General features: G+C 41.9%; 1 protein-coding gene and 1 long non-coding RNA gene across 3 annotated transcripts; one reads left to right on the plus strand and one right to left on the minus strand.

Moving 5' to 3' along the window:
- Nucleotides 1–28704: 28704 nt before the first annotated feature.
- On the minus strand, nt 28705–58365 carry LOC129059630 (uncharacterized). Of its 2 annotated transcripts, none has more exons than XR_008525647.2 (3): nt 58144–58365; nt 30307–30544; nt 28705–28956 (listed from the first exon to the last, which is right to left on the minus strand). It is a non-coding gene; the product is annotated as an uncharacterized LOC129059630 (long non-coding RNA). The 2 variants fall into 2 exon arrangements; XR_008525646.2 differs by lacking the exon at nt 28705–28956 and adding an exon at nt 29388–29505.
- On the plus strand, nt 52635–52938 carry LOC100444587 (cysteine-rich and transmembrane domain-containing protein 1). The gene is given in 3 exon segments (XM_009241297.4): nt 52635–52730; nt 52733–52771; nt 52774–52938. Coding segments are annotated over 3 exon segments (300 nt in total).
- Nucleotides 58366–66304: the final 7939 nt, after the last annotated feature.

The raw sequence follows: 66304 nt of genomic DNA on the forward strand, positions 1-66304 counted from the left end.
TGTGTCAAGCACTGGGTCAAGGATTTCTCCAAATCCTTCTAAGCTAGATATTATCTGTGTCTTCCAGCAGCACCTGGAACGTGTAGAAACGGGATCTGAGCTCTAGGGTCACACTCCAACACTGATTTCTTGTCTCGGAACAGCGGGCTGATATTTTGGAGACCGACAGCTGTCACGTTCAGTCTGACATAGCATGGACACCTGCTCAGCCCTGTCTCCTCTGAGCCTTGCCTGGGAGGGGGTGGGACAATGCCGGTCCCATTATTCGACTGCAGAAGCCGACTTGCAAAGGGTTGCCAGGGTTTGCCTATAAAATCACACAGCTGAGGCGTACAGCGTAGGTACTTCCATCTCCGTTCTTTCTAATTGCTGCAAGCATCACTTACAGTTAATGAGATACATTGATATTTAAGGCTGGAAACAGAAGTTGCTGAGCAGGCCCAGCACAGACTTCTTCTGCCCAAGCGACGTAGCCTCCCTGAAGGAAGTGCCTGTCTGCTGGGCTTCTCTACACACGGCGACATCAGAGAGACCCGTCATCTGATAGTTAACTGCTCATCCTGCCTGTCAGGGGAAGTCAAAACATAGTTAAAATTTAGTGGACTTAATCTATTTAATAATAAAAATAATAATGGCCCAATTAATAGCAATCCTGTGCACTTTTATGGACGCTTTCATCTGAGAATCAAAGTGGTTTGGAAGAGGAGCCATCATTAGCTGATTTTATAGATGAGGAAAATCAACATAAAGAGGTTAAATGACTCGCCCAAGGTCAGGGCCTGAGTCAGCACCGGAGCCACAGGGAGAGCGACAGGCCCAGCCAGGGCTCCCGCTCCCTCCTCCTCTTTCTGGGCCTGGCGCTTTTGTAATATCTTTCATCTGAGAATCTTAAATTAATCTCCCAACAATTACCGTCATTCATTGGTGGCCAACAACAACAAAAAATCTCAACCTGGCTTGCCAAGCAGTGAAGGCCTCTGTCCTTTGCTGCCTCCACTGGGTCATCAGGGGGTGTTGGCAGAGAGTACCCCCCCGCTCCCCGGCCTGGCACAGGGTCCTGGGTCTCACCATGCCAGAGGCTGGAGCCCCACACAGCCAAGAAACCGGGAGTGAACAAGACAGCAGGGCCAGTACTTGGAGCCATTTCCCATATAATAATCTGGGAGTCATCTTAGTGATGCTGTCTTTGAGTTTCTGTTTCTCTGTTTGTTCTAACTGAAATTCAGACATTATGCCATAGGGGAAAGAACATAAATTTTGGAGTCAGACACACCTGGCTTTGAATATTCACTCTGTCGCTTATTAGCTGTGTGTCCTTAGACAAATTGCTTTACCTCTCTGAGCCTCAATGTCTTTATCTGTAAAATCAGTGTAGCTTGTACCTTAGATGCCTTTGATGCCTACAATGAGAGCTACATGTGCTTCCACTCCTCTTTAACTGAATTCACTGTAAAGCTGTGCTTTGTATATATAGTTCTTAATATACCATGCATTGCTGCATACATTGTATCTGTGTAGACTCTTGGTGCAGTGTATACATCCAAAATCAGATATATCAAAATCTACAGATGAATCTTTTAAAAAAGATTTGCAAGGATAATTTTAACCATCCTTTTTTTCCTTACACCCTGATTTAGTGTTATACAGTGCTTCCACCATAATAACCCTTGGTGATTGTTGGGAGGTCAGAAAGAATGTCCTCCTGATCCCCTGAGCACAGGATATTTGGTAGGCACCCTGCCAGTAGGAGCGATTTGTATTAGGCACAGTCTAACAAAAGTTAAAAGGCTGAAAAAACAGTCTTGCCTCTAAGAAGGAAGAAAGGAGTTTTAAAAAAGAAAAGAGAGGTAGGACAAGAAGTGAAGGAGTGGCCCTGAGCAGCCTGACCAGCCGGCACCAAGCCAGGGCCATCGATGGCCTATCTCAGCCCCACAGCCTCACTGGGTGACACGGCGGGGTCTCGCTCTGCAGATCAGGAAGTGGGCCTGGAGTCATGACAGGACTTGTCCAGGTTCACAGAGCCAGTAAATGGCTAACAGGGATTTGAGCTTCAGCCTGTCTGATCCCCGAGCTTCTGTTCTCTACTAGGGCACTTGGAGCCTTCTTTATTAGAGAACTCATTTTTCACACATTGGGTGGTGAAGAGCATATCCTGTTGTATCCATCAGGGTCACGGCAGGAAACAGCTGAGCCCCTGAAGATCCGTGAGAATCAAAGGTGTGGGCAAGAGGAGGAAAAGCAAATGTGTGGGTCAGGACCTTTTGTAGCTACTACCCCTGACCTTAGGGGATTAGGAGAGGCTGCAGCTCCTGGAATCTGCAAGGAGGGAGGTCTGTAGAGAGGGCTCCCAGGAGAAGAGCTATGACCTTCAGTAGAAGGACACTGCCTGCAGGGTGAGGCAGGAGGCTGGAGAAGTGTCCCTCACTCACTCCCTGCCCTCTCTCCCTCAGCCTGCAGTTATGCTCCTCGACGACCAAATGCCACTGACTGGGGAGCCTGTTTTCCATCCAAGTCAGCCTCCTGGGGCAAAAATCAGACTGGGGAAGGGAAGAGAGTGGAGGCAGGGTGGGGGAAATCCTCCTCCAGTGAAGAACAATCTCAGTGCTAAGGCCGCCCCCTCCCAGAGCCAGGGATAATGTCCCCAGGGGACGGTTCTCATCTTTGCTAAGAGCCCTTGACAGATAATGTCAGGAGGCAGTAAAGCATCCCTCTGAGCTGCCGAGGTAGAGACATCCTATCCATTTTAAAGATGAATACATTGAGGTCCAAGGAGACTAAGTCATTGGCACAAACACAACAAGGGATGCAAGAAAGAGAAGATGGAACATGAATTCACTCACTCACTCACTCACTCACTCACCCACTCACTCACTCACGTATTTAGTGGCTATGTCATTATCTATAGAGCAGCTTTTGTGTCACAAACTGCATATTCAACAAAAAGCCTGGGGCAATGATTATTCTTTTATCCTCCCATGATGCTTCACCCAGGGGTTCAATTATAAATAGCTATAATCACTGACATTTATTCAGCTCACTATTTGCCAGGGATTGTGCAAAGAACTTGCCTGCATTATCTCATTTAATCCCCACAATAACTCTTGGAGGGAGGTATAATTGTTATTGTCTCTATTCTACAAACAGGAAACCCAGGCTTAGAGAGATTAAATAACTTGTCCAAAGTCACCCAGCTGGGAGGGATGGAACTGAGCTTAGAACCTAGGTCTGTCTGACTTTAGAAGCTAGCGCTTAACCTCCGTGCTGCTCTGCAGAGGTTCAAACTGGTGGCCAATAAGCCAGGTGTGGCCCACAGACATGCTTTCTTATATTTTTAATGAAGCCCACATTCAAAATTTCAGACTGTACTTTTCCAAATACAGATTTCCTTATTTTTCTTTCCAAGACACCAGGCGGTTTGGCCACATGGGGCCTGTATTCCTTTCTGGCACAGCCAGCTGTTCACAACCCTGCCTGCCTGTGCAGCTTGGCTCCTGGACATCCTCTGCCTGTCTCCGGAGGTGGTTAGGTTCGTGTCCCTTGCTAGGTGGCCTCTTTGTGGTACCATGATGCAGGATGAGTGCTCCGTGGATGGAGACCGGAAGTTTTACCCTAGAGGGTCACTGTTCCTCTCCACTTGGCCAGATCCATGGGAACCCCGCAAACACAAAGGGGCCAGGGCAGTAAACAGCTTATTAGCTGTCACTACACCTTTCCTGGCTGGCCACAGCAATGGAGCATAAAAGGCAGGCCCACCATGTCGGGAAAATGCCCGACCCAAAAAGCTTGTCTCGGTGCAGCCCATGGCAACCCATTGAAGGCAGATAAAACACTTTCAACAATATCACCTTTTATCTTCGCTTTGTGGGCCAAGGGAATAAAACACAGTTGCCAAACACAAATTAATGTGTAATTATTTTCCTTGCCTGAATCATTTTCTTTCATGTGCCAGAGCATGCTGAGCAAATGGCACCACACCTTGGACTCTAATTGTGGTAATCAGGGCTCTGAGCCACAAGAAAGATTTTCCTAATGCCTCCCTTAGCACTGACTTTCAAGTTGAAGCAATTGAATTTCCCCTGGTCTTCTCTTCTTTTTAAGGGAAAGAAACATATGTTCGAAGAGATTCTGAGGCTGCTGCACCCGATATCATACCTGGTTGGCCCTGGGAAAGGGCCCGCCTCCAATACATAAACACAACCAGCTTTGACAAGTGACTTAACGTGCTCATGGTTGCTCTTTGCTCTAATTCGTTTGGTGACTAATTATTTGTTAGTAAGTTTAAGACCACCTGTCTTTGTATTAATCATATAGTGGGATACATGTTACGTTGTTTATCTGCTAAGATAGCCTTGAAGCTCCAGTTGTGTGCATCCAGGAAGGGGAAGAGGAAAGTGAGGGTTTACATGGGGCCTCTGTCGAAAAAGACATCAGGAATATTGGTGGCTGTTTCTGATCCTCTAAGCCTGTGTTGTAAGTCTTTTGTTTGTTTGGTTTTTGGTGGTTTTTTTTTTTTTTGAGATGGAGTCTTTTTCTGTTACCCATGCTGGAGGGCTGGAGTGCAGTGGTGCGATCTTGGCTCACTGCAACCTCCTCCTCCCAGGTTCAAGCGATACTCCTCCCTCAGCCTCCCGAGTAGCTGGGATTACAGGCACCCACCACCAGGCCTGGCTAATTTTTCTATTTTTAGTAGAGAAGAGGTTTCACCATGTTGGCCAGGCTGGTCTCAAACTCCTGACCTCAAATGATCTGCCCGCCTCCGTCTCTCAAATTGCTGGGATTACAGACACGAGCCACCATGCCCAGCCTGTTGTAAATTATTATGAGCCATTCTTTCTCCTTTCTGCCTTAGCAGATCTGGGGTGGCACTCCCAAGTACTCAGTCATGGTTTGGACACTAGAAATTAGCTGTTCTTACAGGAAAACTGCCTGCATCTTGTCATCAGGAATGAGATTACGTTTAAAGGCGTTTGTGGAAAATCAAAAACACTGCCATGTTTCTCCATAAACTATAGCTCCTCAGCCCTGGACATGACCACATCACTCTACAGAGCTCCACCAGCTGCTCCTGAGAGTCTTCTGTTGCCTTTGGGATTGAGGGAGGATTGTGAGGTTAATGACTTTGTATTTCCTTCAGTAATGGATTTGGGTGCTGTTTTGAACATGGACATGAGAACGAACCCTTGTGTCTAGAATGTTTTTATGCTATCCCTTCTAGTGTTCTTTAAGTGATGGGCCCAAGCCATGGGAGCTCTTATTAACTCAACTGGCGCACGGCAGACAGTCAGCAGCATGCAATAAAGGACTAAAACTCGCATAAATGAATATTTTAAGAAAGTCTTTCCTGGGAAGGATGGCTGGAGATAGGGTTAGTTCTTTATCTGTCCAGGCACTCATGCATTTATTTGTTTATTCAACCATGATTGAGTGCCTACTCCAAGAACTGGGGATACAAAAAAGAAAGAGATTCAACCCTGTTCTCCAGAGGAGACTGAGGCGTTGGAGAGAAACAGTGGGTCTGGTAGCCACGGCAGGGAGCACCTGGCCAGTGGTCTGCGGTTGAGTGCTTACCAACTAGCTCTCTGAGTGTAGTTCTGACACGATATTTTCATTTGCATTCACAAGATAAAAGTAAAAGAACAAAGACTCTGTTGGAACCCCACTTGTTCATCGATGACGTGAGGAATTTCTTCGCTAAATTGGGTAACAGTTTTCAGACAGGCATGTGTTGCATAACAATGTTTCAGTTGGACTGCATATATGGCGGAGGTCCCATAAGATTATAATGCCATATTATTACTCTATCTTTTCTACGTTTAGCTATGTTAGATGCACAAATACTCACCATTGCGTTATGATTGCCTGCAGTATTCCGGACAGTAACATGCTGTACAGGGTTATAGCCTAGGAGCATTAGGCCATATAGTCTAGATGTATAGTCGGCTAACCCCTCGAGGCTTGTGTAAGTACACTCTACAATGTTCTCATGACAGACTCACCCAATGAATGCATTTCTCAGAATGTATTCCCATCGTTTCCCATCATTAAGCAATGCATGACTGTATTGGAAGACTATTTCTTTAATTTTGGGGAGCTTTTCACAATGTAATAACTATAGACAGGACACACTTGAAGTTTAATCTGCATTGCTAATACTTTTTTTCATCATTTTTTAAAGTCTAGATAATCAACACAACAATAAACTAAGCTCTGATTTCCAGCATTTGCCAATTTCCATGGTATAAATACTCCAATCATGGCCAATTTCAAAGTTACCAATGAGATACCATTGAGAGAGGCACAGTAGCACACTATTATATACAATTTCCATTGCACGGCTGTGATGGACATAAATAATCTTAAGAGCATTAGATAATAGTAAAATCTAATAAAATAATTAGGAAGTGATGAGTTTTGAGTATTTACGAGCTGTGTTTTTAATACAATTTACTTAATTATAAGTTTTTATAATTTAATCTTTAATAATTGCTGTATTTAACAACCAGCTTGCAAAATTCCTGACAATTTAATAATTGGCTCTTGTAGGCCAGTAAGGGCAGGCTCTGGCACATTCCTGTATTTAACCCAGCAGGAGAGGTCAGGGAGGGCTTCTCAGAGAAGGAGATTCCTGAGCCAAGGAGAAGTACGTTGTGGTGTAGAAGACTATGACCTCCAAAGTCCAACTTCTGCGAATTCAAATCCCAGCTCTGCCTCTTCCTGGCTCTATGACTCTGTTGTTAGTTGCTTCCCTATTCAGTACCTCACTTTCCTATTCCTTAAAATGGGTATCAAAATGCTTAAATCACAGGGTTGTTTTGTGGATAAAGTGCCTGGGCTGTACAAGATGCCCTCACATACTAACTGTTAATGTAAGACAAGTAGGAATTCAGGGAAAGAACATTCCAGACAGAGAGAGCTAATGCACAAAGGCAGAGTGGGAGACAGTCAAGGGCTTGTGGGAACTGCCAAGAGTTCCCATAGACACAGCACCCATGAACATGCAAATGAAGCTGGAAGAGAAGGCCTTGAATGTCATGCTCACAAACTTCACCTTGATCATGGAGGCTGGTCCCTAGGCTCCAGGGGAGGTGTGGGGATGGGGACATTTGTCTGGCTTAGTTCACCATCGGTGAACTAGAGCTTGCTCAGTCCAGACCATCACTAAGGATGATGGTGGTAATGAAAGAGGCTACCCTTTGAAATGTGTCTAGTGGTTGGGTATGGTGGCTCATGCCTATAGTCCCAGCACTTTGGGAGGCTAAGCCAGGCAGGTGACTTGATCCCAGGAGTTTGAGACCAGCCTGGCAACAGAGCAAGACCCCGTGTCTATTTTTAAAAAATTATTTTTTAAAAAAGAAAGTATTTAGCACAGAGCCTGGTACACAGTGTACATTAAAGTTAGTTATCATCATTTGTATTCTTTCTAGAGCCCTGCTTAGTGCCTGGGAACAACAGGAGATCCGTAAATGCTTGTAACGAGCATGTCAGGCTGCCTCACACTGAAGCAAAGTTACTGTCCCTGGCCTTGGCATGCAGCTCCCTGGTAGAGCTGGGAGGGCACCAGGAAGGAAGCTGAGCTGCAGCCAGCCCACATCCACCTGCTATAGCACAGGTGCAGCCAAGGTGGCTTTCTCTAGATCTAGGTCTGGGGGTGCCTTGGGGAATTATCTTTGAGTTCCATGATTGAGCTGCTATAAACGTCACAGACAACCCCCAGCTGGTTCTGGGGCGTGTATGACCCTGAACCACTTTATCACAGCTACCCAAAGACTCACCCCTGGGGTGGCTGTTTCTTCCTATGCTGGGTAGACTTGGGTTTAACTTAAGAAGACAGAAACCAGAGATTCAGCAGGATTCTTTGGATAATTTAGGGTCCTGCACGCTGTTGTTGAGGAAAGAATCATTGACATTTGCTTCTTTGTTTTGCACGAAATAACTAGTTTGCCTGTTAACAGAAAGCTCTATCATTTATCTGGCCTGTGCAGACACAGCGAAGAACTTGCTGTTACTTTTTAAATTAAATACCTACTGTGTGCCAGAGGCTTTCACAAGGTTAGTTCCAGACTACCGCCCACAGTTGGGAGCAATTTCTTGAGATAAGCCTGGCTAATAGAAGAGAAATTTAGTGTTGATGAGGCATCTGCAACAGTTATTGTCTCATTGAACCCTTAGGACAACTTCATGAAGGCAGCGTTATTAGAGCCATTTTAAAGATAAGGCAAATGAGGCACAGGGAAGTTAACTGAATAATAACAGTGCTTATTTTTTGAGTGCTGGGGACCCTGAAGTGGCCTTACCTGCAATAGCCCATTCCCGCTTTGCTGCAGCTGCGTGAAGTACGTGCTATTACTATCACCTTCGTTTTATGGATGAGGACTCTGAAGCTTAGATGGATCTTCGGGGATGAGTGGTGGAGCAAGGGTTCCAACCCTGAGATCACTCCAAACTCCAAGCTTTTAACCACAACTAGCACAGGTCCCAGAGGCAGGAAGTGCAGTCAGGTTTGTCCCTAGCGAGCGTGTTCTTCTCCCTGTTAACCCTCACCCCGCCATCTTCTTGCAGGCAGCATGGAGATTTTTCACCCTCGGAAGGTGGAATGACACGACTCACAGCTAAGGTTTGAATGGCCACACAGAGCACTGTGTGGATTCAGGGTCATCCACTGATTCTAGGTCCACTTGAGCCAGTTCTCATTCATTTCTAGATTTTAATCTAGAATATTAGAGTGAAATAAAACCCATCCTTTTTCCTCCCTCAAGCTCCTTCCATTGTCCTCCTGAGGAGATGTAACCCTAGGGATGAGTGAGGAATTGCTGGGTGTCTAGCGAGGGCTGGAGAGAAAGTGCTTTGAACACACTGTGGCAGATGTCATGGTTCCATCTCCATGCTACCAGCCAGGCTGAGAGTGGCCAGCTTCTTGCAGAAGTGCCAGCTTTACTATTTCTTACTGCAGCCTTGGTGCCATGACTGGACCAGGCCCTTCAGAACATACACCTCCTCCCAAACAGCATCTTTTGTGCTTTTCTTCGCTTTTTAAATTTCTCTTTTTTTTTTTTATTTTTGGCCAAATTCACACCAATGTAAGAGAACTCATCCAGACTTCCCAAAGCCACAAAGCATAGGAAGAGTGAGAGGGATCAGAGGGTTGGAGGTGCATGGAGGCATTCAAGACCAAATGCGTACGGTCGGCTGAATGCCACTGGGAGACAGTTTTCCCCATTATTTTCTTCATGCCTCTATGGAATCTGGTTTTAGCAATGGAAATATGGCCACGAATGACTGCTGGACTCCAGTTCAAAAGGCTCATTTCTGAAATAACCACTAAAGAACTTATTTATGTAACCAAACACCGCTTGTTTCCCCAAAACTATTAAAATATAATAAAAAATAAAATAATAATTTAAAAATATAAAAATAAAAGCCTTACACAATACAAAAATTATATCTAAGGTATGACACAGGGATTAAGAATGGTGTTGTATATACCAAAGATTTCATATAAATGGTTCAGTTATCTCTACTAAAACTAAAACAAAAATGAAAAGGCTCATTTCTGAGAAGAGAGGAGAATTGAACTTGGAGCCTTTGGAATCCATTCAGCTCTGCTATCTGACCTTGGGCAAGTAACTTAACCTGGGAGAATACAGACAGGGCTGGTTAAATCTTCTCTTAGCCTCTCTGAAGGGGAAACTATTATCATGCCCATTTTACAGATGAGAAAACTGAGGCACAGAGGGGTTAAATGACTTGCCCTAAGTCATACAACTAAAAAGTGACAGAGCCAGGATTCATACCCAGGCCCTCTGGCTCAAATACTCATTTCCTTCCCCTTCTGTTCCTATGGCTGAATCTGGATTTGATAACTGGGCTCAACCTAGAACTTTTCAATGTCATCCTTCTTCCTTTGAGAATCTCGGAGGTGGGAGATCCGAGAGAGGACTGGCCAATCCACACAAGAAGCCCAGAGAGGAATCCTCCACTGTCAGTTTCCTGCCCCCAGCCCGTTAAATAAGCACAACTTTTCCACTGCAGAACATTTTCAAAATACAGGTAAGCCAAAATAATAAATTATAAACCATCCATAATCCCACCCACTCAAAGGTAACAACTCTTAACACCTGATGAGTGTTATTTCCCACATCTTTCCATGTATATAAATACATACTTTTTTACATCTAACAAAAAACAGTATTATGTGATACATAAGCTTTTGTTTTGATGTTTGGTCCTGACGTGGAAATAGCTTTATGAATTCATGTGATTATATTAATAGATACACATTGCACAAACCATTTAGATGATGCAGGAAATGGTGAAGAATAAAGGAAAATACCACCCCAATCCCACCAGCCTGAAGTAATCACCGTTTACCTTGTTGTGTGTCTCTCAGCCTTTCTCTATGGAGAACAATTTATATATACTACATTTTTACTCCGAATGGGACCATACCTCTAGCTTTTTGAGTGGTTATTTTTTCTGTAATATTATATTGCGGGCATTTCCCTGTGTCAATAAATACAGCCCTACATTACGGTTTTCAATGACCATGCAATATTATATTTTATGCAGGTGTCATAATTTGTTTAACCATTCTCTCATTGTTAGTCATTTAGATTATTTCTAACATTTTCATTTTACAAACAGTACAGTGATGAACAACCATATGGCTGAGATTTTGAGCATTCTCAGTCGTTTTCTGAAAATAAATTCTAAGGCATGCCTGCTTTAAAAAGCTATATACTTGGCTGTGTGCAGTGGCTTATGCCTGTAATCCTAGCACTTTAGGAGGCCAAGGCAGGAGGATCACTTGAGCCCCAGAGTTCAAGACCAGCCTGGGCAACATGGCAAAACCTTGTCTCCTCAAAAAATAAAAATGTTAGCCAGGCGTGGTGGCATGCACCTATAGTCCCAGCTACTTGAGAGGCTGAGGCAGGAGGAGAATCACTTGAGTCTAGGAGGTTGAGGCTGCAATGAGCCGTGTTCATGCCACTGCACACCAGTCTGGGAGAGAAAGCAAGACTCTGCTTCAAAAAAAAAAAAAAAAAAAGTTTATGTACTTAAATTAAGAACCCTGCTCCTGGGACACCGCTATGTGAAGATTTTCAAGAACAAGGAAAGGCTCATGTATCATGGAATCCATCAGCCAACTGCATCCTGTCCACAGTGAGAACTCTAGAGGATAAATTTGAATACTTAGCATGTATTTCCCCCCATGAAGAGGGAATGCTCCATCTCAGGTGGACTCAAACTCTTCCTTTTCCCTCCCAAGCATAGCATGCATGTTTTCACCCCTAGCACAGAGGTCAGCCAGGCTTGCCTCAGCTCTTGAGAATCAAGTGGTATTTCAACAAAACCCCATCATCATGTCTTTCTGATCTTTCTAGATTCCAAGGGCTTACTCTCATGTTTCAGCTCCTGGTCCTACTGCACACCACTGTCCTTCCCCCAGGTCACCCTGGGCATATCGTAGCCAGTTCCCACAGCAAAGCATCAAGCATTTCCTAAGTCCCTACTGTGTTTTCTGGCGGATTCTAAGGAGGAATCATGTACAACCGTTAGTCATCTCCAAAGTTCCAGATTCTCTCCTCTTAGAAGTTCTGCTGCCAATGGGAAGTCTCTTTCTCTCCTTCATAACTATGCACACCACCTAACTTACTGTCTCCTCTCTTTCCTCTTTAGGTTTCTCCCTAGAAATTTAAAATCTGTTACTTAAACATTCCATTAGAGTCTCAAACTCCACCCCAAACGAGATATCAAGACATTTCTTCCAAATTAATGCAATGCTCTGTGAAAGAATTTCATTGACTAAATTTTTCTACAGCTGCTTTACGCATCTCTGTTTTATTTATAATAAATCTATCAGATGGTCTCAATTTAAAATAGTTTGTTCAGTAGTGCCCGTAAACCTAAGCTATGTCCTTAGAAATACCAATAATATTTTATTGTTTAAATTGCCTCTTCCAATCAAAGTGGGTATATAGATACTATATAGAAGAGTACCTCTTCTCCTCCAAATAATTGCATTGGTGTACCCTGATTTGGGTTCTGAAATTACACTGAGAACACATATACACAAACAAAAGGAAATAAAATTTATACAATTTCAGCTCTTATTTGAACATTCTACCTGCATTATGATTACTTGTTTGTAGTTACATATTCACCTTCATCCCCCATTGGGTTGTTCATTTCTTTGAGGCAAAGACAAAATTACTCTAGCCTCAGCCCAGCATGGTGTCTAAGACAAAGTTACCCTGCAAAATATGCCAACTAATTTAAATTGTTGTGATGGCCTTTGGTCCTTGGGGTGTTCATAAAACTTCTCAGGTGAGTTCATGTGAACAATAGTACTGTCACTGACATATACAAAGTTAAATAGACAGTGTCAATAATGAGCTTTGCAAATGTTTGGGGTATTTTCCATTTTAGGAGTTGGTTCCTCTCTTATACTATCAGGCTGTAAACAGATATCTGACTCTGAAGATCCATGCGTTTGGATATTCCAGGCAAGGTTTTTCCCCCAGGTGATTCACAGTGGGATTGGCCCTTGAAGTTGAAGGGTCTTCTTCAGTTTCTGTCTCTCAACTCATCTGGTTTCCTGAATTGAATCAGAATTTGATTTAAACTCATAGCTGAGGGATGTTTTCTAGCTACGGAATCTAAGACTTTCTAGAAGGCAAGAATTACAAGCTTATTTTGAGAGTTTTTTTGGGAGGGGTGGGGCTCAAAGAGGGCTACACTCTTCTACACTTTCTTCGAAATTATTTCATTTTACATAGTATTTCCTCTCACTTTTCCCCAAAAAAAACACAAAAAAACATAAAATTTGGTGGAAAACAAACCCTATCTTTAACCCTGCATAAATTTTCCTACAAGATGAGATCTATCTTTGATTAGAAAATTATTATTTGGGGCCAGGATGGCCCCAGGATGGTACAAGATGGCCGACTAGAAGCAGTAGTGTTTGGGGGCTCCCATCAAAAAAATACAAAAACAAAAACATAATAAGTGTGTGAATCCTTCACCGGCAACCAAGGTGTCCAGGTTCTTTCATCAAAATTGACCAGATTTCTCTCCATGGCGTGACCCACGGAGAGAAGGAAGAACAGTGTGGTGGGATGGCCTACCTGAGAGCCACACAGGGCAGGGGAACCCCCTACCCCCAGCCAAGGAAGGCAGTGAGTGATCACACTACCCAGCTAGGGAAACTGTGCTTTTTCCACGGAACTGTGCAACCCACAGATCGGAAGATCCCACTTGCGAAACCATGCCACTGGGGCCTAGCATCCCAACCCCAGAGTGTGCAAATTTTTACAGCCTCTCAGCTGGAATCTGCTCAAGCCTACCAAACTCCCAGTGGGAGGGGCAACCAGCACAGCTGTGGCTACCTGTTGTCTAAGTTGTTTAAGCTCCTTCAGGGAGAGGCAGCAGCCAGCACTGGGACTCGCAACTGCCTAACACACTAAATTCCCTGGGGGTGGGGAAGGGCAGCACCCATTTCTATAGCTTCAGGCTCTGCTTTCCCCCTGCTGGAGCCAGGGAGTCTGGACAGCTTGGTCCCAAGATTTGTCCCCACAGCACAACACACTGGCTCTGGCAGTCTGTGGCCAGATCACCTCTTCAGGCCTAACCCTGACCCATCCTTCCTCATTGGGAGAGGATTCTCTGCAGAAACTCCAATAACTCCCACCAGAGGCTCAGGGACAAAAGTCAGATCCTCCTGGGCCTGAGCCCCTAGTGGGACGGGTGGCCAGAGTCTCTGTAGACCAGCCGACTTAGCCTCTCCTCCTGGTAGTTGTGAGGAATCCAGGCAGCCCAGACGAGTAGGTTTTCCTCTAGCAAAGCACACCCCCTCCATCAAGGGACAAAATACTTCATTAAATGGGTCCTGCTCCCTGTGCCACCCAACTGGGTGAGACCCTCCAACCGGGGTTGTCAGACACCCTATACAGGAGCTATCCTACTGGCATGAGGTTGGTGCTCCTCGAGGTCAGAGGTCCCAGAAGAAGGAGCAGGCACCGATCTTTGCTGTTCTCCAGCCTCCTTAAGTGACATATCCAAGCACAAGAATGAATCAGATGAATAGGGCCTGAAGTGAACCCCCAGCAAACTGTAGCAGCCCTACAGAAGAGAGACCTGACTATTGAAAGAATAACAAACAAGCAGGAAGCAACAACTACAGCATCAACAGCAACAACAAAAAGTGCCCCACAAAAACCCTATCCAAGAGCCAGCAGCCTCAAAGACTGAAACTAGACAAACTCACAAAGATGAGAAAGAATAAATGAAAAAAAATGCTGAAAACCCAAAAGGCCAGAGTGCCTCTTCTCCTCCAAATAATTGCAACCTCTCTCCATCAAGGGCGCAGAACTGGATGGAAGATCAGATGGACGAAATGAGAAATGACAGAAGAAGGCTTCAGAAGATGAGTAATAAAAAACTATGCTGCGCTAAAGGAGCATGTTCTAACCCAATGCAAAGAAGCTAAGAATCTTGACAAAATGTTAGAGGAATTGCTAACTAGAATAACCAGTTTAGAGAGGAACATAAATGACCTGATGGAGCTGAAAAACACAGCACGAGAACTTCGTGAAGCATACTCAAGTGTCAACAGCCAAATTGACCGAGCGGAAGAAAGGATATCAGAGATTGAAGACCACCTGACTGAAATAAGACAGGCAGACAAGAATAGAGAAAAAAGAATGAAAAGAAATGAAGAAAGCCTTTAAGAAATATGGGACTTCATAAAAAGACCGAACCTACGATTGATTGAAATACAAGAAGGAGATGGGGACAATTGAAACAAGCTGGAAAACACACTTCAGAATCGTATCCGGGAGAACTTCCCCAACTAGCAAGACAGGCCAACATACAAATTCAGGAAATACAGAGAACACCATTAAGATACTCCATGAGAAGATCAACCCCAAGACACATAATCATCAGATTCCCCAAGTTCGAAATGAAGAAAAAACTGTTAAGGGCAGCCAGAGAGAAAGGCCAGGTCACCTACAAAGGGAAGCCCATCAGACTACCAGCAGACCTCTCAGAAGAAACTCTACAAGTCAAAAGAGATTGGGGGACAATATTCAACATTCTTAAAAGAAAGAATTTTCAACCCAGAATTTCATATCCAGCCAAACTAAGCTTCATAAGCCAAGGAGATATAAAATCCTTCACAGACAAGCAAATGCTGAGGGATTTTGTTACATCAGGCCTGCCCTGCAAGAGATCCTGAAAGAAGCACTAAATATGGAAGGGAAAAACTGGTACCAGCCACTGCAAAAATGCACCAAAATATAAAGACCAACAACATATGAAGAAACTGCATCAACTAGTATGCAAAATAACCAAATAGCATCATGATGACAGGATCAAATTCACACATAACAATATTAACCTTAAATGTAAATGGACTAAATGCCCAATTAAAAGACACAGACTGGCAAATTGGTAAAGAGCTCAAGACCCCTCAGTGTACTGTGTACTCAGGAGACCCATCTTACATGCAAAGACACACACAGGCTCGAAATAAAGGGATGGAGGAAAATTTACCAAGCAAATGGAAAGCAAAAGAAAAAAAAAAAAACAGGGGTGGCAATCCTAGTCTCTGACAAAATAGACTTTAAACTAACAAAGATCAATAAGACAATGAAGGGCATTACATAATGGTAAAGGGAACAATTCAGCAAGAAGAGCTAACTATTCTAAATATATATGCATCCAATACAGGAGCACCCAGATTCACAAAACATGTTCTTAGAGACCTACAAGGAGACTTAGACTCCCACACAATTATAGTGGGAGACTTTAACACCCCACTGTCAGTATTAGACCATTCAATGAGACAAAAACCTAACAAGGTTATTCAGGACTTTAACTCAGCTCTGGATCAAGTGGACCTAGTAGATGTCTACAGAACCCTCTACCCCAAATCAACAGAATATACATTCTTCTCCGTGCCACATGGCACTTATTCTAAAATCAACAACATAATTGGAAGTAAAACACTCCTCAGCAAATGCAAAAGAACTGAAATCATAATAAACAGTCTCTTAGAACACAATGCAATCAAATTTATCAAAACTCAGGACTAGAAAATTACTCAAGGCCAGGCGTGGTGCCTCACGCCTGTAATCCCAGCACTTTGGGAGGCCAAGGTGGGCAGACCATGAGGTCAGGAGATCGAGACCATCCTGGCCATCACTGTGAAACCCCGTCTCTACTAAGAAAATACAAAAAATTAGCCCGGCATGGTGGTGGGTGCCTGTAGTCCCAGCTACTTTGGAGGCTGAGGCAGGAGAATGGTGTGAACCCAGGAGGCAGAACTTACAGTGAGCCGAGATAGCGCCACTGCACTCCAGCCTGGGTGACAGAGTGAGACTCTGTCTCAACAAAAAAAAAAAAAAAAAAAAAAGAAGAAGAAGAAAATTACTCAAAACCACACAATTACATGGAAATTGAACAACCTGCTCCTGAACAGCTCCTGGGTAAATAATGAAATTAAGGCAGAAATCAAGAAGTTCTCTGAAACCAATGAAAACAAAGAAATAACATACAAGAATCTCTGGGATACAGCTAACGCAGTATTAAGAGGGAAATTTATAGCACTAAATGCCCACATCAGAAAGTTGGAAAGATCTGAAATTGACACCCTAACATCACAATTAAAAGAGCTGGAGAGGAAAGAGCAAACTAATCCAAAAGCTAGCAGAAGACAAGAAATAACTAAGATCAGAAAACAATTGAAGGAGATAGAGACACGAAAAACCCTCCAAAAAATCAACGAACCCAGGAGCTGGTTTTTTGAAAAAATTAACAAAATAGATAGGCCTCTAGCTAGACTAATAAAGAAGAGAGAGAAGAATCAAATAGACACAATAAAAAATGATAAAGGAGATATAACCACTGACCTCACAGAAATACAAACTACCATCAGAGAATACTATAAACATCTCCATGCAAATAAACTAGAAAATCTAGAAGAAATGGATAAATCCCAGGATGCATACACCCTACCAAAACTAAATCAGGAAGAAGTTGAATCCCTGAATAGACAAATAACAAGCTCTGAAATTGAATCAGTAATTAACAGCCTACCAATCAAAAAAAACCCAGGACCAGATGGATTCATAGCTGATTTCTACCAGAAATACAAACAGGAGCTAGCACAATTCCTTCTAAAACTATTCCAAACAATTGAAAAGGAGGGACTCTTCCCTACCTCATTTTTATGGGGCCAGCATCATCTTGATACCAAAGCCTGGCAGAGACACAACAAAAAAAGAAGACTTCAGGCCAATATCCCTGAAGAACATCTATGAGAAAATTCTCAATAAAATACTGGCAAACCAAATCCAGCAGCACATCAAAAAACTTATCCACTACGATCAAGTTGGCTTCATCTCTGGGATGCAAGGCTGGTTCAACACATGCAAATCAATAAATGTAATCCATCACATAAACAGAACCAAAGACAAAAACCACATGATTATCTCAATAGATGCAGAAAAGGCCTTCGATAAAATTCAGCATCTTTTCATGTTAAAAACTCTCAGTAAACTAGGTATTGTTGGAACATATCTCAAAATAATAAGAGCTTTTTAGGACAAACCCATAGCCAGTATCATACTGAATGGGCAAAAGCTGGAAGCATTTCCTTTGAAAACTGGTACAAGACAAGGATGCCCTCTCTCACCACTCCTATTCAATATGGTATTGGAAGTTCTGGCCAGGGCAATCAGGCAAGAGAAAGAAATAAAGGGTATTCAAATAGGAAGAGAGGAAGTCATCTCTGTTTGCAGATGACATGATTTTATATTTAGAAAACCGCATCCTCTCAGCCCAAAAACTTCTTGAACTGATAAGCAACTTCAGCAAAGTCTCAGGATACAAAATCAATGTGCAAAAATCACAAGCATTCCTTTACACCAACAATAGGCAAGCAGAGAGCCAAATCATGAATGAACTCCCATTCATAATTCCTATAAAGAGATAGTAACACAGCTAACAAAGGATATTAAGGACCTCTTCAAGGAGAACTACAAACGAATGCTCAAGGAAACAAGAGAGGACACAAACAAATTGAAAAACATTCCATCTTCATGGATAGGAAGAATCAATATGGTAAAAAAGGCCATACTGCCCAAAGTAATTTATAGATTCAATGCTATTCCCATCAAACTACCACTGACATTCTTCACAAAATTAGAAAAACTATTTTAAATTTCATATGGAATCAAAGAAGACCCCATATAGCCAAGACAACCCTAAGCAAAAAGAACAAAGCTGGATCATGCTACCAAACTTCAAACTATACTACAAGGCTACAGTAACCAAAACAACACGTTAATGGTACCAAAACAGACACATAGACCAACGGAGCAGAACAGAGACCTCAGAAATAACACCGCACATCTACAACCATTTGATCTTTGACAAACCTGACAAAAACAAGCAATGGGGAAAGGATCTCCTATTCAGTAAATGGTACTAGGAAAACTATGCATATGCAGAAAATGCAGAAAACTTAAACTAGCCATATGCAGAAAACTTAAACTAGACCCCATCCTTACATCTTATACAAAAATTAACTCAAGATGGATTGAAGACTTAAATGTAAAACCCCAAACCATAAAAACCCTAGAAGAAAACCTAGGCAGTACCTTTCAGGACATAGGCATAGGCAAAGACTTCATGACAAAAACACCAAAACCAATTTCAACAAAAGCCAAAATTGACACACAGGGTCTAATTAAACTAAAGAGCTGCTGCACTACAAAATAAACTACCATCAGAGTGAACAGGTAACCTACCGACTGGGAGAAAATTTTTGTGATCTACCTATCTGACAAAGGTTTAATATCCAGAATCTATGAGGAACTTAAACATATTTCCAAGAAAAAAACAAAAAAAAAAACAAAAAGTGGGCAAAGGATATGAACAGATACTTCTCAAAAGAAGACATTTATGTGGCCAACAACCATGAAAAAAAAGCTCAACATCACTGATCATCAGAGAAATGCACAATGATACCATCTCATGCCAGTCAGAATGGCGATTACTAAAAAGTCAGGAAACAATAGATGCTGGCAAGGCTGTTGGTGGGAATGTAAATTAGTGCAACCATTGTGGAAGACAGTAAGGTGATTCCTCAGTAATACAGAACCAGAAATACCATTTGACCCAGCAATCTCATTACTGGGTATATACCCAGAGGAATATAAATCATTCTACTATAAAGACACATGTACACATATGTTTACTGCAGCACTATTTACAATAGCAAAGACATGAAAACAACTCAAATGCCCAGCAATGATAGACCGGATAAACAAAATGTAGTACATATACACCATGGAATACTATACAGCCATAAAAAGGAATGAGATCATGTCCTTTGCAGGGACATGGATGAAGCTGGAAGCCATCATCCTTGGCAAACTAACAGAGGAACAGAAAACCAAACACCGCATGTTCTCACTCATAAGTGGGAGTTGAACATTGAGAACACATGGACACAAAGAGGGGAACAACACACACCAGGGCCTGTTGGGGGGTGGGGGGTGAGGGGAGGGAACATAGAGTTTGCTTGGGAAGAGTATGCACTTCAGTTTCCCCCGCCCTGGTCTCTCCACTATGTTTCTGCTTGGCTACTGTCCCTTCAGCTGAGCACTGTTCTTTATCTTTCCAGCACCAAGTTAGGGCCCTCTGTGTCCTCATAGTCTTAGGACTGCACTGTCATAGCATTGACTAAGTGAATTGTAATTGTATTCTGATATTTCATCTTTTCTGCTAGATTGTGAACTCATAAAGGGCAGAGGTTGTGAATATTTATAGCCAGGAACCAGCACCATGTCTGGCACAAGCAGGTATCGGGAAATATTTAATGAAATCCAAGAGTGACCAGGAGCACCTCGTTCTCATCATTGCTTACACTGTCACTGCTCCTTCCCTGGATGAGCAATGGCTCCTGGGGAGAGCTGCTCTCAGCCTCATACAGGTCAAAAGGCCACTGCTCATGTCTCTGTGAAGCATGTCTCAGCCTCACCAGAACAGAAGACATACATGCAAATAGCATGTGTGATGTACATACCTGCTCCCCCCGTGAAACCTGATCGCTGCATCCGGCTGCTGCTGCTGACTTGTGTTTCGTGTCACATCTTGGGAAGAGGCGTCTTGAGTTGCCAGCAGTCTTGTTTGCTTGAGTTGTGCCCCTCTCTGGGGTGGGCCTGAAGTGAAACAGCCAGAAAGGAGCTCTTTTCACCCAAATAGGCTGTCGAATTACTGATGACTTCAGATGCCAAGAGGCTTTGATCAGGATTTCTGCACCGGGCCTTGTATAACCAGCAACACTTCAACCAGACTGCATTTCATTAGGATGGAAGCTCAACCCGGGCTGCTCTGGGCTTTTTTTTTTTTTTTTTTTAAGTCATTTAGCTGGTAATAGCTTGCACAGAAAGAGATGGTTCATTTAGCTCTGCTTCTTGTCCAGTTTTGTGGGGAAGCAAGCCTGTACTGTGGGAGTGGAAGTTGATGTATTTTGTGTTCTCTGGATGCTACTGCAGTGGACCGTGCTTTCCCCACCTGTTTTGCATCCATTAGGAAACCTATATAGGGTTTTGATTGTCAAAGTTTGATTAGGTGCCAGGGTTGGAGTTGACGAGGTAGGAGCAAAGCAAGACCAATTTATCCTGCTAACAGCCATTCTCTAACAAGCTGGTATTTGTTAGAAGGCATTTTCATATGACAAATGTTGGAAATTGTAATGGGCTTTAATAAAGTGTAGTAGGCAATCCGTCAAGCACAGGGCTAACCCCTTTATAACGTGGACCACGATGATTGTCTGCAAAGGGATGCTTCTCCCTCTACCGAAAAAGGCAAATAATGACAATAAATCCTAGGGTCCTCTAGGATGAACTAATGAGCTAGTTCCAGGTCACGCCCTTAAAAAAAGGGAGCTCTGGATCTTCTGGAAGTGAGGTTGGGTTTGTCTTATGGCATGTGAAGATTGTGGATGATTCTGGCAAAGGATGGACATGAGATTTGGTGCAAATCACTTACTGTGTCTTGTAGTTTTACCATCTACAAATTAAAGAGAGGAGATTGTAAAAGGACGTCTGGGTAACCCTCAGTTTTGTGACTCTAAGTCCCTCTTCCTGTTGGGATCTATGTCACTGGGTGGAAAGGGCCCTGGTCAGAGGTTTGGGTAGCCTGGGTTTGGTGCCTGCTCTGCAGCTCCTAGTGATGTGAGCGTAGGGGTTGAACAGTGATCCTCCCCTACCAGAGATGTGTCCACATCCTAATCCTGGAATCTGTGAATGTGATCTTATTTGGAAAAAGAATGTTTGCAGATGTAATGAAGTTAAGAATTTTGAGATGGGGAAATCATCCTGGATTATCTGAGTGAACCCTAAATCCAATGGCACATGTCCTTGTAAGAGACAGGCAGAGGGAGCTTTGACATAGACAGAAGAGAAGGAGGCAAGGTGAACATAGAGGCAGAGTTGGGAGTGATGTAGCCTCAAGCCAAGCAATGCAGACTACCACCAGAAGGTGGAAAAAGCAAGGAGCATAGTTTCCCCTAGAGCCTCAGGAGGGAACACCCCCTGCTGACACATTGATTTTTGACTTCTGGCCTCCGGAACTGAGAGAGAATAAATTTCTGCTGTTTCACAGCCACCAAGTTGTGGTAATTCATTACAGCGGCTGCGGTGAGCGTGAAAAGTACTGAAAATTGCTCTGAGTCTGTCTCCTCCTTGCAAATGTCAAATGAATAACTCTGACCTCACCATGCAGTTGCTAAAAGGAAATTCCACATTAAAAAAATGCCCAGCATCATGTCTTGTGTATCAGAGGTGCTCAGCTTGGGTAGTTAAAAGGGGAAGCAGCATTAGCATTTACTGGAATGTGATCCAGTCAGGATGCTGGAGTTGCAAGGGACAGAGCTACACAGTGAACTAGGTTAGGTGTGGTTGAGAATTTATTGGGAGGTCCCTGTACCTGCAGAAAAGCAGCTGTACAATTAAGCCCCAAATTAAATAAAAACCAAAGAGGGCAATATCCCCAGAATTCTCTCTCGGCCTTTCTCTGAGGGCAGATGGCATCATCATTCGCTGCAATGGACTTTCACGACCCAGCGAGGGTTCAGCATTTCCTACAGCTTCTGGCTCACGTTTTTACAAAAGTGACACTACCGATCTTCCCTCGGCATTTGTGGAAAGCCTCCCAGGAGGGATTCTGATTGGTCAGGCTGTGCTTAACCCAGAAGAGAGGAGAGGGCTGAGCAGATGAAGTTATAGCTGTCCACTTCCTTGCATCTGCCATAGTTCAGGAATGCAGAATACAAATATTGCTTTCAGCAAGCATCATCCTTCCCAGTTTGATTAAATTATTTGGTGGAAATATTCAGAGACAGAGATGTTAAAGCTTTTACACCATTTGGCACTATTAAAATATAGCATCTGATTGGGTAACCCAGCCTACTGTGGCTTCCTTTCAGCAGATCCTTCTCCAGCAAACTTGTGTTTCCAACACACACACTGAAGAGAGAAGGAGAGAGCAAGGCTTGAGTTGTAAAGCAAAAATCGCTGGGCTAGGCTTATGGGATTTGTGTCAAGTTCTGGATTTGCTGTTAATTCTCTAGGTCCTAGTTTCCTCCTCTATAAAATGGAGGTTGAGATAAACTTTTCTTTTTTAACTGAAAATCTCTCAGGTCCCTCAAGGTCTCCAAGGGTATTGATGGAAGCCTCACTTTCACATTGTAAAAGAAGCTGTACATGTCCCCATGGTCATGAAATCAACAAGTGTCTTTATTACAGACTGGACTTACCCCAAGGTGGTCACTGTGGCTATTTTATTCTTATCATCAGTTATTCAAATCTGTGCTTCATAAAATTTGGAAGAAATTAATTATTCCATAATAAATGCAATTTTTAAAAAACTGAAAACCTCTTTTAAGACACGTGGACAAGAGGAGAGAGACAGGCATGGGAAAAGGAGGGTGGGAGCAGTACAAATCTGAGACTCAGAGGGAGAAAGGTTTGCTAAGAAGTCAGCCGACGGATAAGGTGGGGCATTGGGGCTAGTCAGTCTGACTTCAGATCCATGCATAAAGCCCCAACACCTTGATGTGGGCTAAACCCCTTCCTCTAGTAGGGGTCATGTTCCAGACCCTCTGATGCCCTCCCTTCCCCCACCTCCTTCTCCCATCTCCTGTTCAGTGCAGAGTCAGCACACACTGACCCAAGTCACTCTCCAGGAACCTTCTAAATGGCCAGCCCTGGGAGTAGCATGACTAACCCATAAGGCATTGCCAGGTAATTAACTTCAAGCATTTGCCTAATTAAGCAAAATGTAGAGCATAGAGGGCATGAATTCTTTAAAACACTACAGAGGATGGAGGGCCTGAGCTAAGTCCAGAGGCTGAGGCAGACTCCATCCCCAGGCTTGCTCACTCCTGGAAGGAGCCGGATGAGTGGCAGAAGCTTGTGGCACCTCTGCACCTGGATGCAATTATTACTTTCTTTGGTATCCCTCATCCCCTCCTCCCTGAATCATTTGTCTTCCTCTCTAAAGTGTTCCCATGGTACCATGTTTGTCTTTCTAAAAAATGACTAATTACATACCATATTATAATTGTTTTATTTTTCTGTCCCTGCCAGACTAAGCTTCTAGCTCAGGGGATGAGGAAGGCTCACAAGAAATAGTGACTAAAGAAGTGAATGAATGAATGAATGAATGAATGAATGAATGGAAAAATAGACCTATTTCTTCTTTTCTCCCTTTGCCTGGTGCTTAAATGACATAGTGTCAATTTTCTTAAGAGACCCGCCTACTAAACAAATCCCTCATATGCATGTCGCAAGACCAAACTCTGAAATGTGTTACTCATACTCAGAGAATGCCTCTGTCATTCAGAGTCTATCAACTTTCTTCACAAGATAAGCAAAATCTCTCCTGGAGCTTTTGACTTTCCATGAGCTTCATCAAAGGCTATTCTAGATTTGTTACAAAAGACCTCACAGGACCTAACAGACATTTACAGAACATTTCATAGAACAGCTGCAGATTACACATTCCTCTCATCAGCAAATGGGACATTATGGAGGAAAGACCATGTGTTAGGCCACAAAACAAGTCTCAACAACTCTTAAAAAGCCTAAATCATATAAAGTATCTTTTCATATCTAATGAAATAAAACTAGTAATCAGTAACAAGAGGAGTTTTGGAACTGGTACAAATACATAAAAATTGGTTGGGAGTCAGGTGTGCTGGCTCACACCTGTAATCCCAGGACTCTGGGAGGCCAAAGCAGAAAATTTCTTGGGCCCAGGAGTTTCAGATCAGCCTGGGCAACAAAGTGAGATCTCTGTCTCTACAAAAAATATGAAAATTAGCCAGGCGGCCAGGCACAGTGGCTCATGACTGTAATCCCAGCACTTTGGGAGGCTGAGGAGGGTGGATCACTTGAGGTCAGGAATTCGAGATCAGCCTGGCCAACATGGCAAAATCCCATCTCTACTAAAAATACAAAAATTAGCTAGGCATGGTGGCACATGCCTGTAATCTCAGCTACTCGAGAGGCTGAGGAAGGGGAATTGCTTGAGCCTGGGAGGCAGAGGTTGCAGTGAGCTGAGATCATGCCACTATACTCCAGCCTGGGCTACAGAGTGAGACTCCATCTCAAAAAAAAAAAAAAAAAAAATTAGCCAGGCATGGTGGCATGTGCCTGTAGTCCCAGCTACTTGGGAAGCTGAGGTGGAAGGATCGATTAAGCCCAGGAATTTGAGACTGCAGTAAGCTATGATTATGCCACTGCAGTCCAGCCTGGGTGGCAGAGCAGGACACTGAAGAAGAAGAAGGAGAAGGAGAAGGAGAAGGAGAAGGAGGAGGAGGAGAGGAGGAGGAGGAGGAGGAAGTTGAAGGAGGGGCAGAAGGAGGAGGAAACACAAACAGATCAAAACCTATGGGATATAGCAAAAGTGGTATTAAGAGGGAAGTTTATAGCAATAAAAGGAAACTGGTAAATTCCTGGACACAAATAACCTACTAAGATTGGACCAGAACTAAATAGAAAATCTGAACAGACCAATAACAAGTAATGAGAGTGGGTCAGTATTAAAAGTCTCCTAACAAAGAAAAGCCCAGGACTGAATGGTTTCACTGCTGAATTCTACCAAACCTTTAAAAAAAGAACTACACCAGTTCTTCTCAAACTATTTCAAAAAATTGAAGAGGAGGTAATTTTCCCAAGCTCATTCTTATGAAGTCAGCATTATTTGATATCAAAGCCAAGCAAGGGCACAACAAAAAAAAAGAAAACTGCAGGCTACTATTCCTGATGAACATAGATGCAGAAATCCTCAACAAAATATTCGCAAACTAAATCCAATAGCACATTAAAAAAATATACACCATAATCAAGTGGGATTTAGCCCCAGGAATGCAAGGGTGGTTCAACATATGCAACTCAATAAATGTGATACCTCACATCAACAGAATGAAGTACAAAAATTATATGATTATCTCAATAGATGCAGAAAAAGGATTTGGTAAAATTCTACATTCCTTCGTGAAAAATATCCCAACAAATTAGGTACAAAAGGAACATACCTCAACATAATAAAGGCCATATATGACAAACTCACAGCTAATATCATACTGAATGAGGAAAAGTTGAAAGCTTTTCCTCTATGCTTTTTGGAACAAGACAAGAATGCCCACTTTCACAAACTCTTATGTAACACAATATTTAGACAAGAAAAAGAAACAAAGGCCATACAAATTGGAAAAATGGAGGTCAAATTGCTCCTGTTTGCAGATAACTTGATCTTATAGATAGAAAAACCTAAAGACTTCACCAAAAAAAACCTCTTAGAACTAATAAACAAATTCATTAAGGTTGCAGGATAGAAAATCAACATATAAAAATTAGTAGTGTTTTTATGCACCAATAACAAACGAGATAAAAATGAAATCAAAAAAGCAATTTTATGTATAATAGTTTAAAAAAATACTTAAGAATAAATTTAACCAAGAATGTGAAAAATCTCTACAATAAAAACTATAAAATACTGATGAAATAAATTGAAGAGGACACAAACAGGTGGAAAAACATTCCATGTTCACGGATTCAAAGAATTAATATTATCAAAATGGCCATACTACCTAAGCAATTTATAGACTTAGTGCAATTTCTATGTTCACAAAAATAGAGAAAAAAATCCTAAAGTTTGTATGGAATGACAAAAGAATATCCAAAGAAATTCTAAACAAAAAGAAAAAAGCTAGTGACATCACACTTACTGGCTTCAAAATACACTACAAAACTATATCAAAACCATATGTACTGGTATAGAAAGAGTCACATAGACCGATGGAAAAATAGAGAACCCAAAAATAAATCCACAAACTTACAGAAAATTGATTTTGTAAAATGGTGCCAAGAACATATATATATTGAGAAAAGGACACTCTTTTCAAAAAATGGTGCTGGGCAAACTGAATATCCATATCCCAAACAGAAAAATAAAACTAGAATGATACCTTTTTCCATGAATAAAAATGGACTAAAAATGGACTAAAGATTTAAATGTGATCCCTGAAACTATAAAATTACTAGAGGAAAACATAGGGGAAATGCTTCAGGACATTGGTCTGGGAAAATATTTTATGAATAAGACTTCCAAAGCACAGGCAACAAAAGTCTATTTCAACTAATGGGTTCATATCAAGTCAAAAGTTTCTGCATACCTAAGGAAGCAATCAACAGAGTGAAGAGATAACCTGAAGAATGGGGAAAAATATTTGTAAACTATTCCTCCAACAAGGGATCTAAAATATATAAGGAATTCAAATGATTCAACAGAAAGAAAAAAATCCCATTTAAAAAAATGGGCAAATGATCTGAAAGGATATTTCTCAAAATAAGACATACGAAGGGCCAAGAAGTATACGAAAAAATGCTCAACATGACTAATCATCAGGGAACTGTGAATCAAAACCACAGCAAAATATTATATTTCCCTAGTTAGAATGGCTGTTATCAAAAAGACAAAAAATTACAAGGGAACTTATGTATTATTGGTTGGAATGTAAAGTAGTACAGCCATTATGGAAAACAATATGGAGGTTCCTCAAAAAACTACAAATAGAACTTCCATTATGATACAGCAGTTCCACTACCGGGTATTTATCTAAAGGAAGGAAAATCAGTATATTAAAGAGACATCTGCACTCCCATGTTTATTGCAGCACTATTTACAATAGCCAAGATATAAAATCAACCTGTTGTGTCTATCAACTGATGAATGGATAGAGAAAATGTGACATGTATACACAATGGAATATTATTCATCCATAAAAAAAAATGCAATCTTGTCATTCACGGCAACATGGATGAACCCGGAGTGCATTATGTTAGTGAAATAAGCAAGGTACAGAAAGACTAGCATCACATGTTCTCATTCATATGTGGGAGCTAAAAAGATTGATCTCATAGAAGTAGAGTAGAATTGTGGTTGATCTCATAGAAGTAGAGTAGAAGTAGAGTAGAATTGAGGCTGGAAAGGGTAGGGATAGGGAAAGGTTGGTTATTGAATAGAGAATTACAACTAGATAGAAAACATAAGTTCCAGCGTTCTACAGCACTGAAGGATGACTGCGATTAACAAGAATTTGTTGTATATTTTCAAACAGATAGGAGAGAGGATTTTGAATGTTCCTATCTCAAAGAAATGAAAAATGTTTGAAATAATGGGTATGTGAATTACCCTGGTTTAATCACTACATATTGTATACATATATTAAAATATCACTCTGTACCCCATAAATATGTACAATCATTACATGTCAATTAAAAATTAGAAAAAAAATTGTGGCCAGGCGCGGTGGCTCACACCTGTAATCCCAGCACTTTGGGAGGCCGAGGAGGGCAGATCACCTGAGGTCAGGAGTGCTGGCCAACATGGTGAAACCTCGTCTCTACTAAAAATACCAAAAATTAGCCAGGCTTAGTGGCAGGTGCCTGTAATCCCAGCTATTCAGGAAGCTGAGACAGGAGAATCGCTTGAACCTGGGAGGCAGAGGTTGCAGTGAGCTGAGACCACACCATTGCACTCCAGCCTGGGTAACAAGAGCAAAACTCCATCTCAAAAAAAATAAAAATAAATAAAAATAAAAACAAAAATTTTTTAAAACCCTCACAGATCTTGTAGGGGAAGTGCAAAATGGTTTTTATCACTAGACTAGTCGCTCCATGAAGTCTGAGGCCATGTCTTCCTTTATTTGTTGCTCTAAGTCCAGGGCTTACCACAGAGCCTGGCACACAGAATGCCATACATATATACATACTCACACACATATATACACATACACCCCCCCACATACACATTTATACACACACACACATTTCACACACATAAAACCTCAAGTCCCTAACCTCTGCTTCAGCTAGAGAATTTCTGTTTTTATCAGGCATCTGAATATGAGTCTTTCTGAAAAAATAGTTCTGCTGTGCCACATTAAGTTTGACCATCATTCATTGGACTAGATAATGCCTTAGCGCCCTTCCACCTCTGACAGTCATCAAATTAACACCTGGTCTCATTTGTATAGGTGAAGGATCCACCGAGGATAGGTTTATAGTAATTTGTTATTTATATTATCTTGTGATATTCTTTTCCAATAGTCAAGTAATCCCAGGTAGATGACAAAAACTAAATGTATTTTATTTTCAACCTTCTCTTGAGCTTCTAAACTTGGAATCTGTGTGCTTGAAGCAGTAGAGAAATCTCCAAAGAGGCTCCTGTTTGGCCCATGTTGATCTGTTTCGCTCTAGCTCAAAGGCAGTAGCAGCAGATAACAATCAGCAATGCTTGCAATTCATAGCCATTGCCACATGACTGTTGCCCTAACTGGCACCAGTGTTCAGGCGTAAAACATGTCCATCCATTTTTCTGTAATGGAATAGACAAAAAATGTTATCCTCTTGACACTGACACCAGAATTCTTCTAAGGGAGGGAATAACCTTTGTTTGAGAAAACTATCTTTGTAAATGTTTGTGAGAAGATGTTGAGGTGTTGAAAGCCAAAATATTGGCTGGCTCAAAGTTCCAGAGGCATGTGTATGTGTAGGTATAAGAAGTTGTTCTGTATATGACAAGGAGTGCATTTGTTGCTCCAAAGTGGAAAGCTGGAGGGATGAGAGAAGAAAGAAGAAGGAAGTGGGGAGGACTGGGTGCTGTGACTCACGCCTATAATCCCAGCACCTTAAGAGGCCGAGGCGGGTGGATCATAAGGTCAGGAGTTTGAGACCAGCCAGGCCAATATGGTGAAACCCTGTCTCTACTAAAGATACAAAAAATTAGCCGAGCGTGGTGGTGCACACCTGTAATCCCAGCTACTAGGGAGGCTGAGGCAGGAGAATCGCTTGAACCTGGGAGGCGGAGGTTGCAGTGAGCCGAGATCACACCATTGCACTCCAGCCTGGGTGACAGGACAAGACTCTGTCTCAAAAAAGAAAAAAAAAAAAACTTGGGAGGAACGGTGGAACAGTACAAGCCAATAATATTGATAACAACAGTGACGTATTGGTATGATAAGTCACAGAAACACCCTCAGGAAATAAAGTGGTCAAAGCACCTTTTAAGAGCAAGGAAGCCTGCTGCTGTATTTGATGTGGTTTGCCCTTCTGTGAGATAAGCCCCGGTTCTGCATTCTCTCCCTGCTCCATAAACACACACACAGGATGTTTTAAATAAATTTTACTGTTGTATCACTTTTGCACAGACTTTTTATTTGCATGTGCTTTTTCTTTAAACTCAAAATTTCATCTTAGAAGGACAGAGTGCAGAACAGAGACAACAACCAAGGAGATAAAAATTCAAGGAAATGGAGGAGGATGAGGAGGAGATGAGAATTAAGCCCTTGGTGATAAAGCTTTGGACTTCTACAGGCTCTGAAGAAGGAAACTTGGGACAAAAGTTAACTAATTTTCAGGGAGCACGAAGAACTAGCTGACTTCTAGGATGCCTGTCCTCAAAACATTTCATTATCCCCACCTGGCATAGAAATGAACTGCAATGACATGGTACAGGGGACACTGGAGGACTTCTCTTGGGGCCACATTACTTTTCCTTAGACTGTAAGTTTATTTGGTGCAGCTGAGGGTGGCTGATGGAGCTAAAGAGGAGGATCACGGCACCAACCCCTCAAGCTAAAAGTTGATGCTTCTGGTCAGTAATTTCCTCAGACCCAGGCAAGGGTGCCCTGCTCTGTGCCCTGAACTTCCCTTTATAGAACCTTACATGTCAAAAGGATGCCAAAAAATTCCAGGTGCAGGGCATGATCCAAACCCCTCAACATCCACTTCATTACGAACACTGTTCAGGCTCCTGGGAAAGGCTTTTCCATGTCTTTTGCCTTCTGTCCTTGAAACAAAAGGTAGACAGGTTCAAATGCTGGGAGCCTTTGTGCATTCCATCCTTATCAACACTGAAGTTGCTGCAGCTTCAAAGAGTAGAGAGTATGACAGCTGCAAGAGGGCTTGGGTAAGAGAAAAGATAAATTAATTAACTTGCCCAGTCTTTCTTCTTAGATAGTATGAGTGTATGGTTCCACACAAAAAGGCCAGGTTTTCTATTTTATTACTTTGCTTTGCTTTCCAAATCAGGGGTTTGAGATGAATTTATGAACTGGCATAGGTTTTGCAACAGTTGCACGTGGAGGCTGAGGGACACTGTGCAATCTTAAGCGACTGGCTTTACACTCAAATTTGCACCTACGTAGGTCTACATATAACATGCACGAAGCATGATACTGACTCCATTTTAGCAGCTAGGTGGATATTGAAGCAATTTCTTAAAATGTTTAAATGTGAAAATATTTAAAATGTTTAAAAATTCAGGCCGGACGCGGTGGCTCACGCCTGTAATCCCAGCACTTTGGGAGGCCGAGGCAGGCGGATCACGAGGTCAGGGGATCGAGACCATCCTGGCTAAAACGGTGAAACCCCGTCTCTACTAAAAATACAAAAAAATTAGGCAGGCATGGTGGCAGGCGCCTGTAGTCCCAGCTACTCGGGAGGCTGAGGCAGGAGAATGGCGTGAACTCGGGAGGCAGAGCTTGCAGTGAGGCGAGATAGCGCCACTGCACTCCAGCCTGGGCGAGAAAGCGAGACTTCGTCTCAAAAAAAGAAAAAAAAAATTCAGCTTTTTAAAGAAGGAAATTCTGGTACATGCTATGATATGGATGATCCTGGGACACAGTCTTAAGTGAAATAAGCCAGCTGCAAAAACACAAGCACTGCGTGATTCTACTTTCATGAGGCAATTACAGTAGTCAAATTCACAGGGACAAAAATTAGAATGGTGGTTGCCAGGGGCTGGGGGAAAAGGGGAATAAGGCGTTATTATTTAGTAAGTACAGAATTTCAGTTTTGTAAGATGAAGAGTTCTGGAGATAAATGGTGGTGATGGTGGCACAACAATGTGAACACATTTAATCCCACTGAACTATATTTAAAAATGGTTAAAATGGGCCGAGTGCAGTGGCTCACACCTGTAATCCCAGCACTTTGAGAGGCTGAGGCAGGCAGACCACCTGAGGTCAGGAGTTCAAGAGCAATCTGGCCAGCATGGTGAAACCTCACCTCTACTAAAAATACAAAAATTAGCCAGGTGCAGTAGCGGGCGCCTGTAATCCCAGCTACTCAGGAGGGAGGCAGGAGAATCACTTGAGCCCGGGAAGCAGAGGTTGCAGTGAACCAAGATCTCACTACTGTACTCCAGCTTGGGTACAGAGCGAGACTCTGTCTCAAAAAAAAAAAAAAAAAGAAAGAAAGAAAAAAAGAAAAGAAGAAAAATAAAATAAAATATGGTTAAAATGATAAATTTTATGTTATATATATTGCCTCAATTTAAAAAAATATATATATACACAAAATTAAATAAATTATATCTTAACATTCTGCTCTTACAAATAATTCTACTTTTTATATTCATTAATTATAATTTATATTTTGCCCTTTAATTTTAATAAAGAATTTTGAATATTTTAGAAGAAATTTCTTGTTAGAAAATATATAATTGAAAATCCTTTTTATTGTTTAGCTTTTTTCAGTTACTTTATGTTTTTGATAAAATAGATCCACATTTTAAATGCTTTAAGTAGAAATAGTTTACTTAACAGTTAAGTTGATTCTCAACTTTTAAACGTTTAGACACAGGATAAGCTGCCCTGCATCTGGCTCATGTTCTGGGCCCTGCAGACAGAGGAGACTCCCGCTGGTCTGATAATGGGTCCTCCCTGAGGACCCAGCTGCTTCCCAAGCAGCCTGTTGCTGTTGCTCTTGATATTTATTCTGCCCAAGAAGACTTTCTGGCCATTCTCTGCCTCCTGAATGCCTAACCATACCTCAAAGCCCAGCTCTGATGTGACCTCCTCCAGGAAGCCCTCAGTCATTCCTACAGAATATATGTGCCCATCTGTGTCACTGCATTATATGTCTACCCCTCTATTACTACACACATTTCATGCATTATTGTTTGTTTCCTCATCTGTTTCCTGCTCCAGGCTATAAGCTCCTTGAAGTCAGCTACTACGTCTCATTCATCTTTAGTCCCCAATCTCTAGCTCCATGAACTGAATCCACAAATGGCTGTTGAATATAACTTTATATTTTCTCGATAATTCAATCATTGTTTTAAATAGAAGGAGCTATAGGACTGAACGGAGCTCTTCCAAGCACTAAAAATTCTCTTTAGACTTTGTTTTGGGGGGCAATGCATTCTTAGATCGCCATTTGTTAATCTGGCTACCTGTGCCCGACACCTATTATCACCTTTCTGATTTGCTGCTTGAGAAAACAAAGATCAAACAGGTTCTGAGTGAGGAGGAACTGACGGCTCACCTCTGAGGATGATGTATGGACATTAGTGCATGAGCTTGGGGACAGCTAGTCCAGTTCCTACAAGACTCTATTCCTTCTGCCAGCTGGGTGAGGGTGCCAGATAGGGAGGGTGATCTCCTCTCCTTGTTTGCCTGTCATCACCCAGGTTTACACCTATTGTCCCAACATAATTATTAATATTACCCACTTTCACTCTCAAATGTGTCCCAGTTTCACAATAAGTTATATGATCAAGTATGGTGAGTGATCCCTTAAAAAAAAGTGATGTGACATTGCCTTCCCTAGGGCATGTCATGGTCATTTTAAAAAAATGGAGAAATGAGAATGATGTTCCAGCCTTCTAAATTCTACATGGTGACTGGTTCTTTTACCTTCTCAAATCAATCCATTTTCATAACCCTGAAAAACCTGAGTGCACTGAGCTTCCCAAACAATCCCTCCCTTCCCCACGTCCTTCCCCACGTCCTTCCCCACCTCCTTCCCCATCTCCTTCCCCACCTCCCTACCTCCCCCCACACATAAATATTTGTGAAATTCAGAAAACCATATTATTTTATTTTTGTTTTAAAGACAGGACCTCATTCTGTCATTCAATTTGGAGTGCAGTGATGTGATCATAGCTCAATGCAGCCTCATCCTTCTGAGCTCAAGCAATCCTCCCACCTCAGCCTCTTGAGTAGCTAGGACTACAGCTACCTGTAGTCACCACCACACCTGACTAATTTTTTAAAATTATTTTTAGTAGAGATGAGCTTTCTCTATGTTGCTCAGGCTGGTCTCAAACTCCTGGGCTCAAGCAATCCTCCTACCTTGCCTCCCAAAGTGCTGGGATTACAGGCGTGAGCCCTTGCGCCTGGCCCAGAAACTATATTCTTAGAAGTTACTAGAATGTAAGCTTTTGAAGGGAAAGTAGTATGTTGTACAACTTTGCCAAGGTGAATAATAAGGGATGGAATAAATGTGAGTCTGAAAAACAGTCTGTTTGCGACCTGGGCTGACACACTTTTGCTTAGAGGTGTATGAGGAATGCATTGCCCAGAGCTCGTTCAGGGACTACAACCCAATGGCTGGGCCTCCTCCGAGCTCTCCTGGATGGATCTTTCCACCAACCCTCTGGTGAGGGAGGAATCCTGCCATTGGCTTCCTTCCCTCCCCACATTCCTCTGTGGTCTAATAAGAGCATACCCTTTGATTCTTCTGTCGCTTTAAGGGATGAGGAGAGGGGAATGCTGAGGAAAATACCAATTCATACTGTACCTTTACAAAAGCAAAAAAGAAGAAAGAGGGAGCCATAATTACTCTCTGCCCCGAGGTCCTGATGGAATGGTGAGTCTCTCAGACGCTTTAAGTAGGCGCCACAAATTGTGTAAGAGCTGACCTGGGGGCCTGCTGGGTCACGTGACAGCCATATCTGATAATTTTGGCAAGGCAAGGTGGGGTGGTGAGGGGCCAGGACCCAGGAGGCAGAGAATGGGGCAAGGAAGGGGACAACAAAAGCCTGGAAAATGAAGAATAAGAGGGTCACGGGAATATTGATCCAATGGCATAGCAATATTGATCCCTATTCCAATTCCATGTATTGGGGGCCCTTCTGCCTCATGCCTTGCTCTGGGCTGCCTGGTGCAGGATGAGGCTGCTTTAGTGCCCGCCCATTCCTCTCATTCCCGGGCCCCAGTCTTCACGCTCTGCCTGTGGAAAACTATAAATTGCCCCTCCCTTCTTGCTAGTAGGGCAGCCCATCCACCTCCTGAACTGGGATTTTGAAGATTCCTGCTTGTGGGGGTGGGTGGGGGTTGTGTGAGGCAAAAATGGGCAAAGGAGTCCAACACTAGTTCCTTCCCCCACCTCTGTGCCAGACCTGTCCCTGCACGGTCACATATTTTTTCCTTGTGTCATTCTTACCAGAACCGGAAGTGGTGATTTCTATTGCTGTTTTGCACAGAAACACAGATGCTCACAGAACACGAAAACGCTAGCTCAGCTTTGCCCATGAGCAGCAGAGCTGGGGTCTGAACCTAGACACATCTGGGCCTCTCCAGAGGGTCTAGGGCCTGTTTAACCCTAGGTGCACAAAGGCCCTCTTGCCACACTCACCCTCCCCTCTTTCGATGTCTTGCCAGTTCTCACGTCCAAGCCTGGACTCATGCTGCCCCCTGCCCCACCCACTGCTCCTTCTCTACATGTTTATTTCTAGGCTACCCCTCAAAGTCCAGGGCTAAGATCCTGTTCTCTGACCACTCCCCAGTCTCAAAGCTGTGAGAGTTTCTATTCCCTCAGCCCTCTGTATATCAATTATGAGATACACTACTTTTTTTATGCTAATTTTTTCCATATTTTATCCTTTCTGATATTATAATATGAGTATGTAACATACTAACATATGTTCCCTAAAATGATGCTCTTGAGTCAATTGCAAATTGCATTTCTCACAGTTGATGGGTCACGTAGTGAAGACGCCTGGCCGGTGTGAAAATTAGTCCTCCATGCATCTGTCTCCTTCCCCGCTTGGTGAGCTTTCAGGCAGGGGCCCATGTTTGGTCACCTTTGTGTCTCAGTAGCAGCCCAGGGTGGGAACTCTGGGCTTCTCAGTAAATGCACTTGAAAAGTAAAAATGCTTGTATGTGTTACTAACAGAAGGGTCTTATTTAATCCTTAGATAGACCCTGTGAAGCATCTATTATTATCCTCAAAGAAGGTCATTACTTTCCCCATTACAGATAGGAAATGGAGGCTCAGAGAGTTTTAGTAATTTTCCCCAGGTCATACAGCTAGGAAGCAATGGAGTTTATGTGCACTTGCACAGTCTGGACATATTGGTGTTGGCAAACAAACTCTATGTGATACGGAAAAAGGAAGAAAGAACACTCAAAGTAACTGTAAATTAAACAAGGTATACTGGAGCTCAATATAAGCTTCAAAGTCCATTTCTTGACTGTGATATTCATATATGTGTATTCAATTGTCTGCACAGACAACTACAACTACAATGATTTTACAGGTAAAATTACAAGTATAATGCCAGCTGGCTACATCTCACTAACAATAAAGGGACAATTAGAGCCTTAATCTGGCTAATGCAGACCAAAAGCCTGGCTTCTGGGGGGCAGAGGGGAAGAATTTTCTCTATCTCATTTCCAAGCCCAGAACTCTGCTTGGTTCCAAGACAAATGTGCAGCTTTGCTTAGAATTGATGGCTCACTGGTTTGAAACTGTGCCAGGTACTGCTTCATACTTTATATGTATTTTAATTTCCTGGTATTCTTTGGCACTGTGTCATTTCACTAAGGGGACTCTGCCACACTTTCAAATAGTTCAATAAAGGGCAGGTCATTGTGCTGACTGGTTGGAATTCCAGTGTTCACATCTTATCCTCTCCATGCAGTCAGGGTCAGGAGAAGTAGAACAGGTATTTCAAGGTTCTTATCTCCCAGGACAATGAAAATGAACATATAATGAACATCTAATGAACAGAGCCGGTTGCAGAGGGCGAGCCAAACAACTGCTGACCAAAGCAAGAAAGCCAGCAAGCAAGAGAAGAAGAAAGAAAGAAAGAGAAAGAAAGAAAGAAAGAAGAAAGAAAGAAAGAAAGAAAGAAAGAAGAAAGAAAGAAAGAAAGAAAGAAAGAAAGAAAGAAAGAAAGAAAGAAAGAAAGAAAGAAAGAAAGAAAGAAAGAAAGAAAGGAAAGAGAGCTGCCAATCTTATATGACCTGTACCAAGATGGAATGATGGCCTGGACTTCAGAGTAAGAGTCTAGCACAGTGGTTAAATGGCCTGGATTCTGGAGTCAGGACAACCCGACTTGGAAGATTGGATCTGGCTCCTCTTGTAAGAACTTGAGGGAAGCTCCTTCCTTAATCCTTGAAAGCCTCGATTGCTCCATTGGTATAAGAAGATGATGATCACAGTACCTGCCTCCAAGCTTTATTTCAAGGACTAAAGTGAATCCAAAGTCCTTAACCCACTGCCCAGCTGATAGTGAGCCTCAGTAAATATGAACAATTATTACATTCTCATTTTCCTATTTTTTAGTAGCCCTCATTTTTTTACAGCAGATTTAGGTTCAGACCAAAATTAAGTGGAAAGTACAAAGATTCCCTATAGTCCCTGTCACAACACATGTACAGCCTTTCCCATGATTAACATCCCACACCAGAGAGGACATCTGCTGTAACTGATGAGCCTACATTGTCACATCATTATCCCCCAGAGTCCACAGTTTACATTAAGATTCACTCATAGTGTTGTACATTCTGTGGGGTTTGACAAATGAACGATGACTTGTTTTCACGATTGCAGTATTGTACAGAATAATTTAAGTGCCCTAAAAATTCTCCATGTTCTTCCAACGTATTCCTCCCCTACTCCATCTCTGGAAACCTCTGGTCCTTTTACTGTTCCCATATTTTTTCCTTTTCCAGAATTTCATTGAGTTGGAATCATATAGTATGCAGCCTTTTCAGATTGGCTTCTCTCACTTAGTAAGAGGCATTTAAGTTTCCTCCATACCTTTTCATGACTTGATAGCTCATTTCTTTTTAGTATTGAATAACATTCTGTTGTCTGGATGTACCACAGATTATTTATTCATTAACCTACTGAATAACATCTTGGTTGATTCCAAGATTTGGCAATTATGGATAAAGCTGCTATAAACATCCTTATGTGGGTTCCTCTGTGGACATAAATTTTCAACTCATTTGGGTAAATACCAAGGATTGTAATTGCCAAATCACATGGTAAGAGTGTGTTTAATTTAATAAGAAAAGGTCCCATTTTCTTCCAAAGTGGCTGCACCTTCTTGCATTCCCATCATCCATGAATGAGAGCTGCTATTGCTCCACATCCTTGCCAGCATTTGGTATTGCCAGTGTTTTGGATTGTGGCCATTCTAATAGGTGTGTAGTGGTATCTCATTTTTGTTTTAATTAGCAATTCCTTAATGACATATAATGTTGACTTATTTTTTATTGTTTTCTTATTATCCTATAAAGTTTCTGTAAGAATGAGATGAGCTGATAGAAAAGAGATTAGCACAGTACTTGGTCCAAAATAATTGTTCAGTCAACTGGAGGTTTAAAATAGAAAGCATCATTATTGACCTGGAATATTGGGATATCTTTTTTCTCAGTTTGATGGATCTAGGGTCAATTTGGTGCCCATGATTACCTCCTACTCAATTACTACTCTTTTTTTTTTTGAGATGGAGTCTCACTCTGTTGCCCAGGCTGGAGTGGAGTGGCGTGATCTCCTCTCACAGCAACTTCTGCCTCCTGGGTTCAAGCAACTCTCCTGCCTCAGTCTTCTAAGTATCTGGGATTACAGGCACCCACCACCATGCCCAGCTAATTTTTAATAGAGATGGGGTTTCACCATGTTGGCCAGGCTGGTCTTGAATTCCTGACCTCAAGCGATGCACCCGCTTCGGCCTCCCAAAGTGCTGGGATTACAGTCGTGAGCCACCGTGCCTGGCCTCAGTTTCTACTCTTGCTAAATACCCTTTACATACCCCAATCATCGCACTTACTAGATTACATAATGATTATCTGTTTTTAAATCTGTCTCCTCTACTTCAGAGGAGCTCCTTGAGGACAGAGCTATGTCTTCCTCATGTGTCCACCCCTGGCAACTGGCACAGGGTACGGTATCTGGCAGCTGCCAGGTATATTTTTTAAGCCAAACTGACAATCTTGAATGAACTCTTCTGTGCTGGACTTTGGCCCAGTGTATGGACTTGAGCTTAGAAAAAGTGAGGCACAGAAATTGTCATACTGGTCATGCTCTCCCTGCATATCATTTGTACCTTCCATGGCCTCTGTCACTGCTTGTTATTTGATGACAAATTAGAGTGAGCGCCTGTCTTCCCCATTAAAATGTGAGCACCCTGAGAGGTAGAGAATTATCCCTGTGTCCCTGTGCAGTGCAGGGCTGATGGACATCTGCAGCATTAAGTGAACGAGCAAGGCCCTGACAGGTCTATGTGCTGACACCTCTGCTTAGCCAAAGACCCAGAAAATCTAGGCCTGGCTGGAGATGGCCAGCCCCTGAAGCAAGCTCAGACTCCCTTTCTATGAGACATTAAATATAGTGGAACATTAACTCCAACACCACTCCTGAGTCTGGATAGAATTCATTCTAGCTCTGCAGTGGTGATAATGCCAGGGGGTTTATGGTTGATGGCAGATGTCAAGGATGCCTCTTTTGACCTCCTTTCTCACCTGCGGCCATGATAACTAGGTGTGGAAATGAATACTAGAGGGTATTAAAATAAAAGTTTTTCCTATATGCCCTGAAAATCCAGGTCCAGAGCCTCCTTCCTCCTTCCAGAACCACTCACTACTCCTCCTTCAATGAAATATAATAAAATGGGATGGGAATGTGAGGAGAAATGATGTCAGCAGGATGGTGAACTAGAATGTACCAGGCCTTGTACCCTACAAAAACAATGATTCAATAACTATCCACAAATAAAACTAGTTATGGGAGAGCTCTGAAGCCCAGTTAAGAAGCTGTAGCCACCTAGTGGAGGCAAAAAAAGAAAAATGAAACAAACAAAAAAATCCTGAGGATTAGTAAACAGAAAAGGGTAGGAAAAACAGTTGCATTGTAGAAAAACTATTTAGAAAGCCAGAAGACCCTAGAAGCTCTGGCCACTGAGGACCACAGCAGCCCAGATGGCTGCACAGACTACTGCAGCCTTTGTCAGCAAGGACCCTTGCAATCTTTACCAACATGGGCTCCACTTGCCAGAGTTGCCTAGAGCTCACATTCCTGAGACTCCCAAGCCAGAGATACCATGATCCCCAGCTGAGACTGCCTAGTATCCACCAGAGCTGGTGCTGCTACAACCTCCTCACAGCTAGCACCACTGTGCACACACCAGACCCAGCACTACTGCAACCCCATCAAACCCAGTATTCCTGCACATCCATGGGACCCAGGGCTGCCATGCACTCACTAGACCTGGCTCTGCTGTACACCCACTGATCCAGAGCTTCCACTGGACCCAGCACACGTATGCATCCTTAGACCTGACACCCTGACATTCTCCTGGAGCTAATGCCTATGCATACTCTGCCCAGTTGATGCCCTTGTACCCATATTCAGGTGAAGGTCTTTCATCCCAAAGCCAGTCTATAAAGCCTGGAAGAAGTAACTGCTTCTTCAAATGAGCAAACACCAGTGCAAGGCTATATGGAACACAAAAAGTCAGGGAAATATGAAACCTTTAAAAGAACAAAATTAATTCCCAGGAACCAATTCCAAATAAATGATCTATTAATTGTCTGACAATAAAAATAAAAAAAATGCTTTAAACAAGTTCAGAGAGCTGCAAAAGAAGTTGATAGAAAACTCATTGAAATCAGGAGAACATATATGAACAAAACTAGCAGTTTGACAAAAAGATAAAAATTATAAAAAAGAACCAAACAAATTCTAGATCTGAAGAATACAATGATTGACGTGAAAAATGCAATATGGAGCTTCAACTACAGATTTGTTTGGGCACAAGAAAGAATTAGTGATCTCAAAGACAGATGATTTGGAAATTATTTAGTCAGAGAAGCAAAAAGAGGAAAAACGAATAAAAAAGAGTGAAGAAAACTTAGACTTATGGGACACCAACAAACAAATGAATATGTGCACTTTGGAAGTTACAGAAAGTTAAAAGAAAAAGAAAAGAACAAAAAGTTTATCTACAGAAATAATGACTGAGGTAGCTTCCAAGAAGGCCGAATAGGAACAGCTCCAGTCTGCAGCTCCCAGCAAGTTCAAAGCAGAAGATGGGTAATTTCTCCATTTCCAACTGAGGCACCTGGTTCATCTCATTGGGACTGGTTAGACAATAAGTGCAGCCCATGGAGGGTGAGTCCAAGCGGGGCGGGGTGTCACCTCACCCAGGAAGTGCAAGGAGTCCGGGGACTTCCCTTTCCTTGCCAAGGAAAGCTGTGAGTGACTATACCTGGAGGAGCGGTACACTGCTGCCCAAATACTGAGCTTTTACCATGGTCTTCAAAACCGGCAGACCAGGAGATTCCCTCCTGTCCCTGGCTCAGCAGGTCCCATGCCCACGGAGCCTTGCTGGCTGCTAGTGCAGCAATCCAAGATGGACCTGGGACACTGGAGCTTGCTGGGGGGAGGGGCGTCCACCATTGCTGAGGCTTTAGTAGGTGGTTCTATGCTCACAGGATAAACAAAGCGGCAGGGAAGCTTGAACTGGGCAGAGTCTACTGCAGCTCAGCAAGGCCTACTGCCTCTCTAGATTCCACATCTGGGAGCAGGGCATAACTAAATAAAAGGCAGCAGACAGCTTCTGCAGACTTAAACATCACTGCCTGACAGTTCTGAAGAGAGCAGTGGTTCTCCCAGCACAGTGTTCAAGCTCCAATAACAGACAGACTGCCTCCTCAAGTGGGTCCCTGACCCCCATGTAGCCTGACTAGGGGACACCTCCCAGTAGAGGCCAACAGAAACCTCATACAGGCAAGTGCCCTCTGGGATGAAGCTTCCAGAGGAAGGATCAGGCAGCAACATTTGCTGTTTGTTCTGCAGCTTCCACTGGTGATACCCAAGCAAACAGGGTCTGGAGTGGACCTCCAGCAAACTCCAACAGACCTGCAGCTGAGGAGCCTGTCTGTTAGAAGGAAAACTAACAAACAGAAAGGAGTAGCATCAACATCAACAAAAAGGACATCCACACCAAAACCCCATCTATAGGTCACCAATATAAAGACCAAAGGTAGATAAAACCACAAAGATGGGGAGAAACCAGAGCAGAAAGGCTGAAAATTCCCAAAATCAGAACTCCTTTTCTCCTCCAAAGGAACATAACTCCTCACCAGCAAGGGAACAAAACTGGATGGAGAACGAGTTTGATGAGTTGACAGAAGTAGACTTCAGTCAGTAATAACAAACATCTCTGAGCTAAAGGACCATGTTCTAACCCATCACAAGGAAGCTAAAAACCTTGAAAAAAGGTTAGACGAATGGCTAACTAGAATAAACAGTGTAGAGAAGAGCTTAAATGACCAAATGGAGCTGAAAACCACGGTACGAGAACTGTGTGAAGCATACACAAGATTCAATAGCCAATTTGATCAAGCAAAAGAAAGGATATCAGTGATTGAAGATCAAATTAATGAAATAAAGTGAGAAGACGAGATTAGAGAAAAAAGAGTGAAAAGAAATGAGCAAAGCCTCCAAGAAATATGGGACTATGTGAAAAGACCAAATCTACATTTGACTGGTGAACCTGAAAGTAACAGGGAGAATGGAACCAGGTTAGAAAACACTCTTCAGGATATTATCCAGGAGAACTTCCCCAACCTAGCAAGGCAGGCCAACATTTGAATTCAGGAAATACACAGAATACCATAAAGATACTCCTCGGGAAGAGCAACCCCAAGACACATAACTGTCAGATTCACAAAGGTTGAATTGAAGGAAAAAATGTTAAGGGCAGCCAGAGAGAAAGGCCAGGTCACCTACAAAGGGAAACCCATCAGACTAACAGTGGATCTCTCGGCAGAAACCCTACAAGCCAGAAGAGAGTGAGGGCCAATATTCAACATTATTAAAGAAAAGAATTTTCAACCCACAATTTCGTATCCAGCCAAACTAAGCTTCATAAGTGAAGGAGAAATAAAATCCTTTGCAGAGAAGCAAATGCTGAGATATTTTGTCACCACCAGGCCTACCTTACAAGAGCTCCTGAAGGAAGCACTAAACGTGGAAAGGAACAACTGGTACCAGCCACTGCAAACACATGCCAAATTGTAAAGACCATCAAGCTATGAAGAAACTGCATCAATTAACAGGTGAAATAACCAGCTAACATCATAATGACAGGATCAAATTAATACATAACAATATTAACCTTAAATGTAAATGGGCTGAATGCCTCAATTAAAAGACACAGACTGGCAAATTGAACAGAGTCAAGACCTATTGATGTGCTGTATTCAGGAGACACATCTCGTGCAAAGACACACATAGGCTCAAAATAAAGGGATGGAGGAAAATCTATCAAGCAAATGGAAAGCAAAAAAAAGCAGGGGTTGCAATCCTAGTCTCTGATAAAACAGACTTTAAACCAACAAAGATCAAAAGAGACAAAGAAGGCCACTATATAGTGGTAAAGGGATCAATTCAACAAGAAGTGCTAACTATCCTAAATATATATGCCCCAATAAAAGAGCATCCAGAGTCATAAAGCAATCTCTTAGGGACCTACAAAGAGACTTAGATTCCCACACAATAATAATGGGACACTTTAACCCCCACTGTCAATATTAGACAGATCAACGAGACAGAAAATTAACAAGGATATCCAGGACTTGAACTCAGCTCTGGACCAAGCAGACCTAATAAACATCTACAGAATTCTCCACCCCAAATCAACAGAATATACATTCTTCTCAGCACCATATGGCACTTATTCTAAAATTGACCACATAATTGGAAGTAAAACACTCCTCAGCAAATGTAAAAGAACAGAAATCACAACAAACTGTTTCTCAGACCGCAGTGCAATCAAATTAGAACCCAGGATTAAGAAACTCCCTCAAAACCGCAGAACTACCTGGAAACTGAACAACCTGCTCCTGAGTGACTACTGGGTAAATAACAAAATTAAGGCAGAAATAAAGATGTTCTTTGAAACCAATGAGAACAAAGACACAATGTACCAGAATCTCTGGGACACATTTAAAGCAGTGTATAGAGAGAAATTTATAGCACTAAATGCCCACAAGAGAAAGCAAGAAAGATCTAAAATCGACACCCTAACATCACAATTAAAAGTACTAGAGAAGCAAGAGCAAACAAATTCAAAAGCTAGCAGAAGGCAATAAATAACTAAGATCAAAGCAGAACTGAAGGAGATAGAGACACAAAAAATACCTTCAAAAAAAATCAATGAATCCAGGAGCTGGTTTTTTGAAAAGATCAACAAAATAGACCACTAGCAAGACTAATAAAGAAGAAAGACAGAAGAATCAAATAGATGTAATAAAAAATGATAAAGGGAATAGCATCACTGATCCCACAGAAATGCAAACTACCATCAGAGAATACTGTAAACACCTCCATGCAAATCAGTTAGAAAATCTAAAAGAAATGGAAAAATTCCTGGACACATACACTCTCCCAAGACTAAACCAGGAAGAAGTTGAATCTCTGAATAGACCAATAACAGGTTCTGAAATTGAGGCTATAATTAATAGCCTACAAACCAAAAAAGTCTGGGACCAGATGGATTCACAGCCGAATTCTCCCAGAGGTACAAAGAGGAGGTGGTACCATTCCTTCTGAAACTATTCCAATCAATAGAGAAAGAGAGAATCCTCCCTAACTCATTTTATGAGGCCAGCATCATTCTGATACCAAAGCCTGGCAGAGACATAACAAAAAAAGAGAATTTTAGGCCAATATCCCTCATGAACATTGACATGAAAATCCTCAATAAAATACTGGTAAACCAAATCCAGCAGCACATCAAAAAGCTTATCTACCATGACCAAGTCGGCTTCATCCCTGGGATGCAAGGCTGGTTCAACATATGCAAATCAATAAACATAATCCATCACATAAACAGAACCAATGGCAAAAACCACGTAATTTTCTCAATAAATGCCGAAAAGGCTTTCAACAAAATTCAACAGCCTTTCATGCTAAAAACTCTCAATAAACTAGGTACTGAAGGAACATATCTCAAAATAATAAGAGCTGTTTAGGACAAACCCACAGCCAATATCATACTGAATGGGCAAAAATTGGAAGCAGTCCCTTTGAAAACTGGCACAAGACAAGGATGCCCTGTCTCATCACTCCTATTCAACACAGTATTGGAAGTTCTGGCCAGGGCAGTCAGGCAAGAGAAAGAAATAAAGGGTATTCAATTAGGAAAAGAGGAAGTCAAATTGTCTCTGTTTGCAGATGCCATGATTGTATATTTAGAAAGCCCCATTGTCTCAACCCAAAATCTCCTTAAGCTGATAAGAACTTCAGCAAAGTCTCAGGATACAAAATCAATGTGAAAAAATCACAAGCATTCCTATACACCAAGAACAGACAGAGAGCCAAATCATGAGTGAATTCCCATTCACAATTACTACAAAGAGAATAAAATACCTAGGAACCCAACTCACAAGGGATGTGAAGGACCTCTTCAAGGAGAACTTCAAACCACTGCTCAATGAAATAAAAGAGGACACAAACAAATGAAAGAACATTCCATGCTGATGGACAGGAAGAATCAATATTGTGAAAATGGCCATACTGCCGAAGGTAATTTACAGATTCAATGCTATCCCCATCAAGCTACCACTGACTTTCTTCACAGAATTGGAAAAAACTACTTTAAATTTTATATGGAACCAAAAAAGAGCCCACATAGCCAAGACCATCCTAAGCAAAAAGCATAAAGCTAGAGGCATCACGCTGCCTGACTTCAAACTGTACTAAAAGGCTACAGTAACCAAAACAGCATGGTACTGTTATCAAAACAGATATATAGACCAATGGAACAGAACAGAGGCCTCAGAAATAAAACCACACATCTACAACCATCTGATCTTTGACAAACCTGACAAAAACAAGCAATGGGGAAAGGATTCCCTATTTAATAAATGGTGCTGGGAAAACTGGCTAGCCATATGTAGAAAGCTGAAACTGGATCCTTTCCTTATACCTTATACAAAAATTAACTCAAGATGGATTAAAGACTTAAATGTAAGACATAAAAACATAAAAACCCTAGAAGAAAACCTAGGCAATACCATTCAGGACATAGGCATGAGCAAAGACTTCATGATTAAAACACCAAAAGTAATGGCAACAAAAGCCAAAATTTACAAATGGGATCTAATTAAACTAAAGAGCTTCTGCACAGCAAAAGAAATTATCATCAGCGTGAACAGGCAACCTACATAATGGGAGAAAACTTTTGCAATCTATCCATCTGACAAAGGGCTAATATTCAGAATCTACAAATAACTTAAACAAATTTACAAGAAAAAAACCAAACAGCCCCATCAAAAAGTGGCCAAAGGGTATGAACAGACATTTCTCAAAAGAAGACATTTATGCAGACAACAAACATGAAAAAATGCTCATCATCACGGGTCATCAGATAAATGCAAATCAAAACCACAATGAGATACCATCTCACACCAGTTAGAATGACGATCATTAAAAAATCAGGAAACAACAAATGCTGGAGAGAATGTGGAGAAACAGGAACCCTTTCACACTGTTAGTGGGGGTGTAAATTAGTTCAACCATTGTGGAAGACAATGTGGCAATTCCTCAAGGATCTAGAACTAGAAATATCATTTGACCCAGCAATCCCATTACTGAGTATATACCCAAAGGATTATAAATCATGCCACTATAAAGACACATGCACATGTATGTTTAGTGTGGCACTATTCACAATAGCAAAGACTTGGAACCAACCCAAATGTCCATCAATAATAGACTGGATAAAGAAAATGTGGCACATATACACCATGGAATACTATGCAGCCATAAAAAAGGATGAGTTCATGTCCTTTGCAAGGACATGGATGAAGCTGGAAACCATCATTCTCAGCAAAGTATCACAAGGACAGAAAACCAAACACTGCATGTTCTCACTCATAAGTGGGAATTCAACAAGAACACCTGGACACGGGGAGGGGAGCATTACACACGAAGGCCTGTTGGGGGGTGGGGGGCTGGGGCAGGGATAGCCTTAGGAGAGATACCTAATGTAAATGACGAGTTGATGGGTGCAGCAAACCAACATGGCACATCTATACCTATGTAACAAACCTGCACATTGTGCACATGTACCCTAGAACTTAAAGTATAATAACTTTAAAAAATTATTGAAAAAGATAAAAGTAAAACAACTGTGGATTACAAGAGTCTTAGAACAGTAATGGTTAAAAACACAATTCACAAGGAAATTTGCTTACTTCTGTGGCATACAACAATTTTACATAATGATCATAATTACTACTAAAAGCATATGCTAAGACATATTAGAATCACAGGAATCTCATGCAATCCTGAAATATACACTAATAACACATTTGTATGAATATAATCCAAATAAGGTTAAACCCCATTCATATTTGACAACACTATTAGCCCAAAGTCCAAAAGAGACATATTCGCCTTTGTTATAATAAAATGATTTTATTTGACAATGATTTTATTATATCAAATAAGCCAAATGTGTCTTTTTTGGACTTCAAGGGGACCTAATATCAAAAATTCATGAGGACAAAAGTTAGAGTTTGATTTTGGAAAGTTAGTCAAATATAAAAAGCTTAAAACACTTGATATCACAAAATAGAATCACAGGTTATTGCAAAATAAGTCATTCATTTAGCCAAAGTGATAACTCAAAGATTTCAAAAAAAGGCATTTTCATTCTTTGAGAGAGGAGAGTTAATTTCCCAAACAATAAGCCCTGATAATAAAGATGGCATGAGGCCAATTAAATCTGTCTCTCAACATTTTATTAAAAAAATCTATTAAATTTTAATCATCTTGGTCATAAGATATAATTTTCATAAATCTTGTTATAATCTTTATCATTATTTATTAAGGAATGGGTCCAAGAAAACCTTGTTAATCTGACACAAGGGGCCAAATGTTGGTTTTGCATCAGTGTGCCTTTGAAATTAAAAGTTAATTTATTTAAAAATGGAGAAAAAATGACTAAAAAATTTCTAAATCTGGGGAAAGAAATAGACATATACATGCAAGAAGCCCAGAGGACCATAAATAGATTGAACATAAAAAGTTTTATACCAAGACACATTATAATTAAATTTTCAAAAATCAAAGACAATCAGAATTTTTAAAGCCACAAGAGAAAAATGACTCATCACATATAAGGGAACCCCTAAATGATGGTCAGTAGATTTCTCACTAGAAACCTTGCAGTTCGAGACAGTGAGATGATATACTTAAAGTATTAAAAGAAAAAGAAAAAAATCTAACAACCAAGAGTACTATACCCAGAAAAACTACTCTTTAAAAATGAAGGAGAGATAAAGTCTTTCCTAGGAAAACAAAAACTAAGGAAGTTGGTCACTGCTAGATCTGTCTTACAAAAAGACATGCTTAAGGGGATTCTTCAAATTAGAAGGAAAACACACCAAACAACAATACCAAATCATTCAACTAATTTATTTAATTTTAAGATGGAGTCTCACTCTGTTGCCCAGGCTGGAGTGCAGCGGCATGATCTTGTCTCACTGCAACCTTTGCCTCCTGGGTTCAAGTAATTCTCCTGCCTCAACTTCCCAAGTAGCTGGGATTACAGGCGCCCACCACCACACCCTGCTAATTTTTGCATTTTTAGTAGAGACAGGGTTTCACCGAGTTAGCCAGGCTGATCTTGAATTCCCGACCTCAGGTGATCCTCCCGCCTCAGCCTGTCAAAGTGCTGGGATTACAGGCGTAAGCCACTGCACCCAGCCCCAAAGCATCTGAAAGCATAAATCTAACCAGTAAAAGTAAATATACAGGCCAGGCGCTCACGCCTGTAATCCCAGCACTTTGGGAGGCCAAGACGGGCAGATCACGAGGTCAGGAAATCGAGACCATCCTGGCTAACATGGTGAAACCCCATCTCTACTAAAAAATACAAAAAATTAGCCAGGCGTGGTGGTGGGCGCCTGTAGTCCCAGCTACTCGGAAGGCTGAGGCAGGAGAATGGCGTGAACCTGGGAGGCGGAGCTTGCAGTGAGCCGAGATCGTGCCACTGGACTCCAGCCTGGGCGACAGAGCGAGACTCCGTCTCAAAAAAAAAAAAAAGTAAATATACAGAGGAATGCATAATAATATAACACTTTAATGGTGGTACATAAATTATAGTCAACTAATATAAAAGTAAAAAATATTTAGAATAAGCATAACTGCAAAAATTTGTTAGTGGATTCATAACCTTAAAAGAAGTAAATGCTGGCTGGACGCAGTGGCTCATGCCTGTAATCCCAGCACTTTGGGAGGCCGAGGCGGGCGGATCACCTGAGGTCAGGAGTTCAAGACCAGGCTGGCCAACATGGTAAAACCCCGTCTCTACTAAAAAAAAATACAAAAATTAGCCGGGCATGGCAGCGGGTGCCTGTAATCCCAGCTACTTGGGAGGCTGAGGCAGGAGAATCGCTTGAACCTGGGAGCTGAAGGTTGCAGTGAGCCAGGGTCATGCCACTGCACTCCAGCCTGGGTGACACAGCAAGACTCCGTCTCAAAGAAAAAGAAAAAAAAAAAAAAAAAAGAAGTAAATGCTGGCTTTAAGAATACAAAATATGTGTGGGGAGGAGTAAAAGTGTAAAGTTTTTGTATATGATTGAAATTAAAATATTATCAACTTAAAGTAGATGGCTATAACTACAATTTAGTTAATACAAGCCTTGTGCTATCACAAAGACACAATTATAATAGATACACAAAAGGTAAAGAAAAAGCAAATCACTACAAAAAATAACAAATAAAGGAAGACAGTAAGGCAGAAAAGAGGAATAAAACAATTTTAAAAAGACAAAAAACAATTCGCAAAATGGCAACGGTAAGTCTTTATTAATAATGTCAAATGTAAATGGATTAAACTCCCCGTTGGAAAGACACAGAGTTGCTGAGTGGATTTAACACACACACACACACACTCACACACACACACAAGATCTAGCAATATACTGTCTATAAGAGACTCAGTTTAGATTTAAGGTCACCCACAGCCTGAAAGTGAAGGGATGAAAAAATATATCCATGCAAATCGTAGCCAAAAAGAAAGCAAGGGTTACTATATTTACATGAGAAAAAATAGACTTCAAGTCAAAAACTGTCACAAGAGACAAAAGGGGACACTATACAATAATAAAAGGGTCAATCAACCAGGAAGAAATAACAATTATAAATAGATGTGCACCCAACACCAGAGCACTGAAATATGTAATGGAAATATTGATATATCTGAAGGAAGAAATTGACAGCAATACAATAATAGTAGGAGACTTCACTATATAACTTGCAATAACAGCTAGAACAACCAGATATAAAATCGATAAAGAAACTGACTTGAACAACTTTATAGATCAAATGGATATAACAGACATATACAAAGCTTTCCATCAAAAAGCAAAGAATGCATCTTCTTCTCAAGTGCACATAAATGTTCTCTAGGATAGATCATATCTTAAGTCACAAAATAACTCTTAACAAATATAAGAAGATCAAAATTATACCAAGTATCTTTTCTGATCACAATGAAATAAAACTAAAAATCAATAACAATAAGAAACTGGGAAAATTTGCAAATACATTGAAACTAAACAAACCACTTGAACAACCATTGGGTCAAAAAAAATACAAAAGGAACATTAAAATACGCAGAGACAAACAAAACTGAAGGAATAGCATACCAAAACTTATAGAATACAGTAAAAGCAGTAGTAAAGGGACATTCATAGTGACAAATGCCTACATTTAAAAAAGAAGAAAGATTGCAAATAACCTAATTTTACACCTCCAGGAACCAGAAAAAGAACAAACCAACCCCCATATTTGCAGAAGGAAGGAAATGATAACAATAAGAGTAGAAATAAATAAAAGAGAGAATAAAAAACAGTAGAAAAGAAATCGAGGAAACAAGACTTGGTTTCTTGAAAAGACAAATTTGGCAAATTCCATTGCTAAACTAACTTAGAAAAAAAGAAAGAAGTCTCAAGTAAATAAAATCAGAAATGAGAGACACTACAGCAGATGAATCAGAAATAAAAAGGATCATAAACGATCATTATGAACAATTATTCATCAACTAGTTGGATAACTTGGAAGAAATAGATAAATTCCTAGAAATATGCAACCTACCAAGACTGAATTAAGAAGAACAAATTTTAACAATGAAATTGAATCAGTAATTAAAACCTTCCCAACAAAGAAAAGCCCAGGATTAGATGGCTTAATGGGTGAATTCTACCAAATATTTAAAGAAGAATTAATGCCAATTCTTGAAACTTTTTCAAATAATTGAATAAGAGAAAGCACTTCTAAACTCATGTTATGAGGCCAGGATCACCCTGATGTCAAAGCTTAGCAAAAATACCGCAAGAAAAAGACTACAGGGCAATATCCCTAATTAACATAAACACAAAAATCCCCGATAAAATACTAACAAACCAAATTCAAAAGCACATTGAAAGGATCATACACCATGACCAAGTAGGATTTACCCCTGAGATGGAAGGATGGTTCAACATATCAAATCAATCAGTGTAATATACCACATTAACACAACGAAAGGTAAAACCACATGATTATCTCAAAAGATTCAGATATTTTTTTACAAAATTTAACATCCATTTATTATTTAAAACTCTCAAAAAAATAGGTATAGAAGAAACTTACCTCAACACAATAAAGACCATATATGAAAACCCCACAGCTAACCTAATAGTGGATGGGGAAAATTTGAAAGCTTTTTCTCTCAGATATGAAGCAAAGCAAGGATGATCAACCTTACCACTTCTATTCAACATAATACTGGAAGTTCTAGACAGACTAATCAGACAAGAAAAAGAAATAAAAGCTATCCAAATTGAAAAGAAATAAGTAAAATTGTCTCCTCTTAAAGATGACATGATCATATATGTAGAGAATCCTAAAGACTCCATACAAAAAATTATTAAAACTAATAAATTCAGTAACTCTGCAGTATAAAACGTCAAATTGCAAAAATCGGTGGCATTTCTATATGCTAATAACATACTATCCAAAAATGAAATTAGGAAAACAATTCTATTTACAATAGCAACAAAAAGAACAAAATACTTAGGATAAAGTTAACTAAAGAGGTGAAAGACTTGTACACTGAAAGTTATAAACCATTGATGAAAGAAGCTAAGGGAGACACAGAGATGGATAGACATCCCATGTTCACGGATTGGAAGAATTAAAATCTTTAAAATGCCCACAGTGCCCAAAGAAACATACAGATTTAATTCAATCTCTATCAAAACCCAATGGCATTTTTACATTAATAAAAAAAAGCAATCATAAAATTCAAATGGAACGACAAAAGACTACCCATATCCAAAGCAATCTTGAGGGACCAAAAAAAAAAAAAAAACAAAAGCCAGAGGCATCACACTTCCTCATTTCAAAATACATTACAAAGCTATAGTAATCAAAACAGTATAGTACTGGCATAAAAACAGACATGTAGACCAATGTAACAAAACAAAGAGACCAGAAATAAATCCATATATTTACAGCTAACTGATCTTTGACAAGGATGCCAAGAGGACACAATGGGGAAAGGATAGTATCTTCAATAAATGTCATTAGAAAAACTGGATAGTCATACACAGAATAAAATCAGACCCTTATCTCACATCCCATACAAAAATAAACTCAAAATAGATTAAAGACTTTGACATGAAGACATGAAACTGTAAAACTACTAGAAGAAAGTACAGAAAAAAGGCTTCTTCACATTGGTGATGGCAGTGATTTTTTGGACATAACACCAACAGAGGAGGAAACAAACCCAAAAATAAACAAATGGGATTGTATCAAACTAAAAAGCTTCTGTCACATGGTGGTTCATTACTTGCTTCGAGGCAGGTGCAGTGAGTCTACTCTGGGCTGGTCTGGGCTCCTCAGGTTCCGACCCAACCACTACCTGGCCAGTTCATGGAGAGGAGAGGTGCACTTTACAGGTCCCTGATGAACCAAGAGAACCCTCCACCACATCCAGACCCTGGTCCATCAGCCCCACACCCACCTTATCCACAAAAACACATGGGCCCAGGACCTATGGGAGGGGGCCCTACCCACCTCTTCAAGGGTACACCTATCAAGGATACAAAGATACCCACAGTACAGCTGGCAGGACAGACCTTGGGAGCCTCCTAAAACCACAGTCTATATGGTAGAAGACCACAGGAGATATGAGTTGGAACCATCCACCTGCCTCACAGCCTGCTGGACTGCTTTCTGTTGCTGCTGTCTCTGGGACATGCTCACCTGACCAGCCCAGCCATCCTGTCCTGCCAGCTCTGCCACCACCTCCGATAGGTGTGCCTGCCCCTGTCTCTTCTGATTGCTGTAATAAATGACTAGCTCTGCACAGACACCTATACCTTCGGCACTATGGGATTCTAGATTAGTGAGGGCTGCTGCTGTTAAATTCAGTGACTTGATCTCTTTAATGTCCAAAATCCATTTCTTACTGACCTTTAAAAATGTGCTAAGTGACTTTTTTTTGGACAAAGGCTTAGTTGTGGAAAATGTATTTATAATTTTGTAATTATACATTCAAGGTAGTGGCAAAATGTAACACACCATGAATGATTTCTCTGCTCACACCCTGTAGGTTTCAATAAATTTGTTCAAACCTCAAAAAAAAAAAAAAAAAGAAAAGAAAAGAATCAACGAAGTGGAAAGGCTATCTATGAAATGGGAGAAAATATTTGCAAATCATATATCTGATAAGGAGTTAATATGCAATACACATAGGGAACTCATACAACTCAGTAGCAAGAAAACAAATAACCCAACTTGAAAATGAGCAAAAGATCTGAATAGATATTTCCCATTTGTTTATTTTTGCTTTTGTTTCCTGTTCTGTTGGTGTCATATCCAAAAAATCATTGCCATCAGCAATGTCAAGAAGGCTTTTTTCTATACTTTCTTCAGTAGTTTTACAGTTTCAGGTCAAAACTTCATTTTGAGTTTCTTTTTGTGTATGATGTGGTGTATTTGTATGTCTCAAAAGAAGGCATACAAACGGTCAGCATGGAAATGAAAATGTGCTCAACATCAGGAAAATGCAAATCAAAACACAATGACATATCACCTCACACCTGCAAGAATGGCTCTACTATCAAAAAAGACAAAAGTGTTGGTGAGGATGTGGAGAAAAGAGAACCCTTGTACATTTCTTATGGGGATTTAAAGTGGTACAACCATTATAAAAAACAGTATGGAGTTTTCTCCAAAAGTTAGCAGTAAAACTACCATATGATCCCACTTCTGGGTGTACATCCAAAAAAAATAAAATCAGGATCTCAGAGATACATGCACTTCTGTGCTCACTGCAGCATTGTTCACAATCATCAACATATGGAAACACCCAAATGCTCCTGGATGGATGAATGGATAAAAAAAATTGTGGTATATTTCTACTATGGGATATTATTTAGCCTTTAAAAAGAAGGAAATTTTGCCACTTGTGACAACATGGATGAACTTAGAGAACATTATGCGAAATGAAGTAAGCCAGACACAGAAAGACAAATATTACGTGATCCCACTTATATGTGGAATCCAAAAAAGTGAAACTCATAGGAACAGAGAGTTAAATGGTGGTTGCCAGGGGCTGAAAGGTGGGGGAGATGTTGGTCAAAGTGTAGTTTCAGTTCTGCAGGATAAATAAGTTCTGGAGATCTAATGTACAGTGTGGTGACTATAGTTAGCAATACAGTACTGTATACTTGAAATTTGCTAAGTCAGTCTTAGGTATCCTCACCTTAAAGCAGGGAAAGAAGGAAGGAAGGAAGGAAAGGAGGGAAGGGAGGGAAGGGAGGAAGGGAGGAAGGGAGGAAGGAAGGGAGGGAAGCGAGGAAGGGAGGAAGGAAGGAAGGAAGGGAGGAAGGGAGGGAAGGGAGGAAGGGAGGAAGGGAGGAAGGGAGGGAAGGGAGGGAAGGGAGGAAGGGAGGAAGGGAGGAAGGGAGGAAGGAAGGAAGGAAGGAAGGAAGGGAGGGAAGGGAGGGAAGGGAGGAAGGGAGGAAGAAAGGAAAAAAGAAAAAGGGAATTAGTGAGGTGATGGATGTGTTAATTGTGGTGATTGTGGTGATTATTTCCCTGTGTGTATTTGTGTGTGTGCATATATATATATATAAACATCAGTTTGTACACATTAAATATATATAACTTTTGTTAATTAAACCTTAAAAACTGTTAAATATAAAATAAATCAAAATACTTAAATAAAATATTAAAATAAACACTGCCCTCTTTCTTTCCCTGATGAGGAACTTGGCTTTTGATGGTAGCAAAAATTCAGGGAAGAAAGCCAAATGCCACTAAGGAAAAAGTTGTTGAGAAATTATTCATTATATATTTGCTATATTTGCTAGTATTTTACCATATATATTTGCTATAAATATATATATTTGCTAGTATTTCTTTTTGCTATATATTTGCTAGCATTTTATAGTTATTCATTAATCAAACCCTCTCAGGGTCCCTTGATGGGAAACGATAGTGAACGCAGTTCTGTCCATTTCAGAGGTAGGGTGATCTGGGTTACTCGGGGTCCAGGTTACAGTCTCAACATTAACAGGATTAACAGAGAAAAAGGAAGCCTGTCTCAAGACAAAGCTTAGGAAGAAAAATGATGCCCCCATTCCCAGTACCGTCACTAATGTCATGTGCTTCCCACCAGTTACTCCCCAGCACATTTTGATCAGACATCTTGGTCCACATTTGATTTATTGTTCAGTTGACATGAAACCGAACAATGGTATAATTAGAAGGCTGGCATGAGGGTGCCTGCAGGGAGAGTAATTATTTGCCAAGAGATGAACTACGATAAAGAAGTAGCGTGGGTGTAGGTTTCCTGTTGTGCCCAGAGCCTGCTGTTCATATATTGTTGATACCAAAATACAAAGGTGACTGCACTCTTTTTCCTTAGAAGATGCAATTTATATTTTATCTGCTTGAGACTAGGTTTGCAGGGTTGTGCCTAGCTCCTTTCCCTCCCACCCCCGTTCTACAGAGAGAGAGCTGTGAGTGAGCCTCTCGGGACTAGAACTTGTTAGGAGGCCCTGCCATCTCCATGGTTCCTTCCTCCCAGGACAGCACCTGCCTGCCCAGGATGTTACTGCCCTTCCCAAAGGACCCTAGACTTGCTGCTGGAATCTAGCTGGAGAGTTTCCGGGAAGGAGGGTGCTCTGCAGGCAGGCTCAGGCATGGACTTGGGGGAACGGGTAAAATAAGGGGAATCAACACTGACTGAGCATCTACTCCATTGCCTGCACTAATCCATTTGATCCACATGGCATATTGGGACTCATACCCCCATCTTACAGGTAAGGAAACTGAAGCTTGGGGAGGTAAAAAAATGCACCCAAGACAACTCAGCCAGTAGGTAAGGAAGGCCAGGATTTGAACCCAGGGATGTTTGGTGCTGATGCCCTGCTGTTTCCTCTGATTCAATCTGCCTCCCCACAATGGGAGAAGAGCCCCCAGAGAGTCCAGGGAGAACCGATGAAAATGCTGTTCACTTCCGCACTGTTGACGTCCTCCCTGTGACTGGTCCTTAGTTAGATCCTGGTTAAAAGACTGTTGGTTTTGTAATTCTAATTCCTTGTCCTGGCTCATGTTGACCTGATAGAGTATTCTGGCCCAGGTCACCGTGACCCTGCTGCTCCCTGGCTGTAGGTGTGGTCCCTCCGGAGAAAAAAGACCAAGCTGTGGGACTGAGGTGTGTCAAGGAATGGGCTGAGTTTCCAACAGCCGCCAGGTCAGGGCTTTATGCTACACCAACTGTGGCCCGACCTCTCTCCGTTGCACTGCAGTAAAGAGGCCTGGATTGCTAACATTAGCCCGTGCAGCATTGTGCCAGACAACAGTCTGCTGGGGTCGCTGTCTTTTTTAATGATCTCACTCAACCCACAAATGTGCTTTTCCAAGTGGAGATCAGCAGCCCCATTTTACAGACGAGGAAACTGTGGCTCAGAAAATCCAAGTGTCTGCTTGTGCCTGGTAGTGGAATGGGATTTGGAGTCAGGGAGACCTGGCTTTGAATGCCAATCCTGTTTCTTTATAGCTTTGTGCCTCGGGAAATGCCACTTCAACTCTATGATATATGATTATCTTGTCTGTAAACCAAGGTAAAGAAGAAAACTGTCTCCTCAATTTGTTGGGACAATTAAGTATACTTTTATTTAAAATACCTGGCATATAGTAGGTACCCAATGAATAATGGTTAGTGTAATTACAGGAATAGTCACTGAGTTTAACATCACATATCATTTCTTATGGTTGTCAAGAGACCTGTGCTGAAATATATTCTGAGCTCATATCTGGGAAAAATTGCTGGTATTGGTGAGCCACATTTGCTTTGCCATGGGAGGGCGAATGGTTGCACATGTATTTCCGATGCTGGTTTACTATTATTGCCCAAAGTCATACCAGGAGGGATTTGATTTGAGTTCTACTTTATCCAAAGCACCCACTCTTTCTATTATATCCATTTTAGCCTTCCCTACTGTAATTTCCTGGTTGTTTTAATTTCTTGTGGTTTCTGTAACATATTACTACAAATGAGGTGGCTCAAAACAATAGAAATGTATTCTCTTGTAGTTATGGAGCCCTGAAGTCCAAAATCAGTATCACTAGGCTGAAGTCAAGAACTTCCAAAGGCCCTAGGGGTGAATCCATTCCTCACCTCTTCCAACTTCTGTAGCTGCCAGCATTCCTTAGCTTGTGGCTGCAGCACTCCCATCTTTGCCTCTGTGTGTGTCATCCACCTCTTCCTCTGTCTTAGAAGGACACTTGAGATTGCTTTCAGGGCCCATCTGGATAATCTCTCCATCTCAAAATCTTTAAGTTAATCATATCCTCAAAGATCCTCTATTTCCCTATAAGGTAACATTTATGGGTTCCAGGGATTAGGACCTGATGTGTTTAGGGGGCTACTTTTCAGCCTTCCACACTAGGCTTTTTATCCCTATTCCCAAAAAACTTTTTAGCTGAGCAACTCAATAGCCACTGAAAGGTTATGTCTCATCTTAGAAAGGTAAATTATAAGAAATTCTGAAATAGTGGGTCAGCCTGACTCTTGCTCTCTCTCAGATTTTAGACCCCAGACTTAGTACCTGAGCCTTAGCCTTTTCTTTCAAGACCAAGTCCCAGTCAGGTATTTCTGCTCACATTTCTTTTTTTTTTCTTTTCCTTTCTTTTCTTTTCTTTTTCTTTCTTTTTTTTTTTTTTTCTGAGTTGGAGTTTCGCTCTTGTGGCCCAGGCTGGAGTGCAGTGGCATGATCTTGGTTCACTGCAACCTCAGCCTCCTGGGCTCAAGTGATTCTCCTGCCTCAGCCTCCTGAGTAGCTGAGATTATAGGTGCCTTCCACCACACCCAGCTAATTTTTGCATATTTAGTAGAGACGGGATTTTGTCATATTGGCCAGGCTGGTCTCGAACTCCTGACATCAGGTAATCCACCCACCTGAGCTTCATTTCAAGCCTGCAGTTTGAACTTCCCATCTTAAAACACTCCTCTGGATCCTGCATGGAGTGCATGCCCCTAATCCTGGTTTCAAGTCTTCTGTGCCCTCTGCAGTCTGGCTTCTTGAATAGTAAGGGTAGGCAGAGCTGATGTAACAAATAGACCTTAGCACATAATGCCTCATCACTGTAGAAATTTCCTTGCTGATATGTATGGGGTGGAGCAACTGACTCTCCTCTACATGATCTTTGGGGAATTAAACTACTTTCACTTTGTGGCTCCATATCCTCCTACCAGGGTGAGTAGAAGCATGAATAGTGTGTAATTGCTCTTCTCACATTTAATGTCAGTTCTTGGAGTCCAGGTTTGGTCAATCAGATGTCCCTGCCTAGGATTTTGACTTTTAAGGGAGTGTGACCCGAAGATACTGGACTAATTAAGATCAATTCTGGTAACATCATCAGCGCCATTCAGTGGCCTATGGCAGCAACGTCTTAACCAGGCTGTTTATATAAAAACTTTGTGAGGTCCTGCCACTGCTAGTTTCCTATAGTCCCTCCTTTTCCATGCCAGGCTGTCCAGTCTTACCATTAACGTTGTGAGCTCTGAATATCACTCCATTTCCTTGTCTGCTTGAATTCATTGAATTCATAAGTATCAGTTTCTGGTATCTGAGCCAAGAACTGTACTGGATTCACCTACCTCACAAGGGCTTCTGTGTGTGTAGATTCCATTAAATTAGAGGTGGGGAAAAAGAAATGTTTTATTCATTTAAATGTTATGTCAGGGAAAAGAGATTAAAAGTAACTGCAACACATAAGATCCAGCAATCCTCCTTCTAGCTATTTACCCAACTGATTTGAAAACTTAACCAAAACCTGAACACATATGTTTAAAGCAACTTCTGTAATCATTACCAAATTCTGGCAGCAATCAAGGTGTCCATCAATAGGTGAATGGATAAGCAAACTGTGGTACACCCATGCAATGGGATACTATTCGGCAATGAACAGGAATTAGCTATTAAGTTATGCAAAGACATGGATGACTCTTAAAGACATATTGTTTAGTTAAAAAAAACTAAAAAGGCTACATACCATATGATTCCATTTATAAACATTGTAGAAAAGAGAAACTATAGAAATGTTAAGCAGATCAGTTGTTCGGGAGTTTGAGAGAGGATTGAATAGATGAAGCATGGGAGACTTTTTAGAGTGGTGAAACTGTTCTATATAGCACTTCAACGATGGACACATCATACTGTGCATTTGTCAAAACCTTCAGCCGGGTGTGGTGGCTCACGCCTATAACCTCAGTACTTTGAGAGGCCGAGGCCAGTGGATCAATGAGGTCAGGAGTTCGAGACCAGCCTGACCAACATGGAGAAACCCTGTCTCTACTAAAAATACAAAATTAGCCGGGTGTGATGGTGCATGCCTGTAGTCCCAGCTACTCAGGAGGCTGAGGCAGGAGAATCACTTGAACCTGGGAGGCAGAGGTTGCAGTGAGCTGAGATTGTGCCATTGCACTCTAGCCTGGACAACAAGAGTGAAACTCCATCTCAAAAAAGAAAGAAAGAAAGAGAGAAAGAAAGAAAAGAGAAAGAAAGAAAGGAAGGAAGGAAGGAAACTTTGTAACAGAAGCAATGAACCTTAATGCACGTAAGTTTAAAAAAAAAATCATTTAGAAGGTTTGACAATCCCAGGATGGAATGCAGATTGTGACAAAAGAATCTAACTGCATTTTAAATGTATGAAACGATCTCACTGAAGAAGGTGGGGAAATAAAGGCGCTGATTTATGTAACTTCAGAAATGAGTGGAATCTGTAAAACTAATGGCAAAAGGAACTGCACATAAGCACTGTACTCTAGTTAATAAATTGTTTCCCATGGAGGTACAGGTTGACAGTTCTGAAGCCACTTTACATGTGTACCTAAATTGGACAATTAAGTAAATGGATGGTGAATGATGGTAGGTTTCTCACTATTGAGTGGGAGGTTATAGATAAGAAGACCGATAATCTACTCTCAAGGAGGTGGGGTATAACTCTCACTCCTTTAGCGTCAGCGCCACAGTGACTTCCTTCCAAAGACTGTGGTACAGAAGGGGAGGGAGGACGGGAGGTGACTCCACCATTGAGAAACTTGACAAATAGCACCTCAGCCAGATGATCAAGATCAACATCCACAGTGATAAATCACGTTGCTAGTGTATGCCCTTGATATGATGTGATGCAAATGGCACTTCACTTCCATGGACTTCCCCAAAACTCACAATGTAACTTTAACAATGAGAAAACATCAGCTAAATCCCAATCGAGTGACATTCTGCAAAATACCTGACCAGTACTCTTGAAAACTGTCAAGATCACCACCAATGAGGGAAGTCTGAGAAACTAACATGGCCGAGAAAAGCCTAAGGAGACAGATGATTAAATGTAATGTGGTATCTCTAAATGAGATCCTGGAATAGAAAAAGGACATTAGATAAAAACTAAAGAAATTTGAATAAAGTAAAGGCATTAATTACTAATAAAGTATCAATGTCAGCCCCTTGGTTGTGACAATTGTGCCATACTAAGTAAGGTAATATACTACTAATAGGAGAAACTGGTTGTGGAGTCTTTGGGAATGCTCTGTACTGTCTTTGTAATTTTCCTGTAAATCTAAATCTATTCTAATGTTTTGTTATTGTTGTTTTTTAAAAGTATAAAAAAAATTAGGCCGGGAGCTGTGGCTCATGCCTGTAATCCCAACACTTTGGGAGGCAAAGGTGGGCGGATCACAAGGTCAGGAGTTCGAGACCAGCCTGGTCAATATAGTGAAACCCTGTCTCTATTAAAAATACAAAAATTAGCCAGGCTTGGTGGTGTGTGCCTGTAGTCCTAGCTACTCAGGAAGCTGAGGCAGGAGAATCACTTAAACCCAGGAGGTGGAGGTTGCAGTGAGCCGAGATCGTGCCACTGTACTCCAGCCTGGGCGACAGAGTGAGATTCCATCTCAAAAAAAAAAAAAAAAAAATTAAAGGAAGTTGCAACTTCAGACTCAGGAAGGTTGCCCAGGAGCCAGTGTCTAAAATACAACTATTACTGCAGTATGTCAAGTTATAAATTTGAACCGTAGCATACAGATGACAAGACTGAGCTCTGAGAGAAACAGTAGGTTTCCCAAGGCCACAGGATGAGCAGAGCTGGGCTGTGAACCCAGCATGACAGCCATGGATTCCCACGTTCTTTACTGTATCAACAGCACATCCGCCTGCCTCTGGCTGGTTGCTGTTTGTATAGGCAGGATTCTTACACACACACACACACACACACACACACACGTAGTCTTCAGCTCCAGCGCAGTCGGCCTCGCAAATCACCTTCAAGCAGCCTCAGACCTGCAGGATTTGCATTGGCTTTCCTTCCGTTCCAGTATGCCTCCGTCTCGCCTCTTGGCAGGCTGGGCAGCCATTTCCCAGCCAGCCTCCCCTAAGAGCTGGGTGTGCTGCAAAGACACCCTGAAGCCTTTGTCTACATCCTTGCTGTCCTTGGCCAACTTCCACCCTGCAGTGGTAGGAAGGAGGAGGGTGCAGGAGGTGCTTGGCCAGGAGTAAAGGGGTAGAGGGAATGGGTGAAAGTGCTTCACCCTGGCAGGCATGGCTGGGAAATTTCTCTTCCTAAGTGTGATACACACACAGCGCTTAGCATAGCATCTGGCATGAGGGATGTGCTACAATTTTAGAGGTAGACATTTTATAGACATTACGTGATTGCTGGTAGGAGCCTACACTTAGATGTCTACCCTATCTGCTCCATAAGCCAAGCTCACTTATTTTTATGCCATTTGAGAGCATTTATTCATTTATTCATTGAATATTTTCTGAATGCATCCTATGTGCTGTGAACCTGTCTGAGTAATACTATAGTCACAAGGACATCAGGGATGACAGAGGCCAACAGGCTGTGTTTCTATTAGATCAGAGTTCACGGGCCAGTGTTTCCTGGAAATAAGTGGCTATTGAGTGAATAGATCTCAGGACTCAGGGAAAGACCCTAAACGCTCCTTTTCACGTTACTGTGGGCTATGGTTCCACTATCTTAGCTCCAGGTTGTTGAATGTTATCCTTGAGCTATAGAGAAGGTATTGCAAAGAGGGGTACGAGCCCCAGGGACTCAAAATGTCACACAACACCTGGCGGCTGGCCTAATGCTGAGCATGGTGGAAAGGCCTAGTTGCAAATGCCTTTCCTGAACTTTCAAAATCATTTGCAAATGACCCTTCCCATCTTACTCCTCCAGTCCTAATTTTGTAGAATATCATCATAAACCTAGCAAGGAGTCTATGACAGGACGTGTTAAATCCAAGGCTTAAATTAACAATAGCTACCATTGGCCACGCATCTACTGTGTGCCAGATGCTTCACAGTGAACTTTCTTGTATGTAGTTCTGTTTCATTTTATCCTCACAAGAAGGTGATGTCAGGCTAGAAATATCAGACATGAGGCACATACCTTTGATTTGTGCATAAGATCCAAACCCTGAATGATCTGACCCTGACATACTGACTTCATTTTTGCCCTGACGGAGAGAAAGAGGAAACTGGGCCGGGCGGGCAGCGGGCGGTGCGGGGATATAGAGATAACCAGGCCTGAGTGAGGACACAGTAAAAATAATTCTCAGGAGGACAGAGTGACGGAGGTGTTGGCACCATAAGCTGTTGGAATTGCAGCTGCAGAGGCACAGAATCTTGGCCCCAGTGTGGGGAGTCCCCTTCTACTGGAATCAGCTGGGGAGTCCCATAAATGCAGAAGGCAGCTGGTCTGACTCAATGAATGGCAATGTCCACCAGGATAGCGGCCCCTGCAGAGGCAGCAGCAGGGCCGAGGGAGCCTGCCAAGGAGGAGCCTTCCTAACAAGAAAAAGCATGTGTGCTGCTCGGGTGAGGCAGGGGAGGTTACCTCCCTGCTCTCTCAGTGATCCCAAGTGAAGTCTGGCTCTCAAGGCCAGATGATGCGTCTCATTCCTGATGTTGCTTAAAACTATTCAACCAATGACAATTTAGGACCTCAACATTTAATTCACTTTGTCCTTTTTACATGGAAAAAAAAAGAAAACATAAGGCTAGGACACACATTTGAGATTTGTTTTTTACTTATAGACAGGGTCTTGCTCTACTGCCTAGGCTGGAGTGCAATAATGCAATCATAGCTCACTGCAGCCTGCAACTCCTGAGCTCACTCAATCCTCCTGCCTCAGCCTCCTGAGTAGCTGAGATTACAGGCATAAACCACCACACCAGGCTCCATATTGGAGATTTATTTTTTTCCCCAGAAGCCATATGATGGAAAGGTGCCAAAAACAGTTCTGCAATGTGAGGAATGACCCTTCCACTTCTGTCCTTTTCACAAAAGTCATCCAGGCAACAGGTGGGAATGAGGAAGTAGATGTAACCACAGGAACAGGAAGAGAATGGGTCCCTGTTGCTTATAACTCATTGAAGGGCCTGCTGGCTATGTGGAAATAGAGGCCCATCAACAGGGAAAGTTTATGGGAACTGACATAGCAGCAAGAGAGACAGGACATAGGAACACTGCGTGACACCGGAATGGGGCAATGTGGTCCTTGCACCCACAGCACCGTATCCTAAGTGCATTAACCAACCCTATCTCCTTCCTCTTGTGTCTCACTGTATGCTTTAGATGCATTCCAGAAACTCCACAGTTTGAGTATCTTCATTTGGTCCATCAGCTTTTCTATCTCAGAGAGCCTGTCAGGCATCATACTTGAAGGCTACCATTGCATCGATGGAATTTCTCTCCCCAACACTTAAAAACAGGAACTGGATGAAGTGGCTCCCCTGTTTAGACACTTCCAGTGGTGCCCATTGTATTCATTGCAAAAGGTAACCTTCTTAATGCGGTGGTGAAGGCATGAACAAGCTCCCTGCCTGCCTCTCAGCCTCACCTCTTGCTGTGCCCTCTGTCTTGCTCAACGCCTATTAACACACAGGCACCCTTTGAGCTAACCCCTTCCTGCCCCTTCCAGTTCCAGACATTTGCAGCTGCCATCCTCCCTTGCAGAAAGCGTTCCTTCCACCTTCACCCTGTTCTTCCTGCTCCTCTTTGGTCAGGGAGTTCTGACCCATCTGGGTCAGGCTGCAGAGTGTTTTGTTCTTATTGCAGCATTTAGCACAATTTATAATTTCTATATTTACCTGTTTAATGTATCTCTCCCTTACTAGATTTAAGCTCAAGTGAGACCAGAGACCATGCCTACCTTTTTCTGGCATGGTCCCCATCACATGGCACAGCATGTGCTGTGACAGGCACTCCATAAGTATCTATTGCACTAACAAATACATAAGTGAGCCCCTGCCATCTACTATCTGCAAAGCATTTTACATGCATGTTCTCAAATCTCAAAGCTGGAAGCTCAGAGAGGGGAAGACACTTGCTGCATATTTCGCAGCTGGTAAACAATAGAACCAGGATTCTAACCTAGGTATGTCGAACCCCAAGGCCTTGTTCTTAACCATGGCCATACCCATTCAGAAGGGGTCAGAGCTGCTGGAAGCCTGAGACCTGATCAGCTTGTGGAACAGGAAGCTGTGAGGCTGAGTCAACAGAGAATGCCTCTCTGTCCTCTGGAAAACTCTCTCCAGATCCTCCCATGTGTGGCTGGGGCTCAACATTCAGGTCTATTATGTGTATTTCTTCCACTAATAAGAACATTCAATTTTCATTTACCGAGAATAAAAGAAAAAAAGAAATAAGGCGGTGGGGTGAAACTAAATAAGAATAGTAAGTAAGCAAGAAGCTCATGAGCTGCGTTAGACAAAGCGGAAGTGAGTAGAGCATGTGTGTGTGACCAGGGGGAGAAAAGGGTAAAGGGACACAAGAGCACCCAATCATAAATATCCATAGGCACTCAATGTCCACACGGTCTTAAATTGCCCACCATTAGTGACACCCTTTCTGGCCAAATGTATCCTGTGTCCAAAACCCTCAGATAGAAACACTAACTTCCACTGGCAAGCCACAGGTCAGGCCAGGTGGCCTGGCCTGCCACCTCTCAGGAAGAACAAGTGTGCTGGCTCCAGGCACCTCCCACCTCAGTTCTGGCACCTCCAGGCCCTCAGTTCAGGTTTATAACCTCAGCATCAGCAGAGTAGGCTGACAAGACAGAAAGAGGGGGAGAAAGAAAGACAGGATGTAGAAGCATTGCATAGCCCAGGACACAGACAGTGTGTGTGGGTTTTTGCCCCGTGGCATCCTGTCCTAAGTGTACTAACCAACCTCCTTTCTTCCCCTTGTTTCTCAGTGTATATTTCAGATCAATTTAGTAAACCATGTGGTTGAGCATCATTGTTTGGTTCATGAGTCTTTCTGTTTCATGCCTCTGGGAGAGCCCGCCTGGCAGTATACCTGGGGGCTACCATTGCACCAAGGATGCTCCCCCATGAAAAGGTCTCAGCTCAAATGTCACCATCTCAGGGAGGCTTCCCCAGCCTCCCTAGCTCCTCTCCCTCTACCTCATTCACTACTCTATTGCTTGCTTTATTTTCTTGGTACCACTCTCTAACATCTTATCTATGGAGTGAATGTATGCAGTTCCTTGTGTTTTGCTGCCCAACAACCCTGGAAAGTAGGCTCCATGAGAGCAAGAGGTTTGCCTTCTGACTGCTGGGTCCACAGAGCCCAGAACTCAACCCGGCACACAGGAGATGCTCCGTGTAGAAGTGGCCACTCAATGCACTCAGCAAGGAGGCCCTAGCACTTCCCATGCGCCATGACTGTGCCAGAGTAGGGCGCTAACATGAATAAGCTGTTCTCGGCCCTAGGGACTTGAGGTTGAGAGGTGGTGAGAACAGACCCACACACCACAAGCAGATGATGATTCCATCACAGAAGGAGAGGAGGAGGCCTGGAGGAAGCCTTGTCTCATCCTAGCAACCAATGGTTTTCTCTCCTGGTGTGGCCCAGGAAAGTGAGAAGACGTTTCCTTCCAGCTATAGTCATGGAGCCAGAGTTGGGATTCAAGGCAAATTCGGCTGCTGATTTGTATGTTAAACAAGGTTAATTCCATCCATTAGCCAAAGATGTTTTCAAAGCGCCTGGCACAAGAGCACGGAGCAATTAGTGTCTTTGTATTAGTGGATGTGGGCGTGGGGCCA

Source organism: Pongo abelii, chromosome 4, assembly GCF_028885655.2.
Source record: "Pongo abelii isolate AG06213 chromosome 4, NHGRI_mPonAbe1-v2.0_pri, whole genome shotgun sequence".
Taxonomy (NCBI): Eukaryota; Metazoa; Chordata; class Mammalia; order Primates; family Hominidae; genus Pongo; species Pongo abelii.